The sequence below is a fragment of the Camellia sinensis genome, chromosome 4 (genome assembly GCF_055761805.1).
Source record: "Camellia sinensis isolate YWXY chromosome 4, ASM5576180v1, whole genome shotgun sequence".
NCBI classification, from domain to species: Eukaryota; Viridiplantae; Streptophyta; class Magnoliopsida; order Ericales; family Theaceae; genus Camellia; species Camellia sinensis.
The window spans coordinates 137,891,372-137,963,460 of record NC_138964.1 but is presented as its reverse complement, the minus strand read 5'-3'; the positions used below and the strand labels follow the sequence as shown (position 1 = coordinate 137,963,460).

The following is a 72,089-nucleotide window of genomic DNA, read 5'->3' as shown; positions in this document are numbered from 1 at the left end:
TAAATGCAGAAAGAAGGTGGCCACAGCCCCGCCTCGGGATGCGTGAATGATGCATGCTTGACTCGTCTTGCCTCGAAACTCGCTGCCATAGCACCGTTGCCTCTGTTTACACTGCCTTGCCCCTCTAAAAATTCTGAAAGTCCCCAGAACTGCTCCTTGAGCGTTGTGAAATATTATCAGCCAAAGGAATATACTACCGGCCATGGGAATACTCTCACCGGCTAAATATTGTGCTTTCAGCCAAACATTATTTGCCGGTCGGCACTCAAAACTGCCGGCCGGCCAAATATTCCTACTGAAACCTGCAGTTGACAGCAGCAGAGGGCAAGTAGTGTATGGCATGGAATTTTCAAGCAAATGTATGCATGGACACACTCCCTATCATGCAAGGGACTCAAGGAAGCATGACCCTCGATCATCGGGCCATCAATTATGCATTTTGATGCACGATGGCCTAAGAGGCCAAGTTAGCAACTTAATGTAAATGCATGCAAACAAAACACATGAATGCCAACACCCTATCATGTTGAGGTCAAGGGGGGTCGGCGACCGAGGATTGAGGTGCGTTACGTCACTTTAAGTACGAACGCATCTCAATTCTCATGTTTGGTTTGACACCCCAAACCAAACAATGCAATATATGTATACAAATGTGGCTCAACTATGCAGCATGAGGCTAAGTTACGAGGTATGCCAAATGCAAGGTAACCTAAACATGCAAATGTAATGTACTAAGCATGCGAGATGCAATGCTATGCAACCTAAAATGTAATGTAAACATGGCACAATGCAAGCATGCAACTAAAGGTAACAAGTCAATCATGCAACCATATACAAGAGTGGACTTAGGCTGAAATGGGAGGCCCCAGCCACACCCCAAAACAGTGGCCCAAGATGCCAAAATGATGGACAACAAGCATACCAAACAAGCAAATCAAAAGGGCCTAAAGCTAAGGCATGGAGGGCTATTCTCAAGAGCACCCAAAGGTGAGGTACATGGATACCAAACACTCGTGTTAGACTCTAAAATGCATGAAAAAAATGGCACCAAAACATGCTAGGAAATGGATACAGGAGAGGAAGCATTCAAGGCCACTAAAGAGAGTATCCTACTACAACCACCCCAACCACTCATGGCATGCACTTTTCAATACAAATCAGAGTTTCAATATGTAAAATGAGCCCCCAAAATCCACTAGTATGGCAGCCTAAGTGACTTAAACAAAATGCATGCACCAAAGCTCATTTCTAGGCATAAAAGGACACATCCTCAAAACATGAAAGAGGTAATGAATGCAAGCATATAAGCATGGTTTGAGGACTAAAATGACATATAAAATGACTCTAAATCATTGAAACAACCCAACTAAAGCATGCTAGTGACTCACATGCTCAAGGCTCACAAGCCAAAATGCAAGGAGGCTACCCTAAACATGGCAAATATGATTAAATCAGTACCCCACAGACCTTAAACATGGCAAAATATGACCAAGGACTTCACAAAGCAAGGCCAAAATATGAGAGCATGGTGGTCTAATGGTATGATGCACTTTTAGACAACATGGAGGAATGTAAAGCAAGTATAATATGCATGCAATGGGTCATTAATCCGACCAAGACAGAGGCAACATATGACCTAAACAACACCTAAAACATCTGATATGGAACCAAAAACAAACCAAACATGCATGTTACCCTTATGAGCCAAAACATGAACAAAATGAAAAACCAAGGGAGAGGGGTGTCCCTTCCCTATGCAAGACCTCAAACCCCCTTCTTCACCACTGAAAATCCACTGGATTTCAGTGGTGAGAAGGCTAATACACCAAAGAAATCAAAACTTAATAAAGGAATCACAAAAAGGGGCCAAACAAGGCCTAAGAGGGGGAGGTTGACCCCCAATGCCAAAACAACCTTAATGAGATATCTTAAGCATGCAAATACAAGACTTTTTTCAGTTATACACAAAGTCTAAAACAATGACCAAGATAGGCAAAAGTCTAGTGCAAGATTGGGGAATTTAAAGTAAAAGAGTTACCCTTGATGAACAGCAAGTGCAGCCTTCTTCTTTTGATCAAAACCAGTCCAAAACCTCAAGAACAAACCCCCAAAGCCCCTCAAATTCGAAGTAAGGTGTAATGCTATGTGTTTTAGTGCAAAACTAAGAACAAACACACACTTTAGGCCCTCAAACACACACAAAATGAAGAGAGAGATGGAGATATAGAGAGAGAGGATGATATATATCAGATATATATGTGTATAGCTCTGTTTTTTTGCTCAACCAAACAAAGGAGGAGGAGGGGCTCTTATATAGGCAAGCTAATTGGCCAAAGCTTCTAAGGGAAGCTTCTCAAAAGGGTCAAGGCTTACAAGGGAAGCCAAGCTAAGGGTGTAAGGCTTCCTGAGGAAGCTAAAACAGCTGGCAAGCTTTGACCAAAAGGGTGCAAAAAGGGTAAAACAGCCACAAGCATGCCCCGGGGCAGATTTGGTGCATTCTAGCTGGCATGCACCATGCCTGAAAAAGGTAAAAAGGTGCTACCGGCCAGAAAATGAGGTCACCGGCCAAACAGATGGCCAGCCGGCCATACTGAGTGCCGATCGGCCAATGGTATAATTCACCAATGGCCGGTAGCCTCAAAACATGGCCGGTGGCCTCAAACCAAGGCCGGTGGGTGTCAGGGGTAGCTAACAAGCTACTTTCTACCCTCAGAAGCAAAAACACAAGTGTTTGGTGCAAAACCAAACACAGAACAGTCGAGTTGAGAGATCCTGAGGCGAGGCGCGTAGCCGAGACCTCTAGGAACTCAAAACGAAACACAAACATGAGTAATCACCGAGTGTTCGAGTGGTGGCGTCCAAGTCTTGAGGACGGTCAAAAATGGGGTGTCTACAATGAAAATTGAAAAATTCAATCTAAGGTTTCCATTAAATCAGAAAGAAATCCAATAAAAAATCTCAGGAGATATTGAAATAAGAAAATTTATTCTATAAATGCAAATAAATCTTTTTTTAAAAAAAAAAAAAGAAGAAGAAGAAAATGAAAACAAGAATAATAACTCACCTTCAGATTATCAAAGATCAATTAATAGAGAGGAGAAGGAGATACATAAAATTAAAAAAAAAAATTAAAAAAGAAGATGGAATTGTTTTTTGTAGGAATAGAATTTTTCGAAATAAATTTTAAAAATTCTAGATATGCATAAAATTTGACAAGAATAATGTGACAATGTTAATTAATGTGTATTTGATTTTGTTATTGAGTCAAATAAAATAAAATAAGATTGAATGTATATTTAGCTTTGGTTGTGAATCTTAAAAAAAAATAAAAAAAAAAATTGAATGCATATTTAGCTTTGGTTGTGAATCTAGCTTTGGTTGTGAATCTTACCAAAAATAAAAATAAAAATAAAAATTGAATGTATATTTAGCTTTGGTTGTGAATCTTACTCAAAAAAAAAAGTTGTGAACCTTAAAAAAAAGATTGAATGTATATTTAGTTTTGGTTTTGAATCTTAAAAATAAAAAATAAAAAAAGAGGGGTCAAGTTGGGTTGGGGAATATCCAAACCCATTAAGAAATAGGGAGGGTAGTACCCATAGAGAATGAGGAATGAAGAATGAGGAAAAATAATTATAGAAGAGTGAGGATGGAGAATTAATATCCACTCCATTAACCCCTATTGTCATCCCTTTAGTTGTGGCTTTTGCATCAACGGTTGAATGATGATTAAATGAAGAAAATGGGGGAGAGTATCATTTTTTTGCTTCAAAATCTTATGTTTGGATATAAAAGTGGCTTAACGATTTTTTGGATTATATATCTTAATATAGGGATAGTTGAATCAATGAGCAGGTGAGATACAAAATGAGAATTAAGGGATTTGGATTTAGTGATTAAAACATTAAAATATGCTGCTCAATTATAGTCATCGCATTACTCTTTCATGACTAGTAAATTTAAACAAACAGGAGACAAGATTTTACTAATTCACCTTCCAGTGGGAGTATTAAAAAATTATTACAAAATCATAGAAATGTTTATAATTTTAATTATTAATATGTGTAAAGTTTTTTTTTTTTTAACATTTACACTGGATTGAAATTTCCCTTCTAAATTAAAGGCATTCTATGCAAAATAGGATAAATAATTTTAAAAATCCTTAATTCTATAACTATTAGAGTAATCACACTAATCTATCTCAATATTTAGGAAAAAATATATTGAGAAAATAAAATCATGTAAAGCAACAAGTATTAAATTGTATAATTCAATTTTTACAAAACGCGTGGAATTGGGGAGAGACTAATAAAAAAATTATTAAGTGATTTAAGACACTGTGTGTTCATATCACCCGCCTATTATTAAGGCAAAGTTTAGAAACTTATAAAAAAGTTAAAAAGTTAAAAAGTTACTTAAAAAGTTAAAAAATTAATACTATTCATCAAAAGTCAACAATTACGGCTGCACAACTCTCAATTGGAATTTTTTCCTACAAATCAATTTTTATAATTTTTTATTACATATTTTTTCATAAAAAGTCAAAAAATTAACCCAAACATTCATATTTTCAACCTCAATTTTTTAGTTCAAAAAGATAAAAAGTGCACTTATTTAGGATACCCCAAACAACTCCTAAGTATTAATTTTTATTTTTTTTATTTTTTTGGTTCTTCTATATCTTAACATAAAATTTTAAGTTGCATCTCCTTTAGGATGTAAGAAAAATTTTAAAAATTGATCAAATCAATTAAATTAGATCAAATCGACTATAATTGGTCTGTTTTCTAACAAAAAAAAATTTTGTGCAGGCTTTTAATTTGATTTTTTTCGATTTTTAATTCGGTATCAGTTTAAACACCGTGTGCACTAAACTAAACCGAAACAAACCGTCTCAACATATATTGTATTTATAATATATATAATCTAATAATATAATGATATTAATATGTATAATAAATTAATCTTATTATCTTTATAACTTAAGTTTGTGAACTCTTATTATATATAATCTTAATTCTAACTCATTATTCTTGAAACCTTAGTATTTTTTAACTTTATTATGTTTTTATTTTTGTTAATCCAGAAATTGAAAAATATTTATTAAATGAAAGGATTAGATATGTTTGAAATAATGAATAAATTTTTATACAACTTAGTGATTATATTTAAAAATGACTCAAATTTGAACCGTTTCAATTAGTTCGATTTGGTACGATTTGATGAGAGAAATAATCTATATCAATATTCAAAATAATAAAACTTTTACCATGTTGTTTCTAGTTTTTTGAAAACACTTTTCAAAAAATTCTACTTTCTTATTTTTGTATTTTTTTTTCTGTTTTTACTAAATTTTTTTAATATTTTAAGTAATTTTTAAAATTTTTAGACATACTTAACATAAATACACATAAAAAGTATAATTTTCGTGAAAAAATCATTAAAAAATTCACTAAATATCAAAAATATAAAAAATATATATAAAAATTCATTTTATTTTTCATATTTTTATATATTTATTAATTATTTAAAATATTTTTTATAAATATTTTACTTTTTAGATATATCTAAATGAGGTGTATTTAAAAAAGTAAATAAAAAATAAATTTTAAAAATATTTATTAAAAATAAAAAATAAAGTATAAAAAAATAAAAAATTTAATTTTTAAAAAACTAAAACTAAACTCACTGAATATCATCATTTGATTAATTTTTTTACCTAAATATCCACGGAACCAGTTACATCCTAATCTCCTCAACCAGTCATAACACACCTAAAATACCTGTAACTATATCCAAGTAGCCACTGGATAACTTCATTTGAGTGGATTGGTTGTGATTGTGTTTATCGTTATGGGCTTTATGTGCGTCACGAAGTGTATTGAAGTGTGAGCATTTTGCATCGGCAAATGTGTAATCTCTTATGGAGGATTTAGCGGTGGTCCGATTCCCATTACATGCCATTCTTCTCGAAGCATTATTGTCATTCTTATCTCCATTTCGTGGGTTTTGTTAGGGTTGTAAATTTAGTCCGCTTCGATTTCGCTTGACTCATTTAAGATTAGATTTGGGCCGCTCTAGGTTAGGTTTTGCATGTTTTTTAAGAGTATTTGCGGCTTGATTTTGAATAATTTGTGAATTGATTTGGATTCATCTACATGTATATGGTTTGAAAAAAATTTAACTCGCAACCGCACTACAGTGCAGGTTGTGATTTGTACGGATAAGATTCGTGGATGCGTGGGCAATTACAGGCAGTTTGCAAATTAGAATTTTTTAAATTTCTAGATTCAATTTCGATTTCCAGAATCAATATAATATAAAATTGATTCTAATTTCAAAAATAATTAACAGATTCAATTTCCCCTCCATGAAGAACTAGATTCAATTTCTTACAATATTCACAGAGCAAACAAAAATATTCAAAAACAATGTTTTCTACAACATTTCTTTTTGTATCATGAAATTAGGGTTTGGTGTGTTGGCCAAAATATCTAGGATAAGATGAATGAAATTAACGGTTCAAGTTTTTTATTTAAAAAAATAAATAAATCTAAATGCGGACGGGTTCTTGCGGGTGTAGGTTAAACCTGCAATTCACCCGCAACCCGCAATTATGCTATATTCCAAACCGCGCAATTATGCTATATTCCAAACCGCATCCGTCCGCATTGTGTCTGTGAAACCGCCCATTTGTATGCAGATCGGTTTAGATTGGGCGGGTTGTGCGGTTCGAATAACTCTATGTCCAGCCCTAGTGCTCCCGTCAAAATTCAATCAACTTGGTCCACGGGCCAGAAAAATAAGTCCAAGCCTAGGAGGTATTCTAGCCTTGGCCTGGCCAAGCCGGGCCGGTGGACTTGGATGGGGCTTGGATAGAACTGGAACATTTTTTTTCTATTTTTTTTCACCAAAAATTTATTTTATTTTCACTAAAAATGACACTGGGACTCAGGTGGGTCAAGACTCGAACCAAGCCTTAAGTAGGCCTTGAGTGGACCGATGAGCCAAGTTGGGTTTCAAAATGATAGCCTAGGCCTAGGGTCTCAGACTAGACTTGGGCCCGGGTCGCGGGCAGGCTTCGAGTCGCTCACGAGACACGAGCCATTTTTATATTCTTAGTATCTATAAAAACAAATTTAGGAAGGGTTTACCTTCTCTTTTTTTTTTTTTAATTTGTTATAGCAAGTGTTCAGATCTCAATTAATTTTGGAATTTATGAATAGCGCTCCTTTTATGTAGATCGAATAAATTTTAAATAGAATCAATGGACATGATCTTAAAAAGTTAATAACACTTAGTGAAAGTTGAACCTGAGATCTAATAGGAGTACATGTACTCCTAAGGTATACTCATTAGGCCAACCCCTAAAGGGAGAGAGTTCTCTCTAGTTAGGAATTGGAGATTGTTGTTGGCCCTCCGTGGGCTTACCATGAAACCCACATCGATAATATGAATCGTGAATATGTAAGACTCATCGAGTACTCTATTCATGCAAAAAAACATATTAATCAGATATTGATATACACTTGATCAGATCACGTTTGTATCAGTAATTTATTTTGATCTGACCAAGTATCTATCAATATTCGATCAACTTGATTTGTTGTAGGGATGAAATATTCAATGAGTTCTACATATTAAATGGTTCGAATTATTGATGCGGACTTCGTAATGGGCCCATAGAGGCCTAACAACACCACATAGCCTGATTTGGACAGGAGAGAAGCCTCTCCTAACCTAAAATACGAATTGTTGCTTATAGTTTTGAAAGTTACATTATACCCTTAAAGTTTCTAATTTCATGACAAATTATGCATTTTATTAATAAATTATCAAGTCAATTAAATTTTTTTAATGATATCATAAATATATTTGAATTAATAATTCAAGTAATTTTATTACTGTATAAGAAAGCAGCTATGAATTTTATTTTTATAATTAATTCTGTTAAATAAAACATTTTAATAAAGGAATATTTACAATTTTCTAAATTACCTAGAGCAATCTTTTTTTTAAACAAATTTCAAAGGATATATTTATAATTTATCTAAAAATCATCACCTAATAATGCACCGATATTTACCATTTTATGCATATGTGGCAAAGTAGGTTATGTGAAAAGTAGCGGTACATTCTCCCACATATAGAATTTTTGTTTAGCTGTTGAGATATCAACCGCTAAACAAAAATGTAATTCAATTCTTAATATCCAAACAATAAATTTTTATTCAATTGATGTGTAAACTAAAGAAGAAAAAATGATGATTTGAAAATAGATCCGCCTTTCATCTGGAACTTATCTTATTTTAATTATCTAAATTGTTTTATATTCTAGAACATTGCTTGTTGCTCATTCATAAAAATAGTTAAATTTATTTGCTAATCATAGCTACTTGATTAATTTTATTTGTTTTTTAAATTTGATTATGAAACAAATATGATAAAAAAATTATATGGTCAATTATCATATCAATATCAAAATTTTCATGACTAATCTAAATACAAGGTTTTAGAAAATTAACGATTCAGATCATCTAAGTGGGCTTAGTGGTGGTGAGCCCATTAATTAATTGGAGTGAAGCTCGATCTTTTATTTATTTATTTTTTTGTGTCATACATAGGATATTAGTAGGCTAGTAAGTTATATTATAATGAAAAGGTCGCAATCGCTCCATCAATTTAGATTCTGAACCTTTGACCTTCTCCCAATGACTACATGGACCACTAGACTAATTGTCCTGTTCTAGCTCGATCCTATTCACAAACATTATATACTCAGAAATATTTTAAATTTAAATATATGGTATAAATTTAATTAATCACATTTTAAGTAACATCTAAAATGAATATTATCACTATCCAATGGTTGGTATCACTGTATTGTGGGCCCAGTTTGATCATCATGGTAAAGTCTACAAAGTTTTGATCAAATCTTTAGGAAAGACCGTGTTTAACTTCTGATCCATGAACCCATCATATGATCCATTTCCTTTGTTCTTCTTTAATTCAAAGGGGTTATAGGGGGTGAGCAGCGGATATACCGATCCGTCAAAACCGACCGAACCGAACTGATCCGCCGCATTTTGGACGGATGCGTGATGATGAGCGGACGGTTGCGGATTGATTTTCTCCAATCCGCCAATTTGGCGGACGGATGGCGGATTTGAGATTTTGTGGCCGCAACCGAACCGCCAAACCGCCAAATCATGCGCACCCCTAGTAATTTATAAAACTTTGTATTTTCAATTTGTTTAAATATTATGTTTGTGTTTTCAATTGAAAAAGAGTTTAAATATTCTGTTAAAAAAAAGTTTTCAACTTGAATATATTTTTTGAATTGAGAAAAATAAACGTATTATTCATCTATATTTTTTAGTTTTTAAATCTAACTCTAAAAATAATAAATAGAAAATATGATATATGCTGGTTGGTTTTTGTTTTCAAAAACATATGTAGACACTGCTCTGTTCATGATTTTGGTGGTTTGAATTGTTATTATATTTTAAGAATCACAGATTATAATACTTTATGTAGATGAATCATGCTGTGATTGTAATATGTGGATGAGGCATGCAGTGATCGTGATATTCTAAAGTTTTAAACTTTCTTTCTTTGAATAAGGCATACAGTGATTGTAATACTTTTTTAAGTCATTGATTGTAATAATTTTTTTTTTTTTTTTTTGAGGAAGTGCACAAGTTGAATTATGTTAAAAATTTATAAAATTTTAAACCGCCAAATTGATTCGCATCCATCCGCCAAACCGCCAATCCGTTCAATCCACATCCGTCGGATTGGCGGACGGATGCGGATTGATTTTCTTCAATCCGCCAATCTGGCGGACGGATTGCACAGTCTCTGGTGTTGCTATTCAAAGTTATATCTTAGGAACCAATCAAACTTGGTGTAGATGTCACACATTTTGTTATTTTGAAAATGTCCACGACAATTTAAAAATTATTTATCTTCGTTTTTCTTCAATTACATGAATTTATACACGCTACGTATACAGTTATTACTAATAATAATATGTAATATGAATTCATATTATGGAGAAGTGAGATGCATTTTCCCACCCCCTAACAGCAAAACCAGCAATGTATGTAACAAACACGCCCATTTGTGTACTCAAACACATTCATATTAGTCAAATTAAACTCAAACTTCAGCCTCGAGATTCTCTTTTCCTTTTCCCTTGCCCTTCCTCTTCCCCTTCCCCTTCCATACCAAAAACAAACATATATATATTTATAAAGCGCGGGTCTATGGGTCTTACCCAAACACACACCCATAGAAAAAGAGTGTATCGACTTATGTGTCAAATTGTTTAGAGTATATATATATATATATATATATATGTATATAGAAAATGTTTGAGGGTCACAATTTTTGGGGTCATAATGGTTCAAAATTGTCAAAACGACGTCGTTTTGGGTGCAAAATATGCTAAAACGATGTCATTTTGACAGTTTTGAACCATTGTGGTCACAAAAATTGTGACCCTCTAGCATTGTTGTGTATATATATACTCAAGACATATATAAATACGTTCCTCTCTAGTTTTTATTGCGAAATATATATTATTAGGCATAGTTTGGGAAGTTGGTTTTGGTGGGTTAGGGGCTAAAATAGTCACAAAAAACAAAATAGGCTATTTTAGTCACAAAAAATAAAACATCTAATCCAACTCATAATCATTACACTTCTCTCTCACAAAAAAAGTCAAAAAAGTCAAAAAGCCCTTTCCAAACCAGACTTTTTAGCCCCAGGCTAAAATAACAAAAAAGCTAAAAAGCCAACCCACTTCTCAAACGGAGTGTTAAACCTACTCCACTAAACCTAACCCACTACACCACTACCACCTCACCTACTCCACTAAACCTAACCCACTACACCACTACCACCTCCACTTCACCTACTCCACAACTCCACCTCCACTTCACATCTCCTATATAATGTACATACAATACAATCAACACATATATCAATCAATACATAATTCATTCTCTCTGTATCTCTCTCTATCAATTTATCTTAACATGGTATCAGAGCTATAGGTTAAAGATCTTGGTGTTCTTCGCCTTTCGGCGGGCGGGCGGCAACCTCGCCTTGGCCGCCCGCCAGACCTCAACCTAGTCCGCTCGAATTTTCTACACATACCTTGAAATTTCCTTTCTTCAACCTGCCGAGTGCACTACTGTTCAGTCGCCGGAGACCGCCGCCGCTTGCACGTCGATGTCCCTTTGCCGAAGCTCCGTTGCGACACCGGCCTTCCTTGCGTCTGGTTTCAATCCTCTGCACATAGCCGCAGCTCAATCCTCTCCCTGATCACACACAGATACATGCATACACTAGCTCTCTTCTCTTCCTCTCTCTAGCTGGGTCTCTCACGAGACACACCCAACACAGACCAGCCACACATAGACACCATTCACACTCTTCTCTCTCAAGATCCATACACACCAAGAGGGACACCCAGCAGATGCATACACACTGATACACAGACATACACTTCTCTTTGGGGTCGGGGGAGGACAGACGGAGCACTTACACACACATATGCATGGCAGCAACTCCCTCTCTCTAGCTCTCTCTCTCGGCAGAGGGTTGGAGTACCAAACAGCTCACACACACACCCATCACCTCTCCCTATCGGCATACACACACATATGCATGGCAACAACTCCCTCTCTCTAGCTCTCTCTCTCTCGGCAGAGGGTTGGAGTACCAAAAAAAAAAAAAAAAAAAAAAAAGGCTTCCATACACACACAGGTACATGGGACATCACCATACACACGGACAGCACACATTGAGACATGCATCCAATGACTCTCTCTCTCATTTTACACCTACTCTTTTCCTTTCTTTTTATTTTAATATTGGCCACCGACTCTTCTTTTCCTTAAACACAAAACCACTCTTATTTTTTTTTTATTCCATTCTCCTCACACACACAGCTCCCAACACACCCAGCCTCCTCTGCTTTTTACTTTATTTTATTTTATATATATATATATATATATATTTATATATTATCCTACCCCACCAGGCCTCAGAAATCACTTCTGATTTTTTTTTTTTATCTTTATTTTATTTTCTTCTCCACAAAAACCAAACCAACCACAAAAAAAAAAAAAAAAGGCACAAAACAAAACACAAATTCAACACCACCTCACTGATTTTCCTGCTCCAACAACCTTGTACCATTCTTGCCATCCTGCTTGCACATTTCACTCTGTGTTGAGCTGTTTTGCTCCACTTTATCAATCCCTTTGTTTCAACCTCAAATAGGTTTCTATCTTCACACCTATTTGAGTTTGAGGGGGGGTTATACATATATCATGGTGAGCACGGTTACACACCCTGTGAACCACCCAAGCCACCCCATGGCGCACTCCCTAAGTCGCCCCCTTGGTGCACTACCACAAGCTTCTACATCGGTCCGACATGACCTCATAAACTGTCTGCTACATCGGTCTGACACGACCACACAGTGTCTGCTACAACGGTCCGACATGACCCCGTAAACTGTCTATTACAACGGTCCGACATGACCCCATAAACTGTCTGCTACATCGGTCTGACACGACCACACAGTGTCTGCTACAACGGTCCGACATGACCCCGTAAACTGTCTTCTACAACGGTCCGACATGACCCCATAAACTGTCTTCTATATCGGTCTGACACGACCACACAGTGTCTGCTACAACGGTCCGACATGACCCCATAAACTGTTTGACACGACCATACCGTGTCTCCTATCCTGTTTTGTTTTTATTTATCAGTTTACTTTCCTGTTTTGTTACTCTCTCCAAACTCAAGTTGGTTTGTGTCTAACCTCCTTGAGTTTGAGGGGGGCTGTTAAACCTACTCCACTAAACCTAACCCACTACACCACTACCACCTCGCCTACTCCACTAAACCTAACCCACTACACCACTACCACCTCCACTTCATCTACTCCACCACTGCACCTCCACTTCACATCTCCTATATAATGTACATACAATACAATCAACACATAGATCAATCAATACATAATTCATTCTCTCTGTATCTCTCTCTATCAATTTATCTTAACACGGAGGCTTAGTTATTTATGTTTTAATCATCAAAGAATTAAAAAAAGAAGAAGTAGTATTTAAATATGATATGTCGGTTGATTTTGTTTACATCAGTTTAGATTTTTTCAAAATCAAAATAAACCATAACTTATGAAAAATATATCGGAAATTAAAATTTTTATCGGTCTTGAGCGATCCGTTCAATTACATTGGTTTTTCTTACACCATTATATGAAATGATTAGATATAATTTTTAAGTATTCTTTCATCAAATTTAAGTTAGATAAAAAAATGATAAAAGATGCTCTAACAATACATTTATTTACAAGAACCCACCTTCTTTTCAGTTGATTTGTGCACTTCACAATTTCTTATTTCACATTATTTTTTAGGTAACCGTTATTCTCACTCTACGTTATTCTAAGCACATTTTTTTATTTGTCCTTATTATACATGGTTACATTAATATCTTTGAAATTTTAATTTTTTCAGAGAGTATATTTTGTGTGAAAGGGTATTAGTATAATTATGTATAATAAAGACAAAGAATAAAGTATATTTAGACTAAAGTGAAGTGGAAATAACACTTCACTTTTTTATTGATATATCGACTATTGAATAAAAATAATTATTGAGATATCAAATGAACAAAAATGTAATTCAATTTTTGATATCCGAACAGTAAAATTTTATTCAATTGCTGTGTAAACTGGAATAAAAATGATGATTTGCAAATAGAAACGTTTCATCTGGAGATTTTCTCATTTTGATTATGTGAATTGTTTTATATTCTAGAACATTGCTTGTTGCTTGTTTATAAAAATAATTAAATTTACCTGATAATTATAATTACATGATTAGTTTTATTTGTTTTTTAAGTTTGATTTTGAAACTAATGTGATGAAAATTATATAGTTAAGATTTTCACAAACCTTATATGCTCAGAAATATTTCAAATTTAAATATATAATATAAATTTAATTAATTAATTCTAAAACAAATATTATCATGGCCAGGCCTACAATTGTACGTGGTATTACTATCCAACGGTCGGTATCACTGTATTTTGATCACGAAAATGAGTTGGACCTCCAGTGGGGTGCTGGGTCTCCTCCCATTGGTCAAAAACTTTTTATTTTTTATTTTTCTTCTTCTTTTCCTCCATTGCCAACCCCCAGGTGGAGGTGGGGGTTGCCGGGGGTGCCTCCGTACTGGGGTCGGAATCACGGCTCATTTTGATCATAATGGTAAAGTTCACAATGTTTGGGGCTGGCCCTAACTTGCTCAAATGTTTGGGCCCAATTTTAGGAAAGACCGAACTTCAACTTTTGATCCAAGAACCCATCATATGATCCAATCAGACTTGGTGTATATGTCACATATTTTGTTATTTAAAAAAAATGCCTATGACAGTTTGAAAATTGTCTATGTTAAAAAATCGATTAAGACCCTTCACTAGAATAAAAGAACTGCCGGTAAGAATATCTCGGTTTAATTCTCTGTTTTTACTTTGCTGTTTCAGGTTATAACTTTCCTCAATTATATGCATTTGTACACACATTAGGTATGCACCTGTCCCAAGTACATAAGTTTTTAAATATAAGTCATCAAAACTTTTACTATAGGCCCCCAAATTTGGAAGGCTCCCAATTTTTTAATAGTGTAATATAGGTCTATATATATGTTTAGTTTTTTTTTATTTTTTTTATTTTATATATTTTTTTGCTTTTAATATGTTTAGTTGAAACAGGTCAATTGACACAGAAAATGCCTTCCAATTATTGCATATTTTCGGTCGAACTACTAATGTAATGTAAAATCGGAGCAAAAAAATTAAGGTTGTTTTGGGCTTATAAGCTAATTTTTTTACTTATTAAAGGATTGTTTGAGGTGTCCTAAATAAGTGTACTTTTTATCTTTTTGGACTAAAAAATTGAGAAAAAAAATATGGATGTTTGGGTCAACTTTTTGACTTTTTATGAAAAAATGTGTATTAAAAAATTATATAAATTAGTGTGTAGGGGAAAATTAAAATTGAGAGTTGTGCAGCCGTAATTTTTGACTTTTGATAAATAGTGATAATTTTTTAACTTTTTGACTTTTTGGCAACTTGTCAAACTTGGCCTAAGAAAAGATATACAGAAAAGTAAAAAAATGATGTGACCTAAATAAACCAATAAGCAGTTTATAAGTCATGTTCTCAAATGAAGCCTGATATAATATTTGGGAATTAGGTTAAAAGTCAATTTTTTGACTTTTTCAAAAAAAAAAACCATGCAAAAAAGTAATGTGACTCAAAAAAATTAAAAAGTCAAAAAGCTGATTTTTAATTCAGATGCCAAAATAGATTGTGTGCAAAGAAATTATCACTTTCTTTGTTTTCAATTTCTTTAATTCAATTTTTTGAAAATTAAATTTTTATTTATTTTTTGTTTTTGTTAAATTTTTAACATTTTAAGAATTTTTTTCTTTTTTAAATGCACCCAACCTAAGTGTACCTAAAAAAGTAAAATATTTGTATAAAAATATTTTAAAAAATCAATACATACACAAAAATATGAAAATGTACTGAATTTTCATATTTTGTTGGTATATTTGGTATTTAGTGAATTTTTAAAAGATTTTTTTCCATAAATATTATACTTTTTAATTGATTTATATTATCTAAAAAATAAAAAGTTTAAAATATTTAAAAAATCACTAAAAACAAAAAAAATATTAAAAATTTAATTTTCAAAAAACTAAATCAAGGAAATTGAAACCAAATAAGGTTACTCACTTGATTTTTTTTTTTTTTTTAAAAAAAAAAACCTTTTTCTTGTTAGCAAAGACATGAGATGATTGAAAAAATTAAATATCTACTCCTAAAAAATTAACCTTCCCTCGCTCTCCTCTTTCAATCATTTTTTTTTTTTAAATTATAAATAAGTGAAATAGTTTTAAAATAATTATATTGTAGGAACAATTTTTTTTTATGCAAGTCACATAAAAGACTTGTGCCACTCAAAAAAAATTGTACCATACACACAAGAGACTTAGGCCTCGTTTGGGAACAGACTAATTTAGTAACTTTTTGGCTATTTGGCTAAAAAGGTAGGTAAAAAAAACTTGTATGTTTGGGATGACTTTTTGGCTAATTACGAAAAGATGTGCAAAAAGTAGAGAGAAAAGAGAATCTTTGACTTTTTGGTATGGGTTGTTGGCTTTTTGACTAATTTAGTAACTTTTTGGCTAATTGGCTAAAATAGCCTCTTGCCAAACGAGGCCTTAGATTACCATGAAAATGAGATATTATTTTCTCACTGTCCAACTAAAAAGTAATTTTCCTTTTTTTTCTTCAAAACAAATTTTTTTTTTTTTTTTTTTCGAAAATGATTAAGAAAGCATTATGTCAAGTATGTCGTAAGAAAGATTAAGATCTCAAAAAGTTAAACAAATAAATTTTCAATAAAAATTATAACTTTTTTTTTTTTTAATGTAAAATGCCTCATTTTTAGTTGTCTCTTCAAGCCACAAATGTTCCAAGGTCAGTCCTGTATAGTGAAGTGAGATATGCATTTTCCCACCTTCAAAAGCAAAACCAACAATATTACAAACACACTCATTTTTACACTCAACACATACTCATATCATATTAATCAGTTAAACTCCCTCTTTCCGTTCCATTCCAAAAACAAACACATACATATCTAAAGGGGGAAATTACAAATCAGTTATACCTTCAAAAAATAATTACATATACATCAAAAAGTTTATGCACTCAATAATTGAAATTATAAAATTTATCATTAATCTGAATTTTTCTTTTCAAAATATACACTGATTTTTCTTTTGAGTATGTATATATATATATATATATATAACTTGGGATCATAATCTAGATGAAGCACCAGAGAGAGCATGATTGGTTAGTTCTCTTCTCAAGATCTTCCCTGCTGGTGATTTTGGAATAGAATTGATGAATGCAACACGTCGAATCTTCTTGTATGGTGCAACCTACAACATCAAACAATAGTAGAAAATTAGATGTTCGTATTTTCTATATTGCATTAGTGCACTTTGTTTGATTAGATGTCCAGGTTTTTTTTTTTTTTTTTTCCTTCCTTTTTCAGCCTCATGTTTGAACAGCGACCCACCAGCTCCAGCCTCACCTGCCCTTCCCAACTCTGGTGATATTATATGCGTACAAAGAGATTTAATAAATATAATAAGGGTAAGGACGGGTAAAACAGGGCGGGGAAGGAAAAGCGGAGCTTCTCACTTTCTTACAGGAGTGTGTTTCACTTGGAAGTTTGAAAGCATAATCCCGAATAGAACATCAGAGTTTTCCATGATAACTGAGATTATCAATAGTAAAACGATTTCTGGATTGGAGAAGGGGCATATTTGGTTGTGTTTCTAATTTTCAGAAACTTGCAGAAAATTTATTTTTGTGAACTGTTTCCATATGCTATTTTGAAATTTTTTTTTCTTTCTAAACATAACTCACTTTTATGAAATGTCAAAAAGATTCAAAAATTGTTTTCACTCAAATACATCCATATTTTGGGTATTGTATAAAAGTGACATATCTGAAAGAGCTTCTAAATTCGAAAGTTCTGTTTTTCTCCATTTGTGAAGCTTGAAAGCTAAGATATGACAATGCATGATGGAGTTTTGTTTTAGGACAAATGCAAAAAGCTACCAACATCAACCAGCACAAATGTAGTACTAAATAAAATCAAGGACAAATTATACCCGTGACCCTTGTAATTTACATCTTATATTGTATTGTCTCAATTTAGATCAATTGATAATATTTGTTAACAAATTAGATAGATATCAATGGAAAAATAGTTTATTTAAAAGGACGGTATCATTTTTAATTGGACGTCAATCACTTTGAGAAGAGTGAATGGATTATTTTGTCCCTTCATTTCAGTCCGATTTTTAAATGGGCATTATCAATTTGGACTACTTCACACTATATGAAATTTTTCAAGGAAAGTTTGCCAAATATTTCTAGAGGGTAATAGTAGAAGTAAAAACATGCCTGTCTTGCAATGAAATCAATAATTTGAGCTTCAGAGATATTGCTCCCAGGTTTTCTCACCACGAAGGCCATGGGAATCTGCCCAGCTTCCTCATCGGGATACCTAAGTTCAGATGACACATGTGGATTTAAAGCATGAAAAACAGATAATTTACCTTTTGCTAGCTATTATAAAGCTAATTGATATTAAAAAAACATTTGAAATAAGCAAACAAATAGTGAAACATCAAACATGTCACATTCAGTGTACAATTTTTGAGGGTGAACTTTCTGCTTCAGGTGCCTCGAATTCGACCCAAATGATATTTATTACCCATTGGGGACTCGCACGATCCACTTAATAGGCAAATGGTGGGTTCTCCTGATGGTCTTAACTGGATATGTATTTGGGTCTATTTTGACCTGGTTTGCTACTTTAAGATCTTTGTACATATTGGGTTATTTTCCAAAGTTGGTCAATCTTACTTACTTTGCTGAGCTAACCAACTAGGCAAAGATTGTCAAAAAATTCCAACCGAAGTAACACAAGTGCGCAATAGAACTACACCAAGGCAAAGTTCAAAAAGAATGTCTACTTGTTTTATTAATGCCGAGCTAAAAAAAAGAAAAAATTACAAGAAAGAATTAAAAATAGAACAATTTGACATTGGCTATGTTCCACAGTCTTAGCACAGCTCAGTCATCAATGTCTTCCAAGTGGTAAGGTCCTTTTCTTGCTAGCCCCATCACTTTGTATGGTCTTTCCCAATGGGGTCTCAATTTTCCGTCACCAGCAAAGTTTTGAAAAGCGGTTGCGGTCACCGTAATGGTTGCGGTGACGTGATAGCAATTACGGGGTGCAAAGGCCGTAGCGTAATGGTGGTAGTAACCGGAACCGTGATTTTTTTTTTTTTTCCTTTTTGTACAATTTGAAGAAAACTTACCGATACGCATTTTTTTCTTTCTTTTCAGAATCACATTTATTGGGGTCTAAAATAAATTTTGATCAATTTTTGTTAATTTTTAATTATGATCAAATATATTTCATATTTTCAAATCACTATAAAATGAGTTTTTTACATTTTATTTCAGTAGTCAATGATTTTAAGAATAATTGATTTTAAATGTCTACAAATTATTTTTTACCAATACCTGAACTACATGAATAAAAAATCTTCACAATTATTAAATGAAAAGATTATAAAATAAAAATTATGCCATAAATTTATAAAAAAAAAATTCATATAAGATTTTTTCTTTAGACTTGGATCAGTTGAGTAATTGTTCTTTTTTAGTAAACTTTTTTTTTTTTTTTTTTGGGAGAGGGGGGGAGGGAAAGGAAGTTAGCTGTTCAGAATATTTTAAAAAGGTGTAACGGTCTCTAACGGACCATTAGGGTACCACTACGACTGTTACGTAACATCAAAACAACCGTTACACATGTAAATTTCCGTTGCACCGCTATAGTGGCCGTAACGGGTGGTGATAACCACCGCAACCATTACATAACGGTTGCGGTAACTTTTTAAAACCTTGGTCACCAGGTACCAAAGTGTTCCCCATGACTTTGAGTAAAACCCAATCACCAATCTTGAAGTGCCTTTGATGCACTGCCTTTTGTATTTTCTAGACAACTCTTGTTGATATGAAGCAATGTGGATCAAAGCTCTCTCTCTTTGTTCTTTTGCAAGGTCGAGCTCCAAGGTTATTGCCTCCCCATTCAAGTCTGGGTCAAAATTATCGCTTCTAATTGTGGGAAGGCCAACCTCCAAAGGGATGACAGTCTCCATGTCGTACGACAAGGCAAATGGTGTTTCCCCGACTGAATGCCTTGGGGTTATTCGGTAGGACCATAAAATGTGGGGGAGCTCTTCAACCCACTTTCCTTTCACCTTCTCTAACCTTTTCTTCAGGCCATCCAGGATCACCTTGTTTGATGCTTCGGCCTAACCATTGACTTGCGGATATGCCGGTGTGGAGTTATAGAACTCTATCTTGTGCTCTTCACAAAAGCCTCTGAAGATTCTTCTGTCAATTGAGTGTAGTTGTCTAATATCAAAGCTTTGGGAATTCCAAACCGAGTTATGATGTTCTACCAAACAAACTTTTTGATGGCTTTTTCCTTGATGGATGCAAGTGCCTCCGCTTCAACCCACTTTGTGGAGTAGTCAGTCGCCGCGATGGAGAATTTTCTGTTGCCCGGCGTGATTAAGAGTGGTCCCACTATGTCCAGGCCTCACATTGCAAAAGGCCAAGGGCTGGTCAAAGGTAAAAGTTCTCTGGCCGATTGATGGATTTGATGCGCAAATTTCTAACACTTTTAGCATTTCCTGACATACTTCTCTACGTTTGTCTGCATGCATGGCCACCAATACCCTTGTGAGATAGCTCGGTAAGCCAAAGACCTCCCCCCTTGATGACTTTCACATATTCCTTCATGAATTTCAAACAGGAAGGCTTCAACCTTGCTGGGGTGTACACACTTCAAGTATGGCCCTTTGAATGACTTTTTATATAATGCTAGGGATGGAGATAGCCAGAACCGCTGTGACTTTGCTCAGATTTTGTTCACCTCCTACTTGTCTTTTGGCAAGCTATGAAGCATGGACATGCCAGATTTCATGCCGTGGCAGTGTCTGACACGGGGACACGTACGGGACACGCCATCCGGCGTGTCCCTTTAATTTAATTATTTTTTTTGCAGAGACACGGCGGGGACACACGTGTCCACCAAATCTGGACACGCATGTCCAAATCTGGACACAGAGAGCAAAAGAGAAGAGTAAAGGAGAAGAGCAAAGGTCAATAGACAAACCTGGTCTTCGATCCAATCGACTCGCCTGTCGACCTCCATCTAGTCGACCACCGTAAGTTTCTCTCTCTCTCTCGCCAGTCGACCTCCATCCATGACCTTGACTTTGACTCGCCTGTCGACCTTTATCCGTAAGTCTCTCTCTGTCTCTCGTCCCTCTCTCTCGCCTTCCTTCTCGCTCGCGTCTCTCGCTCTTGCTCTCGCATCGATCGCTCTCTCAGCTCTGATTTGATCTGATTCATATAATATATATATATATGTATTTATTTAATATTAATAAAAAAACATATCTTATATCTTATATTTTATATAATATATATATATATATATTAATAAAAACAAAGTAGATAAAATAAAATAAAAAGTTAATAGAATCATATTTATTTAAAAATATAATAATTAAATAAAATAATTAACTTGTATTAAAATAAAAATATTGATATAAAAAAAAAATTGCCGTGTTCCCAGTTGTGTCCGTGTCCCTATTTTTTTAAAATTGCCGTGTCCCGTGTCCGTGTCCGTATGCGTGTCCGTGTCCGTGCTTCATAGTTGGCAAGATCATATCCTTCAAGAAAGTGACGATGGGGTCCGTTCAGAAAGGTCCTAGCTCGGCGCATAACACCTCTGCCGCTTCGGGATTTTTTATACTTGGCCTTGGTAAGAAGTCAATCAACAAAGGGTTTGGGATAGAAGTGCCCGACATTGATGCGAAACCAGCTAACTCATCTACCTTGTTGTTTTCATCATGGCCGATCTGTTCTATCCTAATGACTTCAAACTTTTTGATCTCTGTTCTGACCAGCTCCTAATACTTGGTCATTCTATCATCCTTTGCCTCATACTCACCAGATATTTGGTTAACCACCAATTGGGAGTCGCTGTACACCATTAGCTCGGTAGTCTTCATCCGAAAGGTAGATTTCAAACCAACCAAGAGTGCTTCGTACTCCGTTTCATTATTGGACGTTGGAAACCCAAGTTTGATCGCTTGCTCAATAGTCAGGCCATCTGGCAAGATGAGGACTATTTCTAGTCCCGTTCCATGCCTATTAGAAGTTCCATCTACGAAAAGCTTCCACATCTCTCCTATGAACAACTTCCAACAAGTAAATGGGTCTAAAGATGCCTTGGGGTCTGGTACTTCAACTATATCCTCCAAGTTTTTGCCCACTGCTTGTTCATCGATCTCTTTGCTCGGTTGCCCTACCATTTCCCTTTTAGGCACATTATCGCAAATTGTGCTCGTCATTGCACGGCTTACTTCATCTCCTCCTGGCAATGTATTGGTGACCTCAGTGGGCGATGCAACCACTACTAGGCTTAACGGCACATTGCGCAATTCCTCCGCTTGAGATGGTAAGTTAGCTTGTTGCTAGGTAGTGGGGAGTTGCACTGTTCGCCGTAGCTTTCCCCTCTATTTGTTCAGTTTCCTCGGTCAGGTCAACTGGGCAAACGGAATGACTTCTTGGAGCGAACTCCGCTACAAAGTTTGCTAACGCTAGGGCTTTTATTACTGTTTTAGGTTGAAACTTGATGTCAAACTGTCCCAACTTCACTGCCTACTTGAGTATCCTTATCGAAAAGTTCACCTCTTCAAATAGAGCCTTCAAAGGAAATGCGGTCAACACCACCACAGTATGCGCATGGAAATAGTGCGGCAACTTCCTAGATGCCATCATTAAAGCTAAGGCAAGCTTGTCTAATGGTAGCTATCTTGTTTCAGCACCCCGAATTGTCTTGCTCACATAAAAGATGGGCAAGTGTTGTATTCCTTCTACGTGCACCAGAACTGCGCTAATAGCATGCTGGGAGACTGCGATGTACAAGTAAAGCTCTTCTCCAGGTACTGGGGTTGCTAAGAGTGGCAGAGAAGACAAATACTCCTTCAAGCTTTCCAGAACTTGGTCACACTCCTCGTCCCATTTGAACTTCGACTTAAACGCCTGGAAGAATGGTCTGCATCGGTCTAACGACCGACTTATAAACCTGTTCAGTGCGACAGCTAACCCTGTCAGATGTTATAACTCTTTAATTGTGTTTGGCCTTTCAAGTTCTTAAATGGCCTTGATTTAGGAAGGATTTGTTTCTATTCTGTGGTTGGTCACCAAGAAGCCTAGAAACTTGCCTGATCCTACGCTAAATGCACACTCCGACGTATTTAGCCGCAACTTATGAGTTTTCAAGATTTAGAACATCTCTGCTAGGTCATTGAGATGGTCTGATTTATCTTTTGCTGTTGATCACCATGTCGTCAATGTAAGCCTCCATTGTTCTACCTAACAATAGTGCAAACATCTTGGTGACTATTCGTTGAAACGTTACCCTTGCGTTTTTTAGGCCAAAGGGCATGACCTTGTAACAATACAACCCTCTTGGAGTTGTGAAGGACGTGATCTCCTGGTCTGGTTCATACACAACGATCTGATGATATCTGCGCTATGCATCTAGAAAGCTAAGTCGGTTGTGACCTGCAGTTAGATCCACCAGCTGATCAATCATTGACAAAGGAAAGCTATCCTTTGGGCATGCTTTGTTGACCGTTTTGTAGTCCACGCAAACGGTCATTTGCCATTCTTTTTTGGCTGTGTTTGAGATCCACTTTGAATAATGGACTTCCTTGATCGCACTTGTTTCCAACAAGTTCCCCACTTCTTTGACCACTACTTCGGCAAGGTGTAAAGCCGACCAGCGAGTTCTTTGTATGACTGATTTGGCAGTAGGGTTGACGTTGAGTTGATGGCAGATGAAGTTTGGATCAATGCTAAGCATATCGTACGACATCCAGGCAAACACTTCAAGATCGGAGATCAAAAAGTCTATGATCTCCTTTCTCTCAGTGCTGGACAAAGATGAGCTGAGCAAGAACTTCTCTGGATCGGTCTCATCAATCCTTACTTCTACCAAATCTTCCACGGCCTTCTGTTCAGCTATCCTACCGACGTCTTGGAACATTTCTTTCTTCTCCAGCTCTTCAACCATCTGCACAAATCCTTTGGCAGCGCAACTGCCGTTCACTGTCACGAAACATTGCTTGGACGTGATTTGGTCTCCCAAGACCTCTTCAATTATCCCAGCTTCGTTTGGGAACCAGATTACTTGATGGTAGGTTGAAACTACCGCTCGTATGGCATGCAACCACTCTCTCCCAGGATGATGTTGTAAGTGGACGGGACTTTCAAAACCCAAAACTCCACTTATTTGACCATTGAGCCAGCTTTGACTGGCAGAATAATCTTGCCAACTGTCCATTTTGGCATAGAGTTGAAACCTACCAAGGGAGACGTGGCTAGCGCCAAGTCTCTGTCATCCAATTTCAGTTGCTTGAAGGTTTCATAGTACATTATCTCACATGAACCCCCTTGGTCAATCAAGATCCTCTTGATGTCGAAATTCTTGAAGCGTAAAGTAACCACCGACACGTGGTTATGGGGGTTCTGCAACCTAGCTAAGTTATTATCAGGGATAGAAATTACGTTCTTTGCCTCTATTTTCCCTTTCTTTACAGTTGTTTGAACACTCAGCACCTCTCTCATATGCTCCGCCTTTTTTATCATCCTTCTGAGGTCGCAAACTTGCTCAAGCTTGATGATTCCATGGATTACATTAATCATGCCTTGAGGCGGACCATCTACTGGCATGCCGTCCGGCATGTTGCGGTCTTGAGGGGTTGGCCGAGCTCCCCCCCTCAATGTATCGGTCCATGTGGCATGTTGCCACCAATTCTTCCAAATACTGCTTTAATGGCGTGTAGTCTTCAATTCAGTGCCCAACTTCGTCGTAGAAAGTGCACCGATATCTGTCGTCATAACCCCTTTGCGCTTCTCCCAATTTGGCATGGACTTCTTGAAAACTGTCATGATAGCAGTGCGAACCTTCAATTTCCTCACTTTTGTGTCCTTATCATTTGGTGGACCGCCACGATTATTATAGTTTGGCCTTCCTCTCTTTCCAACCGTGTTAACCTTGCCCGAAGTCTTTTTGTCCGAGATCACTATTGTGCCGTACTTTGCCCTTGCTCTGGCGCCATCCTCCTCCACCCTTAAGTGTTTGTGCACTCTTTCCATTAAGGCTTCCATGGTAAGAAGGAGAGTTATTGTCATGGAATCCCTCGATCTATGCCTAACCGGCAAGCCACACTTGTATTGGGCAATAGCTAGGTTGGTAGGGCATTCAGCGATTTGGTTGAATTTCTCTCAATACATGTTGTTGTAGGATTTCAGTGTCTCCTTCTCGTCCATGTCAATGGCAAGCAATTGATCGACTTCTACAAGCGTCTTGGTGTTTGTCTTAAACTTAGTGACAAACGCCTCTATAAACTGCGCCCAGAAGACAATGTTGCCTTGGGCAACCTCTCAAACCAGGTCAAGCCTAAATCCCCAAGGCCTTGATAGGAACAGGACGCACATCAAGGCACCATTCTCTTGTGTATAGTCATCACTTGTCGAAAGTGGCTAAGGTATATGTATGGATCTGACTTCCAATCATGAATCGTGAACTTAGGCTGGTTAAAACCTAAAGGCAGAGGTGCGTTCTCTATCGCCAAGACAAACAGCGAACTCTGCAATCTTGCCAGTGCTCTGTCCACTGGCTCGTAAGCAAGATGTGACATTGGCATTACAACCTCGACGCTTCCATACGTCCTAGGAGTCAATCCCTGCAAAGTAGATACCCTCTGGGGTCCCTGCACCTAGGCAACTTCTCTTCTCCATGCCTTTTCTTCCAAAACAGTCTGTAGATCTTCTGACCTGGGCAACTCAGTGTATCGCGAGAATGTCTAATGAGTGTGAAAGGGTCGATAGCTGCTTCCCTCGGTGTATGATCTTTCAGGCCTAGTCCTCTCAGACCTGGAGTAACGGGTTCTAGAAGTCCTTGAATGAGTGTCGCCTGTCCGGAGGCTTCTATTATCATAATATGTGGGCGTGGCATGCCTATCCTGATCCCCAGAACAGCGAGATTGCATTCGCCCTTCGTGGATCTCCACCCTAGCCACACCTCTGCCTTTCACTTGGCGCTTTAAAGCCTCCATGTCTACCGCCATTCTTCTTATCAGTTCGTCTTGCTCTCTCACACGATCCTCTAGAACCTGGGTGTCTGTTTGGCGCCTTTGTCTATCTGGGCTTCGGGAACGGCGAGGACTCAAACTCCGCTTTTCTCATGCGCCCTTGTGAGGGTTCTGTCGTTGAGGGTCCAAGTCCGCCATGAGCGGAGTAGGAGGCAAGTTGTCACGCCTCATGTTCCTTTCTGGCGTTTGGCCATCAATGGCAAATTGTGACAGATCTTCGTTGTGCGCCATAAAATCTACTGAAGGAAAACTTGATCAAAAGGTAAGTTCTCTGAGTTTCCCACAGACGGCGCCAATTATATGGGTACGAAATAATCTTCACTCGTATAATCTTGCTGATCAAACTTGTGCCCCTCTAAACGCCATCGTAATACCTAAAATCACAAACGTGAGCGAGTCGATGGGTGTGTGCTAGAAACCCCTCCGATGCCTAAGTCAGCAAATAAACTGAAGAGACAAAAGCTCTGTGAATTCGGGAGTATGAATTGTCATACCTAAGATTAGGGTTTGGTTTAAGCTTTTGTAGATTCCGCATGGCACAATCCTGATTGGACTCTAACTCTCTTTATAGAGTCCTCCTAGGAATTACATTTCTAAAGGATAATGTTTATCTTTTGACACCCTCCTCACTGCAAGCCAAGTGAGATGGCACAACTCTTTGCTCGGCTTTTCGCCATACAACTGGACTATTTGTACCCTGTCCGCCATTGGCTTAACCGTGCTACACACAACACCTGCATGGCTTGTACGGCGCGCCACCATGCTAACATTACACGGCTCTTCTCTAGCTCGGTCAAACCTCCATTCTCATTCTGTTTGACCACTTTCCCTTGTAGCTCAGTCAAGATGTTGACCACCATTAGGAGATAGCTAAGTCCAAGAATATAGGCCTTATGTTAGTCCGATCAAACCCTTTAGACCGGTTCTATCCACTGTTCGGCCCACGCTAAGCTCTTCCCATGGCATAGCTCAGCCTAACTCGCAGGCTCGCAGCCCAAGCCTCAGTCATTTCCATCTAGCTCAGCCCAACTTGCTGCCCAAATTAACCTCTCAGGTTCTGAGATTATGATGATCTTATGAGCTTTCTATAATAGGGTTGCTGAGAGAGAAAGAGTCTACTCATTGTGATCTCTACATCTATAGTGAAACTCTTTTGTCTCTTTTCACCCGTATACATAAATTGGATAAGAATCGAAACTAATCATGAATAAGTTGTAGGACATACATGGTGAAAGATGAGTTTTGAACTTCACAAGAGATGCACACTACAGATAGATACAATGAAAATGTTCAAAAACCTATTAGACAGACCATCCGTAAAGATGAAGACACTAATGCTATGCTTAGTTTACTGGAATGAAAGTAGAATTAGAATGTAATGCTCATTCTTTAGCCTCCATGTGAATGATGATTGATGCTTGAATTTCACTCAGCAAGTGAAAACATATTTAAGTGCTATCTATAATATATATATACACACACACACACACACATATATATATATATATAGAGAGAGAGAGAGAGCAAGGCTTGTAAAGGGGATGTCGTGTAAAGATTGATGCATGAATTTAGCCTTCATTTTAAGTATGAGTTTTGTTTCATTTTGGTTCTTGATGTTTTCATTGTGTCAATTCAATCCTTAATGTATGAAAAGTATTTCGATTTAGTCTTCCAAGCCAACTCCGTCAATAAACACCGTTAAAATCAGCAATATGTAATTTTAGAGACTAAAATGACACAGCACATTTTAGGAACAAAATAGTGTAATTTTTTTAAGTGAGTTTTCACATTAATGACACAAATACTAAAATTGTAATTTTTTATGCAGATCAATAGAATTGCCAATATGAGACAGAGATACATACGGAATGACAGCAGCATCAGCAATTTCAGGATTCAATTGAAGCAATTGTTCCAACTCAACTGGGGGGACCTGCATTTCATTCCGAATCTTTAAAAGTTGAAAATTGTGAGGAAAAACCAAAAATCAAAAAGAAAAAAAAGAAACAATTTTAGCACCTGATAAGCCTTGTACTTGATCAATTCCTTTAATCTATCAACAATGTAGAGGAATCCATGAGAATCAAAGTAACAGAGATCACCAGTCTTCAACCAGCCCTCTTGATCCAATGTTGCAGCAGTTGCTTCATCATCACCAACATAACCTACAATTGCACAACATTTCTATTTTACCAAATAAGAATCACCGCAAGAAATTGTGAATCATTTGATATCATTATTAGTTTCAAAACAAAAACACAGAAAAAAAATGTGTGGTGAGTTGCTAGAGATTGTGGCTGCCAACAGAAACACGAATAAATGATGGCGCCGAATGCATCACCTTTCATTACTGTAGGTCCTCGTAACCATAACTCCCCTCGTTGCCCTGGAGGCAAGGCCGCTCCAGTTGTAGGATCGACTATCTTGGCTTCCATGTTCTCGGCTAGGCGGCCAACAGATCCAAACTGCTTAGATTCATCTGGCCCTGTCATCCCTGTGGCACCTCCACCAGTCTCAGTTAGACCATATCCCTAAAACATAACAAAAAGTAAATTAGTGACAAAAATACGAAATTGGTAATCACTAAGGAGATACAATCACAAAAAATGAATCATATATTAAAGTTCTTATTATTCAGATAAAGTCTGGTCTACAATACAAACATGAGCTCCTTATATGGACAGAAGAGAGTTATATATTGGTTTGTCTTGTTGGGATTCATTTCATAGCCACAAATGTAAACGGAAGCACAACTATGCATACATTAAAAAGAAAAATAATTACACATAAATTTACGTAGTTCGACACCAATTGTCTGTGCTCACGGAAGAGAGATAATTCACTATATAAATAAAGTAGAGAATTCATGTGAGATAGATAGCCAAACTCACACTACTACTTGAACTCCATGCTCAATGCTACTTGAGTTTTTACTTACCCAGATACCTCATATTATTTTAGTTTAGTCCTTACCTACCTTGATGCCTCACACCATTTTTTCTCACACCTCTTGCATCTCTATTTCTTCCTCCACTACTCTATCAATCTCACTGAAAATCTATACCCTATGACTATTTATATTAGTTTATTCATATGAATTCTAATTCCATATAATTAAGTAACTAAATTCTCAAAATTAAATTCCTTAAAGATATGTATGGATCATGAATTTGGATACCTAAATCTATGATCCAAAAACAGTTGAATAAATTCTAGATTTTACTCTACTAACATAGGCTATGTTTGGCATGTGATTTTGGGGCTATATTAGTCAAAAAAGACAAAATAGATCAGTCAATAAGATAAAATGTCACATAATTGTACTTTTTATATTGTTAACGAATTTAAAAGTAAGGCAAAATGAAAATTTTATATTATTTTTGATCTTGATTTTTGAAAAAGAATTAATATTTTGAGATAATAAAAAATGAAATAAGGGACTAATATTTTGGAATAGATGGAGTATTAGATTGATTTATATATTAGAGTTTCGCTTAGAGAGTGGATTGATTTTGTTAACTATTTTAACTTGGGTTAACAAGACTTGTTTAAGATGGATTTTTTATTTTTATGATTTCTGTGAAAAAAAAAGTAAAATAATTATAATTATAATTTAAATTTAAATATTAATATTAATATTTTTTAAAAAATATATTATCAAATGGTAATTTTAAAAAATTAATTTTTTTAAAATGTAATAATTATATTATTAAAAAAAATTAAATTATTTAAAAGGGACTATTATTTTGAAACGGAGACTAATATATCACATGGGTGACCGACGCCATACAACAAAACACCATTATTCACTCCACACGGTTTACTGGTACAATTAATACGGTTGTACAAATTGCAGATTCCACCACACGTGGTTTCAATTCAATAATACATAAAAAGTTGACTTTTTGGCTTTTTTTAGCTTATTTTATCTTTTTGTGAGTAAAAAATGTAAGAGGTGATAAGAGCCAAAATAGGTAAAAAGCCAAAAGCTCGCGTTTTTAGCTCTTATCACCTCTCATATTTTTTACTCACAAAAAGACAAAATAGGCTAAAAAAGTAAAAAAACCAACTTTTTATCAACTTTTCAAAACAAACGGAGAATTCTAGTTATGAGATGTGTACTTTTAGTTATATTACATTCTTTTTATGTTATGATAAAACAAAAAATGTAGTTATAATATTATTTTAATTATGATTTATAATATTTTTGATTATATTTTATGTAATGTTTGGTTTTAATTTTTTTAATTATAATTCAAAAAGTATAAAATTATGTCATTTTTTTTTAGTCATAAGGTATATATGATACACACATTTTAAAAGGTGTATATCATAGTATTTCCCAACATCAACACCCATATAATAGGGCCGTGCGGAGAATAAGGATTCATGTAGCCGACTCCATTTGATGGGATTTAAAGCTTGGTTTGGTTTGGTTATATAGTAGGTTTTATTATACAGCAATATTGCAGACCCCCAGTTGGGGCAGACCCCCACCACCCCCACATACACGTGCGGGACAGGGAGAGAATGAAAACACAAAAAAAAAAAAAAAAAAATTTGAGCCAATCAGCACCCAGTGGGGGTGTTGGGGTCTCCCCCAGTGGGGGTCTCCCCCATTTTCCTTTATTATATTCCATTAATTTCAACAATTCAATTATTGTACAAAAAAAAATATCAATTAAGACTCACCTTGCACAATGCACACACATCAAATGATCTATATTACTTCATGAATTTCAACCTTTTTTTTTTCTTTTTTTTACACATTGGCGTGAATTTATATTATGTTTTGCATGTATGGAAAATCCACAATTGTTTGTAATGATGAGTTTCATTGTTTTCTAGCCATAATTAGTTTTAATTATGCACATAATAATATTGGTTATTTGACTCAGCATGGGAAAAAAAATCAAAAAAATTCATCCCAAAGTGCTAGAGACCTAAAAAAAAAAATTATCAAAAATTTTATGCAATTCTCACATGGGTGGATCCCATATGATGTAAATTTCACACCTATGTAAATCTTTGATATAATTTTTATGATTTTTTTAAAGATAAATTACACTGACTTCCCTTAAAATTTGAAGAAAATATAATAAGCCCAACAAATTTAACATAATTATATTGAATTCCCTTAAGGTTTTAATTCATATATACTTAATCCCTTTTTCATTCAAAATTCGTTAGTCGTATAAATGAAAAAAATTATATTGTCATCTCTTTTACATTGAAACTTATATTTTACAGTATATATCTTTGTGTTTTCACACCATATGTATTAGTTTTGGTCACTTTAACCTTACTAAAAACAAAGTAGCATAATTATGTCAAAATTGTGAAATTTGATGTATATTTTCAAATCTCAAATGAGGTTAGACCTCCCTTCAAGTTTAGAGATACAATAAATTCAATAGTTTGACATAATTACATTAAACTCTATTAAGATTTTAATTTATATAATACTTAGCCCAATTTTCATTAATAATTTGTTAGTTGTATAGATAAAAAAAAAAATGATATTGTCATCTCTTTTATACAAAAATGTGTTCTTTATGTTGTTTATTTTTGTGTTTTCATACTATCTGAATTAGTTTAAGTCCATTTAACCTTACTAAAAGAAAAAATAATATAATTATATCAAAACTATATAACTTACTATATTTTTTTAAAAATAATTTACCAAACAAAGTCTTAGCATTGCTCATATAAAAATGGAGAATTCTATACGTATCATTTACCATATGCGCCCTTAGTTACGTCATTTACTTCTTTAATTATGACTAATTTTTTAATTATGATATTAGTTTGAGATCTTTGATTATGCCTGTTTAGCTATGCCTTTTCTTTTCTTTTCTTTTTTATTTTTAGTTAGGACTTAGAAAATATGGAGTTATACAATTTTTTTTCTTGTAATTATAAGATGCATAGTCTTTATGAAAAATTATTGGTTCGTCTTGGGGTACTATATGATCATACCTTAGGTCAATCATAAATTCTCATACTTTTTATATTTTTCAATCACTTAATATAAAATTATAAATTTTATCCTTTTTACTAATCAGAACACACCTCAGACACCATGTAATTATGTCCTATGACCAACGAATAACTTCATGCCCTAAGACCAACGTATAACTTCTCTTTCCCTATTAAAATATTATTGACCTTCTAAACAAGTCTTTTTCAACCTAAACAGCTTATTTTGACGCTAAAAAATGCCAGTCCGAGTCTGCTACCAAAATGGATGACAAGGGAATGTGGGCCCAGAACAAACAAAAGTCATAATTAAATATTGTTTCATAAATAAACTTACTCTCCGTTTATTTTAACGGCAGCAAAATATTTTCTACATTTTAAAAAACGTTTTGTTATGTTTGATTGTGACTTGAACAAATGTGCTAATAGGAGTGGAAGGGGTAATATTGAGTGGTAATATTAAATTTGTGATAATATTTGTAATAGGAGTGGAAGGGGTAATACTGCTAATAGGAGTGGTAATATTTGTGATAGCAGTGGAAAGGGAAGTAATGGCCGTGGTAGAGATGTACTCGCAGTGATAAAACTTTGCACGAGAAAAATAAAAAAATATTCGGTCATTTTGTGAATCTAAACTGTTCTAATTTCAAAGTCTTAAAACTGTTCAAATTTTAAAGTCAGTCTTAACAACATTGACTGTTTATTTTTTTTATTTTTAAAAAAATACTTGTGATATATTTTATAAAGAAAATGTTAGAAACATTAACGCTGTGTTTGGTTGGGAGATTTGAAGAGAGATTTGGAAAGAGAAAATGAAAAGTTAGATGAAATGTGAATAAAATATATTTATATTTCACATAATTTCACACATTTTTTTCTTTTCCCTTTCCATTTCCAAATCCCCCAACTAAACACAGTATAAATGAATTATCAAATTTTTTATCAAGCCTCTCACACGGATGTAAAATCCACATATGTGATTTGTGTGAGTCCCACACTTAAGTGAGAGATTTGATAACTCATTTTGAGTTTCTAACATAACTCATTTTACAAACACGTGACTATTAACATTGGATTAATTTATTCAGGAGGCCTCAAAGTTGATAATTTGAATCATAATGAACGTAAGGTGGATTCAAATAATAGATATTTTCAATAAAGATGTACATTCCGGCATGTAGGATTTATTATGAATTATTACAAATTTCGTTTTGATAATTTAAATTATTTAATTTATTAAATATTATGTCTTGTTTGGTATGAAACACTTTTAACTTAAAAGTTAAAAAGTTATTATAAAAAATAAAAAGTTTATAACTTATATCCAAAAATCAAAATTTCATTTTTTCTTTATATTTTACATATTTTTTTGTAAAAAATAAATTGTCATTTCAAACATACTAATTTTTTTATCTCATATTTTAGTTAAAAAATCAAAAAATTACTAAAATAGTATATTTTCAAGCCTTAATGTATATATTTTGTAAGTAATTCAATAAATTAATCGCAACATATTCAATTTATCAAGTTTGTTATAAAAAATAGATAACTTGTATTTTTGAAAATAAATAAATTATTTTTTATAATAAATACGATATATTAAATATGTTATAACAACAATGATTCATCCCACTAAAAACATCACCACTAATAGCACTAATGCATTAAAAAAGTAAAAAAAAAAAAAAAAAAAACACAATTCCAAGACCAAAACATCACATCATTAATGGCGGGACCCACTGCCACCTAATTAGTGGGAGCACTTAGTGCTCCCAAACATTTTTCTATGTTATAAATATGACATGGATTTAATTTTTTTTATTAATATTGACAAAATAAATAATTTGAATAATGGAGTTATAATGGACCACACAAGGAGAGTGCCCTGTTTGGTAGAGTTGTGGAAAAGTGCTTATAACTTATACTTAAACAGTTTATAGCTTATAACTATGAACATAAGCTGATTTCTAACTTATACATAAGCTGATTTCTAACTTATAAATTAAGCATCTCCTGCCCCACTCAAAGAATGAGCTGATTTTTGACTTTCAAAAAGCTATAAGTTATATGTTAAATTAAACACATCAAAATAACTTAAATTAAGTTAGAAGCTGAAATAAGCACCTTTTAAGCTGGATTAAACAGGGCTTATGGACAGGATAGATTCCACCTGTCAAAACAGTGTGTAAATTAATTACCTGCACAATCTCAACATTGGGGAACTTCGCCGTGAACCTCTGGGAAACCTCCTTCCCAAGCGGCGCGCCACCGCATCCAAGCAACCGAAGAGATGTCAGATTGTACTTCGCCGCCACCTCCGACTTCGCCAGGGCCACCACGAGCGGCGGCGACACCGACATATAATTCACCTTATACTCCTCCACCGCCCTCAACATCCCCTCGAAATCGAACCTCTCCATCAAAACCAGAGTTTCTCCCATTGCCGCCGCCGCAATCATCATGAAAAATCCAAACACATGAAACAACGGCAAAATCATCAGCGACACCGCCGGTTCCGCAGCCGCCGCATTCTCTTCGATTTCGATGCGGCTTTGGTGGTGAATTCCGGCGATTAAAGCGATAAAGTTCCGGTGCGTCAACTCGACGCCCTTGACTCGGCCCGTCGTTCCCGAAGAATAAAGTATCGCCGCCGAGTCTGACTGGTTGACATTCACGACTCGGTTAGGTTTACAGTCGCTTTCAATTACCGAGTCAGAAATCATGGATTCAAACTCGGGCGAGTCGAGCAGGACGGTACCGAGTGGGAGAGAGAAGGGGAGGTTGTGAGAGGATGTTGTTGTTGCGAAGGCGATGACGGGGTTGCTGAGTCGAATGAGGTGAGTTAATTCGGACTGAGTGGAGAGGGGATTGGCGGGAGAGATTGTGATGCCGAGGGAGAGGAGAGAGAAGTAGAGGACTGGGAGGTGGAGAGAAGTTGGGGAGAGGATAAGAGCGACTTTGTTTTTGGAGAGAGATGGGAATGAGGCTTGGAGAGAAAGAGATAGGGATTTTGTTTGACGGAGGAAGTCAGAGTAGAGGAGGCGGCGGCCGGTGGCGAAGTCGATGAGAAAGGGGGTGGTGGTTGAAGAGGAGGAGTGCTGGAGGAGAGAGAGTGTGTAGGAGGAGAGAGAGAGGGGTATGGTGGGAGGAGGGAGAGGGACTGGTGGTCTTAGGCTGTGGAAGGTGGTAGTTTGTGAGCAGAAGCCATTGCAAGGGTCGATCGTGTGTTTTTCTGGTGGAGTTTCCGCCATGGAAATGCTGTTGGCCGACTTCTAGAGAGAAAAACAATTGTGTGTGTGTGTGTGTGTGTGTGAGAGAGAGAGAGAGAGAGAAAGAAGGACTGAGATCCGCTTGGTTGTTTTTGGCTTTTTAGGCATTGTTTGGTTTTCATTTTTCAAAAATTTTTGAGAAAAATTCTTTACGAATAAGTTTTCAAAAGTAATTAAACTAAACAAATTTTTTTTAATTTTTTTTTTCAAAACTTGTTTGATTTACAAGTTTCTCAAATAAATCTATTTCTCATACACATCAAATCAATCACTTTTTTTAAAATTCTTTCTCAAAATAATTTTTCAAAATATCTTTTGAAAAAAATCAAACCAAATAACTTTTCATACTTTTTATCTCTAAAACTCATCTCTCAAATTCATTGTGAAATATGATTTTTTCTTCCCACATCTTATTTTAATAATTTTTTATAAATAAATATATAAAAAATAAAAAAATAATGTAATAATTAATATATATTTTTAATTTTTTAATTAAAATTAAATGTTACCAAACTAGGCCCAAATCATATTATGTTTTCGTTTGAAATGTGGATTGACTTTTTTGTTATTTTAGTTTCGGATTAAAATGTTTAATTTTTTTTATTTTTTATTTCTATTAAAATAAAAATAAAAACATTATAATTTAAATATAATATTTTATTTTATTAAATTTAAAAATCCATTTTATTTTATTTTATTTTTAACTATTTTAATCCAAACAAAGCCTATACTAGTGGTTTGCATTTGCGTTGATTTTTTTTTATTTGTTCCTTCTTCTTTAATGTCGGTGTGGTGTGACTTGGCCTTTCAATTTTTTTTTGAAAAAAGAACATAGGAGGGTTAATCTGGTGGTCAGCTCCTAAGGACTAGACCCGTTACATCTCAAGTTCAAAGTTTTTTAATTATAATTTTTTCTTTTTTACATTTATTTATATAAAATGTTAATTAAGCGCCGGTCAATTAACAATGGGAGCATACATGTTACTTTATGATATTTATGTGTAAAAAAAAAAGGCGGTAAATTCATTTTGTGGATTGAATTGTCCTTTTTGAGCTTGTGAGACTTGCATTAGTTTATGATATTTTTTAAGAAAAATTAGTCTAAAATTCTTATTCCATTTTTAGTAATGGAAGAGATTCACAATATTATTTAATGATGTCTAAAGTCCCTCAACTCCCGACACCCATATATCACTAAGAAATTTGATCCCTCAAATCAAACTGTCTCTCACTATCTCTCTCTCTACTCTTCTCTCTCCGACGAACTCTACCTCCATCGCCAGAGTTCATTGTCTTCTCTAACTCTCTCTCCTCCGTCAAACGAAGCTCAAAGCATCCTAGAGAAGGAAAAGCAATGAAGAAAAAGCTGGTCTCTAGTGGCGCCGCCATTAGTCTCTGAATTTTTTCACCGAATTGAAGCTATTCAACTCTGATTTCTTCAGTTTTCTCTCCGCAACTTGCAGATCTAATTTTAGTACCAGAAATTTGCATGGAAATCCGCCGGAGATCGACGAGGATCTTCATAGTCGTCACCATCAAAGCCGATGATGGGAGTGATCTTCACAGCAGTGGTTACGTTGATCCATCAAAAAAGTGGATATCTAGCAAAGCTGTTGTGATCGTTCTGTTAATATGTGGTCTTCTCGCAACTCTGGCATCTACTGCTTCTATTAGAGTATGTCTTGTGAGTGTTGGCTGATAATATAGTTTGTATAATCTAATCTAGGAACGTGGAATACACAGATTGCATCTTGATATCATTGATTGAACTATTTTTGGGACAAACATGATCTTAGTTTTACTAAATCACTATAAATTTGTAATTTATTACAGGGTGCATTCACAAGGCTTCATTATTATTCAGAAGCAAAAGAGAAGCAATAATTATAAACAAACCAGATAATTTGGAAAAGATGAGGAATGAAGTTGGAAAAGAAGAGAGAATTGTTATTTTCTCTGGTTTGATCAATTCTCTCTAGTTGAATCAAAACACAATTATCTCTGGTATGTTTAATTTTCTCTGTGATGATCATTTTTCTCTAGATTTCTCTGGTTTGAATCCAGAATTTCTCTAGAAGAGAAGAGAGAACTGCAATTTTCTCTGGTTTGATCAATTTTCTTTGGATGAGTAAAAAAATAATTTTCTTTGGCATGTTTAATTTTCTCTGTGATGTTCAATTTCCTTTGGATTTTTCTGGTTTAGAATTTCTTTGTAAGAGAATAGATAACTGTAATTTTCTCTGGTTTGATCAATTTTCTTTGGTTGAGTCAAAACAAAATTTTCTCTGTCTTGAATAATTTTCTTTGTGATGTTAGAATCCTGTGACAAAAGGGGACAAAAGAGAAATTTTCCAGTGTATTTTGTTGAGTGATGTAAGTTAGATTTTTTTTTTATTTTATTGAAGTAGGATCAATATTAGTTATGAGTTATTTTTAAAATATTGTGAATTAGATTGTCACAATGTTGGTATTTACCTCCACAATTGGTACTAGTTTTTGAGTTGTAGGTTGCAAAAATTTGAACCCGGAGAAATTTCAATTTTCTCTGGGTTTGGAAAGTTCAAAATTTCTCAATTTTCTCTGGTTTGAAACCACCACTCAGACTACCGCTACATTCATCAAAGGTAGTGTGGTATAGATATCATACATATATGAATTGTAGGAAAAGAGTAAGCTTGAAGAGATTTGTAAACTAGAGAAAATAGTGAAGAGATCTGAATAATAATGAAGCCTTGTGAATTTTCCCTCGAGAGTGGGAAGTTCAGAGAAATTTGGAAAGAATTTCTCTGGAGAATGGGAAATCCAGAGAAAGTCTAGAGAAATTTGGAAATAATTTCTCTGGAGAGTTGGAAGTCCATAAAGAGAATTTCTCAAGATATGGTAAAAGCAATAGTAGTGAATGAGATGATCTTAAAATAGTAGAAGAAACTATTACTAGTGAATAGTGTGTGGTAGTAATATATTTAAGGCATCAGAATTAAATGTCCCTTAATAGAGTTCAATGCAAAGAACAGGCTTCTAGCTAACTCAAGGCTTTTCCATATATAAATCTTTTTGCATATACATTTGTCTTTTATATGTGGTTGATTATCATTAGTAGCTACCTCTGTCATACCGTAATGAGCCATTCAATTCTAAACTTACATGTCAAGCTTGGCAAGTGCAAAAGCAGGTTCCAATTTTTCAAAATTTATCAAAATATTGCTTATTAACAATAAAATGGGCAAGGGAAAGTCCAGAGAAAGTCCAGAGAAATTTGGAAAGAATTTTTCACAAATTTCTCTAGACAACTCTCCAGAAAAATTTGGAGAGAATTTCTCTGGAGAGAATTTCTTTGGGAAGTTCAGAGAATTTCTCTGGATTGAAATTTCTCCGGATCAATGTGTGAGGAACCTTAAACATTATGAAAATATTGGATGTCATTTATGCTATAAAATCTTAATACCAAGGATCTTAAAAAAAAAATCCCCTATTTTTTATTGTTTGTAAAAAAATAAATAATAATTGCTATTTAAAAAATAAATCATTCATATTTTAAAAGATAAATATAATCAATTATGTGATTATGATTATCAAATTGAGTTAATTATTTTTTCTATATAATTTATATTTGAATTATGAAGGTGGGGTGAGTCCGGATCCTCGACCGCACAAGCTTGCGGCCCTTTCTGTCACACTACAAAACGCACCATTTTGTTATTTATTTTTATTTTTTTTCTCCTTCGTTTTTTATTTTGCTTTCCCCTTTCCTTTTTTGAACCATAGACAGATCGACGGAGGCGATGAATCTGGACGAGAGTGTCACGACCCAAACCCGCCCCTATGAGTTTAGTATCGCAACCGGCTGGTAATTCGTGATTACCAAAGGCCTGCTTAATAGTAAAAACAGTAATACATAGTAAAGGGGCTGACGGAAGCCAAAACAGTAAATAAAAGATGTCCAATGAGCTGTGATAGTCTGAATGCAAAAAGACTTTTATAAACAAGTCACATTCGTAACTAAAACACATTTACATATCAGATATATATAACGTACAAGTTAGGAATTCAATCCTTATGCCACAACTGTACAGTACGAGTCTATAACATTTATTACAGAACAGAGACAAAGGGTAAGACAGAGACACCCCAAAAACAGCCTTAGCTTGGACAGATTCGGAACCTCACAGTGAGGCACAACGGTTGGCTTGACAAAACTGGAGCTTAACCTGACGCTCCTAGCATCGATCCGGTACCTGAACACCTACATATATATATAAACAGTGAGCTAAAGCCCAGTGAATAACAGTTGTGTAAAGATGTTAAGAATGAATGTCCTTTCACTATTTAAACAGTCATATCAATCACTTAGAAACCATAATAGTCATAGGTGGTACATCCAATAGCAAAACAGTACAGTAGGTCTTAACAGACCGAACAGTCAGTTGATGGTCATCATAACAGTAAACAGTAGTAGTTCCAAACATGGGAACCGACAGAGATCTCTGTGACAATAACAATAACAGTAAATTACTATGGATGCCACGAGTACAGTTTACAAATAGGACAAACATTCATTCATTAAACAATAACGTTTCAGTAAGCAGAACAGTTAATCATTCAGAAAATAATCATAATTGAACATATCTTTACAACATTGTTACTCATAGAGCACTAGGCTACAGATAGGCTAGTGAGCGTCCTCGGATGCCAACCCTACACAGTTGCAGAATGAACACACACTAAGTTACACACTTGGGATTAATAACTCGTCCCTTAACTAGACTCGGTGTGGTTCTACGTCAATATCCTCATTAAGATGCCTTAAACTAGGCCTAGGAATGCCTAGGATGGAATGAGGATGCAAAGATGTACTTTAAAACATTTTTCAAAATTTGCTGAAAATAGGGGTCTCGTTCGAGCGTGGCTTTCTTCGCTCGAGCGAGCTTATCAAAACAGAGGAGTCGTTCGAGCGTAAACTCCTTCGCTCGAGCAGTCTGTAAAAATGCAAAAGTACTGGTTGTTGAAAATCTCCGCTCGATGCTCACTCGAATGTGAGATATATCCTTCGCTCGAGCGTAGGTCTCGTCGCTCAAGCGTGCGTCTGTGTGCACCAAAAACCTGAGAGCTTGCAATTCACACTCGAGCCAACATTCCGTCGCTCGAGCGGACCTCTGAACACACAGGTGCTCGCTCGAGTGTGGAATCCTTTGCTCGAGCGAGGAAGCCAAATTCTGAGTTTTCCAGATTTGCCTTCAAAGCTCAAACCAAGCATTCAACACATCCAAACTCAACCTTTTGGCCCAATTTTCCGGAAAACACTTGAAAACTCATGGTATAACATGTCTTTGAAGATCAATTTGTAAAATCAAGCCCAAAGGTAAGCCAATTTGAACACAAATTCAAATGTAAATATGAAGAACAATGCAAAATCATACATGCAAGAGTTCCCTAGAACTCTAATGCCCCAAAGCATGATCAAATGTAAGTTTTAGCTCAAGAACATGGTGAATTCATGGACCTCTACTAAAATATGCACATGCATGTAAGGATTTCATGCAAAACAACTTCAAATTTCAAGAACATGTACATGCATGCATGAATTAGCTACTCAAATTAACTCTTTAAGTCAATTCTTGACTTTAAACTCCAAATTCCATGAACCATGCAAGATACAACTTAAATTCATAATTGAAAGGGTGAAACTCCTACCTTAGGTCTAGAATTCCAAGTATGCTAGCTCAATTTTGCAAAATCCCTTTAATTCCTTCTAACTCTCCAAGTTAATCTCTTGTTGAAACCAATTCTCCTATCTCACTCTCTCTCACGGTTTGCTTCAGAAAAAGGGTGAAGAATGGTGTGTCAAGTGTGTAGGTAATGGGGATTAAACAATAGTTCTTGAGAAAGTCCACTAAAGGGCAAAAAAAGTAATTAACTATATTCAACTAAACTAGCATTATTTAATCTAATTTAATCATTCCAAATTGAATTTTAATTAAACTTACCATAAAATCACATAAATTCTAATTAACATATAACACTAATCAATTTCTGATTCAGCCGCCGATAAGGCCTTCAATTTGTATTTCGAAATAAACACACGAACAGATTCATTCAGAATCAAACAGATAGAAATGAATTTAAAACAATACACTCCTACAATCAATTCAAGATTTCATTCTAATCAGTTACTTATCATGCTCAATCACAGTTTAGCACTAATCAGAGGCGAGGGTTGTCATAGAGAGACCGACGGACGCGACGATCTGGACAAGAGTTTGAGCCGACGAACGGAGATGCGACAGAGAGACGCGACTGGAGCGCTGAGAGACTAACAGACAGAGTCGGCGAGAGACGAAGAGAGAGGGTGACGAGGTAAATTTGTGTAAAGACCAGCGACATTCTGAATTTGTGTACAAAAATGATAGATCCCTACATCTGTTTTGTGAATGTAATAGAATGTGATCCTTAATCCCTTTAGTTCTCTTAAATTTAATTCTTAAATATTCTTCTAGTTCAGAATAGAATTAGCTTTGGAAAATCTTTGTGATGAGTTAATTGGCTTCAAATATTCTTCATATGTGTATGCTGGATTGCTTTAGACCTCTATTTTGTGAATGTGAGAACATAATTACTTGAGAACAGAATTTCCTACAGCTAATAGATTCCTTTAGAAAAAGCCAATAAACAAGACATTCATAAGTTGAACTAAGTTTGGAAAATCTGGGTGTATGGTGCAGGTATCTGGGTGTATGCTGGATTTCCTTGGGAAATCTGGGTGTATGTTGGAAAATCTGGGTTTGTGTTGATCCATTTTTAATGCTGAAGGAGAGTATTGCTTGAGGGGTTGGAGCTTTTGGCATAGGTTAGCATGGTGCCTTCTTGCATTGTTGGGAAGGTTTTGTGTCCATATTTATACATTTCTGCTACCCAAGAGAGTTTTTTTTTTTTTTACAAATTTAAATTTGCAAGTCAATATAACAGTAAATGAAATAAGGATTGTAATAGGTAGAGATTAAAGATCAATCCCAGCTAGTGTTATTTATCAAAAATAAGATAATCAAGCAATATAATGAAGAAGGGAGAGATGATTCAAGACTGCAATACCTTTCGATTATAGGACTGCAATACAAGTAAAACTATTTGGACTTTGGACTTTGTATGGTGTAATAAGAAGGGAGAGATGATTCAATACTTAGACCCCTGTTTTTCAAACTCAAATCTCTATCTTTTTTCTCTTTCAAAATGGTATGTATATATGAATCTACATATATACATAGAAAATAATCTGTATATGTGATGTTGTGTTCACATTTAGGAAAAACAACCTAGAGTAATAAATTTATCAGATGTTGTTGATTTCAAATCCATTGAAGACTCATTCAATCGAAAAGATGAGCTGCCACTTGAAACTTTCTTGTTTTAATGTGATTTTGATCGGCCCTTTTTTTGCTTGCAAAGTCGCTCAGGAATTGTTAACATTTATGGTTATGGTGATTTTCAAATTTCTTTTGTTTGATGTTCATTATAATCATATGCATGAAGATGAACTGTTGTGAATGCAACGAAACCAATTTGTTTATAAAGCAATTTGTTTTGAGTTGGAACTATAATCGAAACAAGAGTAGACGAAAGGCTTGTCAATCTATCATGTGTAACATAGACCAATTTACCTATGAATTGTGTATATAATTTTACAGATGTCAAGTTCAAGTGTTAACGGAGGTACCTCAGATCAGTTGACGTATTGCAACAAAAATTGTCCTAAATGTCATAAGAAAGCAACTATTCGAATTTTCGAGACGGAGCGAAACATAAACAAATTATTTTATTGTTGTCAAAATTACGGTGACTTTATTGGATGGTGCTTGCCTACAAATTCACAAGGTAGAGGTGAAGGAGTAGTGCAAATGGAAAATATGCCAATTGCTACTGAACAACAACTTTGACTTATGAACGAACAACTTCGGTTTCAAAGCAAAGAACTTTAATTTCTGACGGCGAAGATGCTTAAGTTGGAAACAGACATAAATCAAAATTCGTGTCGTATTTATGGGTTGTTCATCTTGCTTGTAATTGGTATCGTGTTAGTTATAAAAATGTAATAGTTTTCTAATCTTTATTTTTGTATGGTTATCTGGACTTGCTGGTGGAAGTTTGTATGGTTATGTGGTTATGTTTGTAAACTTTTTTTTTTTGTATAGTTATCTGGACTTGCTAACTTTGTATGGTTATATGGTTATGTGGTGGCACTTGGTATGGTTATGTTGTTCATTTTGTCGAGCAGAGCTGTGTAATCTGTGTGTATGGTTAAGTTGTTTGCTTTGTATGGTTATGGTTATGTTGAACCTCTCCCAACAGAGCTGTGTAATCTGTCCATTACAGGGTGTAATCAAAACAGAAAATGAGCTTTATCTGTCCATTATAGGGTGTAATCAAAACAGAAAATAAGCATAATCTGTTTATTACAGGGTGTAATAAAATATAAACTAAGTGTAACCTGTCCATTACAGGGTATAATCAAAACACAAAATTGCTCCTAATATGTCCATTGAGGGGTGTAATCAAAACACAAAATAGCTCCTAATATTTAAACCTGTAAATCAAAACACAAAATAAGTGACATTAATCTGCCCATTACCAAGTATATATATGCATGCATTCTGCTCTTAATGTTTAAACCTGTGAATCCCTAACTCAATCATACAGCAAACACTCAACATAATAAATTTTGAATATTCTTTTCATTCATAGCATAAGAATCAAAAAATAATATCATAAAAAAATAACATGCATCAAGCATTGTTCCCATTGCAAACATTGTTTCCATTGTTCCCAAACATATCATTTCCTAACATTGTTCCCATTGCAAAAAATAACATCAATAATGACCCAAATTTGAACAAGATAAAAAAATACACCCAAATCTAGAAAATATAATAACATCATCGTTCATTCAAGGATGTCCATGTACATGACTGTCAGCAAGACTATGTGAGGCTTGTGACATTTGGACTGGAAAGTGTTGAACTGTAGTGCCTCGAAGCAACTCCTGAAACGATGTCTGACTGAGATAGACTAAAGGCATTGACTGAGGCGTTTTATTTCCCTGTAATAGTGCTAAATTTATTAAAATATTGATACAATGTATACTACCATTTCAAAGTAAAGTATGTAAGCAATTATAACTCACATCATATGTAGGATACGTGACATGATGAACACTTGTGCGACCCATGGGAGGTTGAGATTGAGATACAGGTTGAGATTGAGAACTATAGACACCATGACGATGACCCTAAAGTAAACCAACATAAAGCAAATAAGCATATGTGCTAGAAAAAAAAATTACTAATGCATTTTCATTTTAAAAACAAAACTCAATATGAATCATTACCTCAACATAATTACTACCCATGATGAAAGGAGGTTGAGTTTGACCTTGGGGAGTATAAACAGTAACACTGTATACAACCAATGTAGGAAAGTAAAACATTAATAAAGTAAAACAATGGTTTTATATGAGGTTCAATTTCCCTAAGGTATATGCATGCCAAAGCTTCAATTTACCTGTATTGAATGATTACCAATGGCCAAAGGACGTTAAGATTGAACTTGGGGAGTATAAACAGTAACACCTTATATAACCAATGCAGGAAAGTAAAACAACATTAATAAAATAAAACAATGGTTCCGTATGAGGTTCAATTTCCCTAAGGTCTATGCATGTCAAAGGTTCAATTTACCTATATTGATTGATTACCAATAGCCAAAGGACGTTGAGATTGAACTTGGGGAGTATAAACAATAACACCCTATACATCATTAAAGAACTGAAGTTTGTAAAGGGAACTTGAAAAATTAAAATACATTCGTGAACTATAGACACCATGATTTCATATTATAAGAAGAATCTAAAAATCACTTCCAAATTACACAATTCTCATAATAAAAAATATGTGATAAGAAACTAACTCAAACCATGGGAAGCACAAAAATTTTTACCTGTATTGAATGATTACCAATGGCCGAAGAAGGTTGAGATTGACCTTGAGAAGCACAAAAAGAACCATCCTACATGCACAAAAAAATACCAAAATAATAAATATCACCCTACTAGATTACAAGAATAATCAATCCAACAAGATTAATACAAGGTTGCACACAAAAGTAAATATTACCTGTAGACACCCCATTTTTGACCACCCTTAAGACTTGGACGCGACTGATGGTTTACATGGTGGAGAAAGGTGTGCAGGGAAAGGTTCAGTTTCTTCGGCAAGAAGAGAGTCAAAGCTCAACTTCATACCCCTTTTTGGACCGAAACAACCTTGATCAAAAGATTTTAAACCTTAAAACCCTCTCTTTCAAAACGTTTTTGAAATAACATTTTTACGATGTTCCGAGGCTCGCATTTTGTCAAATGTTGTGCTTTTCGGTAAACCGAGCGAGGACAAAGTGGAAATGAATGAAAGAGAGATGAAATCTTTGAAAAATATTTCAAAACACCTTACTTAGGGGTTTGAAGTTGAAGAAAAGAGGAGAAGAGGGAAGAAATCCAGTTGGGGGAGAAAATGGGCATGAACCGTTAAGAAAGAGTCGAGCAGCCCTCGCCAAATCGGGTCTATCCATTTGCATACTTGGAATCAAGCTATGAGGCCACCACCGTTGGAAATATTACTCCCAGGGCCTCATTTTTCACTCAAGAATCTCCTAAATCCAATTCCGGATAGGGGAGATATGGTTGATTGAAGTAGGGCATCATTCCGGCTGGGACCGAATCTACGCGGCTTCACGGAAACGGGCATAACTTTTTCCACAAGAATAATTTTAATGCAAGGTTTGCGCCATTGGAAATTTAACTTCCGGGGATTCAATTTGGACTCTTGAATGGCCACCATTGGACTTCCTAATCATCCACCGGCCACATTTCTTCCCGGCAGCCCATTTTTTTTTCCTGAAAAGTAGCAGGCCGGCCAGAAATTCCAGAAAATGTAGCAGGCCGGCCAGAAATTCCAGAAAAAGTAGCCGGCCGGCCACATTTTTCTGGTGGATGATTTTTTTTGCCCATTTAAACTAGCCGGCCATGATCCTTGTCCCAAGTACATTCTAGCCATGTATTTTGTTTTACACTTCACCCATGTCCGAGGGTTTGGCCCTTTTGGGGGGAAACTTGGATTGTTTTCCCTCAATTTTTCCCCCCTTTTCCCCCCCTCTTTTGTCCATATAACAGCAGCTCCAGCTCTGTTCCTAGGGTTACAAAAATTCCCTCTAAGGCCTTTGCATTATATCCCTTTCCCTCTCTATTTCCAAGCAAAAACCTTCCAAGTCCTATACCCCTTTCCACACCACCACCAAGCCCCACCCTTCCATCCTTCATTCCAGCAGTTGGAGGTTCTTCTTCAAGGCCTAGGAGTGCTGCATCTCAAGCCAAAGGGGTGCCAAGGCATAGTCTTCAAGGGTGAGCACCATTTTCTCTCTTTTTAGCTTGTTTTTGTATCCTTTCTAAGTCATTCTTGTTTGCTGTTTTGGGCTTCGACCCTAACTGGAACTAGGCTTATTTTGAGCCATTTTGCATGTTTGTTTAAGGATATTTACCTGTTTGAGGTCTCCTTGTTGCACTTGCTTCAATATCTCTCTTGTATGCCTATTGCTTGTGTAGTATTTTTGGCCTATTTATAAACTGTTTTGAGCTCTATCATGAACTGAAAAGTGGCTTATTTTGACCCCTTCTTGAACATTGTTGAAGGTCTCATTACTGTTTGAGGCTCATATCTTCCACTTGCCTTTATATCTCTCTTTTGGCTCCATTTTTGCATGATTTGTTAGGCTATTTTTCTTCTGTTTTTGGGCTCTTTTCAGAACTGAAAATAGTCTTATTTTGACCCCCTCTTCATGTTTCATTGAGGGTATTTCACTGTTTGAGGCATCATTTTTATACTTTGTGTTATATCTCTCTTTTTGGCCATATTTTGCATAGTATTTTTGGCTTGTATATATGCTGTTTTGGATCTGGCCACCAACTGTAAAATGCCATGTTTTGGGCCCCTCTTAAACTTTGTTGAAGGGCCCTCTTGTGTTTGAGGCCAGAAACCTTCACTTGCTTCTTTGTCCATCTTTTGGCCCATTTCTTACATGAGAACTTAGCCATACCTGTGTTTGTTTTTGGGCTCTTTTTAGAACTGTAAAAGGTCATATTTTGGGTCCCTCTTCAACATTGTTGAAGGATCCTCAGCTGTTTGGGGCCAGCAGCTGTGACTTGCTTCACTATCTCACATTTAGGGCCATTTTTGCATGCTAGTTTTGCCCTATTTGTGTTTGCTGTTTGGCCCTGCTTAAAACTGGAAACATGCTTTTTTTGGGACTTCCTTGAACCTGTGTTTACATTTCATGTCCAAATAATGCATGCTTGATATAGCTACAAGTCATTTCATATGCTTAATCTTGCATTTTCGGGACCATTTCATGCATCGGGTGCTGTATCGTCATGATTCAGGGCTGTTTTGCATCACTTATTGCCTCTGAAATTTGCATGTTTGCATATCATATTCCATGCCTTGCCACGTCTTGTTAGAGTGGCATTTGGTGCCTTAGGGTCGGTCCTCGGTTTGCATGCACGTGGGTACGTATTTCGAGTCGTCTCATTTTCATCGCATGGCCTCTTATGTGAGTGTGGCTGAGGTCCACTCATGTTAGTGTAAGCCCATTTATGCATTGTGTATGCCATTTCATTTCATAACATTGTGTATGCTAGGTTGTATGTTAGCGCATTGTGTATGTCATGTTACATCGTGCATCGTGTATGCCATTTCATAGCATTGTGCATGCTAGGTTGTATATTAGTTGCATTTCATGCATCTCATGCATATTGCATTGTGTTTGGGATAGGAGTTAGCCCAAGCACGGGAAACGAGGTACGTTTCGTACTCCGAGTGACGGAACGTGTCTCAATTCCCAGTTGCCGACACTCCGGATTATCCATGATGGAGTCTAGGTTTTGTTTTGTTTTCATGTGCATTCATTCTATATTGAGTTGCACAATTTGACTCCTCGGCCATCATGCATCGAGCTGCGTGATTGGTGGCACGAGGATCGAGACACGCATACATATGTGAAAATACATTGTTATGCCCCTTTCCTGCTCTCTGTTGCAGCAAATCAAGAATCAACAGTCTTCCGGGGCTTGGCGCGCTTTCCAAGAAATCATTGCAAAACAGAGGCTAATTGGGACATCCCAGTGGATTTCTGCGCAAGGCAGCCTAAACATACATCATTCATCAGAGTCAAGGCAGTCCCTGGCTTGCATGCCAGTTTATAGCTTTCCTAGATTAATTTGTAAATTAATTAGGATTTTTGTATTTATTCGGGACTGTAATTATTTATTTGGGACTGTATATTTATTCGGACCCTCTGCGCGAGGGCATAACTGTAATAAGTGTGCGTGTGTGTGATGCATGTCTTCCAACCCTACGTCTTTCTCCCTTTTATTTACCTGCTTACGATGGTTAGATTAGGACATATTTCAATTAGCATATAGTATGATAGCATGTTTGTATCATTCATCTGTTTTGCATGCACCGGGCTCGACGCATCATACTAACTGCATTTGTATTTTAATTTCAAAGTTGAATACTTGTTAGCTGTTGCATTCCATATGCCATGCTTAGAATAGCCGAGCCTGCTATAGTTGCATTTTTGTATGTGTTGCATTAGGCATTTCTGTATAATTAGGATCATGCATGGATTTCTAATTAGTTTCTGTTTTGGTTTGGAGTACTCGGTAAGTTTTATGCTTTAGCATCCTTGCATGCGTGTGAGTGAATGCCATGATAGCATGCTTACCATGAGGCTATGTGCTTATGTGATATAAACTGCCTGAATGCCTGTGGGTGAAGGTTGGGTTATTTGAATTGGAATAATTCATTAATTGTGAGTTTTAAGCCCACTAGATAGTGGCAAAATCATGTTTTCTAAGCCCACCTGAGGGTGGCAAATCCACGTCTTAGCCTACTTGCGAGTAGCACCATCAAACCATTTTCAAATAAACAAACATGAAACGTTTTGTTCCAATTCAGACGATCCAGTCTATACTTGTATGCTGTGCGTATCACATAGTAAATCTAGGCTAATAACCGGAATAAGAACGCATAATATTTTCAAAAATAGATATCATGGTTAGTAGAGGCCGATCTTTGATCGGGCGAGCGGGGGTGCTGACGAAGTGACCTTCCCCAATCGTACCCAAGTTCCTGAGTCGAGGCAACTTTGGTGATGACGGACACGTGGCCTTAGGCAACGAGTCAGGGTTTCCTAAATTTTCTAAAATAAAACATTTAGGTGGCGACTCTGTATCTGGCAAAGCAGTCCATGTTTGGCACTTCTTTCAAAAAATCTGTTTTCTCAAAACGATTTGCCGGATTTGGACTCTTTGGTTCAGATTTAGAACCGTGACAATTTGAGAGTCCTGAGCTGTAGTGACCCCAAATGAACAGAACGGGATCACCCTCTCGGGGCGTTCGGGGACGTCTACATACCTGAATACAAATATTACCCATGGTGGTACGAGGCTCAGATTGATTTTCGGGAGTACAAAAAACATCACCTTACAATGGCCAATTTCTTTAATTCATTAGTTTTCCAACACACATGCCTCCAAAAATCATTTAATCATATGCAACAATTTTGTGTAATTACATGATTAGATTGCATTCTTTTCTTCTTTGCAATAGATTTTTCCATCTCGCCCTTGATCCTCCTTATTCTCTTACTAGTTGCTTGTCTTTTCTTGAGTCCCTTGGCTTGTATTGGACAATCTACTTCTTCACTCTGTGGGCATGTGTTAGCTGAGGAATTTCTCAATTCAGTGATCTCCACTTCACCACAAGTGTGCACACTTAATTTGTTTTCAACCATGACACTCAATTCTTCACCTTTTGCAAGTGACAAATGATAAGTTTCTTCACTTTCGGCGGTTCTACTTGCTATTGCTCTAAACATATTCATCAATGACCTATATCGGTCGCTTTGATATAGTTTCACATCAGCCTTGACGTCATACCCACGCCTATCTTTCACACTTTCAACCCTTGCTTTTTTAGTCCATCATTTGAGTATGTATTGTGCAGGAAGGTCCTTTGCATTGATTGTCTCTCTAAGCACCTTTAAACAATGTCAACACACTATGCCCTTTACTTCAAACTTCTTGCAACTACAACTCAAAAAACCATCTCTATCCATTGTCACATTCTTATCTTTTTTTCCATCTACGTCCGTTTGAATTGTGAATATGGTACTCTCACCATCATGAATAGTGCCTACAATGGATGCTTCAATAGACTGCACATACTCATTTTGGAATTCCTCAAAAATTATTTTGGTGTAAATATCTACCATTTGCTTTAACATCACAGTTGGAATGGAAACCCTTGGCAATTTTTGGGACAGATTATACTCGGCTTCCAATTCTTTATACCTCTTGTCATAGAGCACCCTCTCAAAATGCATGAAAAATTCCATCAAGTTATGATCACAATTGAGATAATCCTTTAAAAATGCATTGAATGATTTACTTAGTTGAGTAGTACTCATTCCAGCTGCCCAAGAATTCATAATATATGGCCATCCCCATTTCTCCTTCACACCAAAAATTTGCTCCAACCAATGATTGTTGCGTGCATCATACCTATCAAGCATTTGGTCCCATTGTATTTTGAATTCTTCTTCATCATCAATTTGATGCATAAATTTTGAAAACACACCCTTCACCCCAACATCTTCAAAGAGGGAACTTTTATGCTTCACATCATTTTTGCATCAAATGCCATGTACAAAGTCGGTGGTTTGTACTAGGCATGACAATTGGAATGGCCTTAGCCATCGCAGCATCTTGATCTGTGAAAATTGTTTTTGGAGCTTTGTTTGACATTGCCTCCAAAAAAATCTGAAACAACCATGTGAATGATTCGGCAGTCTCATCATGCATCAACGCTGCACCAAATATAACAGTTTCTCGATGATGATTAAATCCAACAAAGGTTCCAAAAGGTCTATGTTCGTTATTTAATTTGTAAGTAGTGTCAAAGGCCACTACATCACCAAATTGAGCATAGTCCATTATCATTTGTGCATCGGCCCAAAATATATTACTTATTTGCTCTTCACATTCTAATTGGACTGCATAATAAAGGGATGGATTTTCCAAAGTTTTCTTACGAAAGTATTGCAAGGCACTACTCGCTTCTCCATATTCCAAATCTTTTTGTCTCTTCGATCTCAAGTAATTTTTTTGGTCCTATTTGGTGAAGCCAAGTGATGCTCTTCCACCAGATTCCCTACCAAATAGCTCATAAGCAGACCTAAGAGCAATTCCAGATTCTGAAGCCAATTCTACTTCAATTGCTTGGGTGGTAGATATTTTTCTTTGGGATGACAACATATGAATGCACTCTTGAGGCACAAGATCATGATTATGATGTTCAACAAAATCAATGGCAACATATTTTCCTAAATTTCTATCTAACTTGATACTAAATCGAGCACCACAGCCACACCTCACCTCTTGTCTCGGAAATTTTACTAGTGGATCTTGCTTGTCAATACCCCAAGTTCCCTCTTTGTAACATACAAAAGTCCGTGAAGTTATTTCCTTAGTATGTTTGTTCTTGTGTGCATATATCTTCTTAATACTAATCCCCATCTTTCCGCCATAGGTATTGTAAAAATCATATGCAGCTTGTTCAGAGTCAAATGACATACCCAATTTCGGCTTCTAACCACAATTAGCCAACTCATCAAAAACATTATTTTCTTCGATCACCTGCAATTCGATTTATAAGTGCAATGAATCAATTTATATTACTTGGATCTATGACTTGGATTTTTTGGACAGGTATGCTAGTGTTTAATTTTCTATCTCTAAGTTTGTAATTTAATAAAGTACCTTTGTGCATCCAGTTATCTAAATTATGAACATTTACCAATATCTTTTAATGTGTTCTCTCATTTATTACTTGGATCTTTTGATGAGTTCTCTCATTTATATAATTTTTATAAGACAGTTGATTAAAAGGGATGTTTTGAATTTCATAATGAGGATAATTAAATTTGACAAAATATTGGCCTCTTATAGAATCTCCCAATTAATATAAGTGACCTTATGCATAAGTTTGGGTATGTGTAGACTGTTGTAATTGCATTATATATATACATAACACAAACTCATCTAATACCAAATAAGCAGTGTTTGTTGAGGGAACTAGATGTTGCTTTGTATTGAAACAGAGTAACAAAGTTCTAAACAAGCAAAAAGCATACCAAAAAAAAAAAACACATGATTTGCTTCCAATTATATAATGCTTAATAACACATGATTAGCATTCACATATATAAAAAATAGGCAACATTTACCTATATAGCTAGGCTAGGAAGTATAAGATTTACCGCTAGGAAGTATAAGATTTTACCAATGTGCCTTGTTACAAATATTTTTTTCTAAAGCAATTTAAACCAATGTTAAGCAGAGCTATAAAGCAATTTAAACCATATCAGCAACTATAGCTGTTGATCAGCAACTATAACCATAAATAATGTAAATATAGAGAAATGACACAGAGACTGAAATAGACCTCGTCATGGCTGCAATGTCGCCTTCTCGCCGTCGCGTCACAACCGGACTCGCGTCCCTCCGCCATCGTCGCGTCACAGCTGGACTCGCGTCCCTCCGCCAACCTTTCTCCATCACCGTTGCCTCCCTCCACCATCTCTCTCTGTCTTCGCAGATGGCGCCGATCTTCTTTCTGTTCGTCGATCGTCTCGTTTTGTCCAGCTGCGTCATTAGGGCTAAACAGAGGAGAGAGGGACGAAGATGAAAGTCAAATAAGAGTACAAACGGAAACTCAAATTTTGAAGCAAAGATTAAAAAAAAAAAAAAAAAACCAACTAAATAAAGCGACGTCGTTTTGGGGAGTGCGGCAGGAAAGGCCCCAGGAAAGAGCGGCCGACGATCCATACTCCATGGTGAACCCCCATAAGCTTAAATAGTACAACCTAACAAACAAGTTGTAAAACAAGACATCTATTAATAAATTTAGGTTTAAAAAAAAAAATTCTTGTCCAAAATTTTGATATGTGATTAAAATTGAATTGATGTGTTGTATAATTCCTGTATGAGAAATTTTAATACGTATCCTTTTAAAAGGAATGTATTATATGCATTTTTATTTATTTATGTTGTTTTTTTTTTGCTTTAGTTATAATCAATTTTTTCTTTAATTATTACATTATTTTAATTATACCTCATATTATATTTAGTTATGACACTTTTTTTTTTTAAAGTTATAACTCAAAAAATTAAAATTATATCATTTTTTTTAGTTATAAAGTGCCTATGGTGCACACACTTACAGTGTTTCCCTTCGTGCATAAATAAATTTTAACCACACATTTATATTTCTAAGTAAAATTCTAACTACCACTCCATTTGAGAAGAGCTAATTTGGCTTATTTTTAATTTTTTTTTTTGACTAATTTAGCCTGACTATTAGCTCAGTTTGGAACAAACTTTTCATTTTTTTATAATTTTGTGTGAGAAAAAAGTAAAATAATTATTATTTAAATGTAACATTTTATCTTATTAACTTTTTAAATTATTTTATTTTTTTTGTACTTATTTAGTCCGTTTAGCTCTTGCCAAACGAAACCCATAATATTAATATGAACTTGTTTACAAAATAGAAGTGTTATGTTATTTTTCTTGATTTTTTTTATATGAATAAAAATTTCCTTCCAATAAATAAAATTCGTAACATCCACTGCTTTAAATAATTACGACATTATGAGTGTGATATGCTCATTCACATTATGAGACGTATATGTTGTGATTTTTCATTAATAATGACTATCATATAAATAATGTTATATGATAATAGTTAATAAAAATTTTTTTGTACATTATAGCAACTACTTAATAAAAATATCATATTTTACTTGTACAATATTCTATTGTGATATTGGTTTTTTAACATTACAAAATGTTAGGCATCTATAATTTTTAGTGGACGGAGACATTGCGTTTTGAAAAGGTAGTAAAAAGTTAATTTTTTAATTTTTTAATTTTTTTACACAAAAAGGTCACAAAAATCAGCCTTTTTAACCCAAAAAAGTCAAAAAAAATCATAAAAATAAATAAAAAAATTAACTTTTTATCAACTTTCCGAAACACCATAATTCAAATATTGGAGTTACAATTTCAAACAAATCACGGGTTGTTTTGTTTGACAAATTCATTTTCATGTCGTAGTAGTTTTGGATTTGGAGTTGAACAAAGATTTTGGTTTAGGAAGTAATTTTAATTTTTTTTTTTTTTTTTTTTACGATTTGAAAAAAATTAAAAAGTCAAAATCATAAAAAGTACAGGCCAAGTCAATTGATAAGCTAATATGAAAATATTTTAAAAATTGTATTTTAATTTCTTACACAGAAACTTAGTACTAATATTTATTCATTTTTTATTAAAAATACACCTATCAAATTTGTGTGGTTTAATTTTTTTAAATTAGTTTTTGAGTTTTTGTTTTTTGTCTTGAATAAACTCTTTTTTTTTCTTCATATTTAAGTCAAATGAACGTAAAAACTATGGCATTTATGATTTTTTTAAAATTATTAAGACAAAAAAAAATAGAAATTGCGTATTTTTTTGTTTTTGTTTTTGACCTTTTCATTTTTAGTGATTTTTTGTTTTAGATTTATCCGCAAGTTTTACTTTTTAAGTGCATTTAAATTAGGTGTATCTAAAAATAAAATAAAAAATTATTGAAATGTGAAAAAAAAATTACTAAACATAAAAATAAAAAATAAAAAAAACTCAAAAAATGCATTTGAGTGTGAAATATTATGACTTTGTCATTTTTGTTTTATTTTTTTATGGGTTGAGCTTCTAGCGTTGGTCACTTCAATTTAAGAGAGCGTTTGGTTTTGATGGGTCTATTTTAGAACTGATTTCGATAATTTGAACGATTCACTTTTTAAGACTCGTAAATATTAAATTTGTATGACAAAAAGTAAATGGTTATTTTTTGAAATTATATTTATCGTCTATTTTTTAAAAACAATATGATTTAAATATATAGATATCAATATCAAATTATTTTGATTTTTTATATGAATATTTTATCTGATAAATCTTAAAAAATAAACTATTCAAATCACCTAATCAATTTTAAAATGAACTTACTAAATCCAAATAATCTCTCAAATTAAAATGATAATTTAACGTAAATCAAACCATGAATAATGTAAAAGCATAAGATTTGAAGAGACCCTTCCCTTCATCATATTGGATTTTGACACCACCAGTAGTTTACGCGGTCGACTTTGGCCCAATACAGCTTACAAGTACTACGCGGTGAATCTTAAACCACTTGTTTTTGAAATTTTCGAAAATGATAAATAAATTATCATTTTTATTTATTTCAAAAAGACATAATATAAAAAAAATAAAAAAATGATATAATTTAAATAAGTCGAAAAATCAATAAAAAAATTGTTTTGGGGAGTGCCTTAAAAGTTTTTTTGACTTGTTACATAAAAATGTGCAAAAAAATATAGAGGCAATGTAACATAAATAAGTCAATAAATTAATAAATTAACTTATAAGATGATTCCTAAAAGAAATCTGACTTATAAACTACTTGTTCAAAGAGACCTTTTAATTAAGGAAAAATATATTCCTATGTAAAATTTAAAAAGAAATTTAATATTAAAATGATATGATATTGATATTTTCGTAATTAACACCCAATTTGATATATATATATATATATATTTTTTGAAATTATAGGACCATACAGTAATGTTACGTAACTCGAATCCTCCCTTCCCCGACTCTCCCGAATTCAAAATGACATCGTTTTGTCGTTTTGATTTTTTTTTTTCTTTCAATAACGCAGAAAGAGGAGGAAGAGGAGAGTAGCAGAGAGAGAGAGAGAAAGAGAGAAAAAAAAATCATCATCATCAACATCACTATCATCATCTTCAGATCTTCATCAACATCATCATCAACAACCATTCAACCACAACATCAACATCATCAACAGCCATTCATCATCTTCATCATCAACAACAACATCTTCATCAATATCACCATCATCATCACCAACACATTTTTAGAAAGAAAAAAAAAAAAATCGAGCTTCAATTTGAAAAAAATAAAAAAAAATAAAAATTGGCTAAGGAGATCGGCGATTGGAGGCGGCAGCGATCGGCGATCGATCCTCTCTCTCTATCCATTTCCTCTTCCCCTCTCTTCTCTTTCTCTCCTTCTTTTTCTCTCCCCCTCTTCTTCTCTCTTCTCTCCCTCTTTTCTCTTTCTCTCCTTCTGTTTCAGACCGCATAAGGAGAAAAAGAAAAAAAAATAAAAACAAAAAAACACAAAGAAACTGTCCAAAACGACATCGTTTTGGACAGTCGGAGGATTCAGGAAAGTGAGGATTCGAGCTACAAACTATTTTCCAAGACCATGACATAGTCACTTCATTTTGTACCAATTTTTTGTATACATATATTTTTTTCCTTTCTATTTGTACAACATTACTTGTTACAAAAAAGAACTTTTGATATTCTTCTTACGCTTATAATCTGTACTTTGAACTATATATATACATTATTATAGTGATAGGGCAATTTTGTAGTATCTTGTGTATAATAGTGAAAAAGCATCCATTATGATGTCGCCTAATTCTGAACCAAAATTTAGTCAAAATTTTTTCATAATAAAATTTTAATGCATTAAAAATAAGTATAAAAAAAAAAAACTTTAAACGTTGAACATACATTACTATTAATATTCTTAGCGACTAATTTAATATTCTAAATTTAAAATAATATAATTTTTGATTTAAATATCATTTTTTTTAATAAAATTAGTATTTTTATAATCATATCTTTAAGATCTATCAAACAATATTCATATTGACAATGAAACTTTTTAAATAAAAAAATAGTAAATTTTTACCGTCAAAATTAACATCAATCGTAAAATTTTACACCACTTCACAGTAAAATTTTATTATTTAAATAGTAAAACACCATCATTGTTACTAAGGTCTCGTTTGGCAACATCACTTTGGGCTGTTTTAGGAAGATGGTAAAAAGTGACTTTTTGATTTTTAAACAAGCTTTTGGTTTTTTTAGACAAGTGATTTGAGAAGTTGGTAAAAAGTTGCTTTTAATTTTTTTTATTAATATTTGTTTATGATGTCGAATCACAATAAAATGACCAAACTACCCCTATTCAATTTAAAATATTTACAACTTCACTTATGTAGCATATTTTGACGCATGAGGGGTAGAATTATAATTTCACTAGTAGGTGAAAACCAACTTCCCAAATGTCTTTAAATACAAAAAAACCGACTTTTGACTTTTGCTATAAACTAAAAAAAGTGGCTAAAAACCAAGTAGCCCAATGAAGCTTTTTTTAGCCTAAAAGTCAAAAAGTCACAAAAAGCCAAAACCAAAAAGTCACTAAAAAACCAAAAAGTCAATAACTTATACCAAAAAATCAAATATTCTCTTTTCTTTCTACTTTTTACACATCTTTTAATAAAAAATTAAAAAGTCATTCCAAAAATATTACTTTTTTTTACATCGTATTTTAGCCAAAAAGTTATTAAAAAATTATGTTTCCAAACGAGGCCTAATTGGGGACTTGAGATTTTATCAAAAAATTACTATAAGTTATCACATCACTCTCTTTACTTATTGTATATATATATTTTTTTAAAAAAATAAAAAAATCAACAAAAATAGTCAATTTTCTAACGGGATCTAAACACTATAGCAACTATAATTATTAACAGATAATTACAAAAAAATAACTTTAATTAGTAAAATGAAATAATAAATTTAACGGAGTAAAATTTTATTATTAATTTAAAACAAAATATCAATAAATAAATGGCATATTATATATTATTATAGCAAATCAGAGTGAAATTTTACAATCACTTTAAAACAGAATGTTAGCAAATAAAAAAACTTGACATATATTACCAAATCAAAGTGAAATTTATCTAATGGCAACAAAAATACTATTTGTGTGTGTCAATTTCCGATCATACTGCCAAAACAAGTATTCAGCTGGAGAATATCGGTAGAATAGATTAAGCCCGAATGACCTGTCAACAAAAAGATGAGATTCCGGCGGTGGTTCCTCCACCCGGGGGCACTCCGACGATCAAGTCAGTTATCTCTCAAAGATAGCAAAAGTGCTTAACTCACAATTCAGAATACAAAAAGCGTACCTTAGACCCACGAGGGTGCCTCTCTTTTATAGCCAACACTGACCTAATCCCAATAGAAGCTTAGCTTCAATGGACTCTGGCTCAATGCTAATCCTGGACTCCCAGTTAGATTGGGATAAACTCTCTAAGAGTCTTATATTTATCCAAACTGAAGTCATCTCTTATTCTAAGACTCTTGTCCCGTATCCGCTTATCACAGATTCTGGTATCTTCGCAGATAACCTTGACCTAGCTGAGATTATCTTGGCGTCATGACCAGGACACGTGGCACCTCGGCTAGCACTCCGGTACCACCTCGGCCACGTGCTATCATTTAAAAATTATGTCTCCACAACTGCCCTCTAGGTTCTATTACCTCGGCATCCTAAGGTGATGGAACCTATATCGTTTTTAGCACATCTGCTAAACTCGTTTTGCCCTTCATTACCGAGGTCATCATTTATCGGCTTAATACGACCAAGACCCATAATCTGTTTCTTCAATGCTTCAAAACCAATAACCAAGTTTGTTCAAGTTTCTCAGCCGAGATCGTCCCCATAGTCGAGGTCCTGCTCTATTAAATCAAGAACTCCAAGAGTTTCAATATGCGTATGAGCTGTCACGCACAGTGTTTCAACCGTTTCTGCCACGCGTCTTTCCCCTATTGAGTTGTACCTGACACGCGCCATTAAGTCGCATCGCACTTGCATGCACCGTTTGACAAGCACGTCGTCCTAGACATAGTAATTGTGTTTTTGCTGCCATTCCATGTATTTGATCAAAACTGTGTCTCTCTCTCTCCGTCTTTTCACTTTTTCACCATCATTTCCGTGCAAACTCTCTCTTTTTACTCTCCCAAATCCGTCATTGTTTCAAGCTCTCAAGCTCTGCAACCACTTTCATTCTTCCCCTCCGGTGAAGCTTTTGCTGATCTTTTCCGATTGTTGCCATCATCTGACTTCGGCGTACTCAACACCAGCTTCGCTCCTCTGGTAAGCCATTGCTTTCCTTCGTTTCAGTTTCTTGTTTCTCTTCAAACTGTTTCATTTGTATACTGCTTCCGTGACTTCATTCATGCTTTTGAATCTTCATTCATGTTGTAAATTTCCCTTGCTTATAATTTGTTTATGGATGTATACACGTATTCACACACTTGGTCATTCTGCCACTGTTTTTGGCATCGCACCCTTATACACACTCTGTCATAGTGTTCTTGATAGTTCATCACTTTTCTTGATTTTGAATTACATTCTTGTTTTTGTTTTCCGTGTGTTTTCCAGATTTCTGCCTTCAATTCTTGTGTTGTAGCAACTCTAGGATTGGGATTTGCCTTAGAACTCCAAATTCTAGGAAAAATTGAAACAAATTCCCCTTAGAACCTCTAAAACTCTTGCCCCAGTATACGTCTTAGGTTTTGCCGAGGTCCTTTAAACCTTAGACAAAAAGCACTTCCTTCTGAAATCCGACACCTCATCCCTCTAGCTGATATCATGGGTATGTGAAGGTGAAAGGTAGACACCCCAATGAAGCTAGAATATTTTAGGTAGGAGTTCGCCATCCCAGTCGATGTCCACCTCAGGTTAGCTGGGGAGAAGGACTCCATTATGCCTAAGGACGACTCCATGCCCTTTCTAGTCGTAGCCTTCGTAGAATGCGGACTTAGGCTTCCGCTCGATATTCTCTTCCGAGAAGTCCTACACTACTACAAACTGAACTCAATGCAGCTTGCCATTAACTCCTACCGAGTTATCAATGGTATAATTGCTTTAGCCAAAAGGGAGAATGCTAGGGTTACCCTTGCCGACATCCAGTACTGCTACACTATGTGCGGCCTTAAGTCAGAAAAATGTTATATTTGCTACCTTCAGTCGAGGTCAACAAAATACAAACTCATTGCCGACCTCCCTGATTCCAACAAGGGTGCCAGGGATGATTATTTCACCGTCTCGGGCAACTGGGAGTTCCTTCCAAATGACGATCTCCACCTCTACCCTTTAAGCCGTACACTGTTCAGAAAGGGAGATGGTAAGAACCAAATGTTATTTTTATTTGTTTTCAAGTCTTTTTTACTTGGATATTTTTTGTATGTTCTAATGTCTGTTTGGTTTTGTTTTGCAGTTCTCCCCCAGCCCCCAAAGGACTTCTGCAGAAACTTCTTTCCCAGTAAAGACTTTAAGAAATTGCTGGATTGCCTGTTAATCAACGTAAGGCTCCTTTATTGCTCAACTTTATCCCAACGTATAAATCTGTTCTTCCCGACATCCCAAGAAAAAGGAAAAGCAAGTCTCCTCTATCAACTACAACTCCCCAAGACGAATCATCAAGGCCTGACCAAGGATCGACATCTGGTCCTGTGGAACAACCATCAACCTCAGCTCCACAACTAATCCCACATTCTCAATGCAAATGCAAATGTCGACGTCGAACTGTAGCCGCCGTCGAGATGGGTCGTAAGAGGCTGTAGCAGACGACCTTCTCGCGCGACATCCCCAACACTGTTCGCCGCACAACCATCACCATCCCAGTCTCAGCTAAAGCCGAAACCAAAAACGCTAAAAAAAGCCCAACCCAAGGCAACGGTGACTCAGATCGACACTGAGGACACCTTGCCAATCTCAAAATTAGCCGAGGGTGAGAAGAGCTTTTCTGCTACCAAGAAGAGGTCCGCTGAGGCCGCACCCTCCGAATCAACCAGATCAAAGAGACCGAGATCTGAGCCGGCAACAACCTCGGGCTCTCTGAAGTCTGATGCCCCATGGGCTCCCCCAATTACGATTGAGGATAAGCCGGTCAGAGCTGGCGACAACGCTGACGACATTGAAGTCGACATTGCCCTCTCTACCACCTTATTCCTTCTCAATGTTCTCAATCGCAACGCCGAGATGAGTGAGTACGGAAATTTTTCTTTGATGTTGCAGCACTCCGTACAGGTAAGCCCCATCACTTAGTACTCTCCAGTTCTCTGTTTTTCCACACTTAGAGAGTTTTTACTAACATTTGATCTTTTTCATTTCTTCTAGGCGATCCAGCACGACCACTCCTTCGTGATGCAATCTTTTGCCATTAAGAAGGAGTTGCTCCAAAAGACAAAGGAGGCTGCCAATTTGTCCAAGTCCCTTAGCAAAGTTGAGGGTAAAATGAAGACCTTGATAGATCAGGCCGAGGCTGCCAAGAAGCTCAAAACGAGGCCGAGGAAAAGGCTGATGCTGCAGAGGCCATTGCCAAGGTCCTTGAGGCCGAAGAGAATGAGGCCTAAATGAAAATTGTTGAAGCTCAAGCTGAGCTCCGGGCTGCCCTGGCCACAAAAGAAGCCGAGATCAAAGCGGCTGATGAGAAGACGTACGCTGAGGGGGCAGCCGACGTCAAAGAAGATTACAAGAAACAAGTGAAGCAGGTATGCAACAAGGGTTTCACCCTTGGTTGGATGGCTGCTCTAAAGAAATTGGCTGTCCCTGAGGACTCTCTCCTCAAAAATGCCAGCAACCTCATCCTGCCATTCCCCCCTACTCCAAGCCAATCCGAGGACGAGGTTGAGTCCGAGAAGGAAGCTAAGGCCGAGAAGGCAAAACAAGCTGCTGGGGCCAAGTCCCCAACTCTAAATGAGCAAGCCCTGGACTTGACTCAGGACGAGGAGGACGAGGTCTTGAAAGATGCCACCCCCGAAAAGATAACATCTGACGCGCCTATCACCGAGAGGCGCATTGACCGTACTCTCTAAGAGATCGATGTCGAGCTCGAGGCTGAGAAGGCTGCCGAGAAGTCTTCCCAACTGTCTTCTGGGGCCGAGACACAATCCGCCACCAACGCCGAATAGTCTATTTTGATGCTTTTCTCCATTTCTCGTACCTTGTATTTTTTCTTACTTTTGAAACAATATAAGTCTTTAATTTGGCCGATGTGCCACCTTTGTAACCCGAACAAGTAATCTCTTTGTCAGGCTGAAATGTCCTTTTTCTTTTTAATACAAGTACAGTTTCCTCTTGCTTTTACTAAGTATTTGAATGCTTGTCTATCTTGTATGCATCCATACTTAGAATATTCTGCATGTCTTTAAAGTACACCTTAACTGTGTAATTTCCTCGGGATAAAATACCTCGGATATGCTTGCTGACTATTTATCTCGGCCTTATCTTGACACTTGAAAAACATTGTAAGAAGGTTTTCACAAGTGTTTTATCTAAAACATGCCGTTTTACTTTCAGTTTATCAAGACTTTTGTCTTCTACTATTTTTCAAATCTTGGTAATATGGTAATCTCGGCAATATTTTGCAGATACTTCTTTAGAAATAACTTTGGCTTAACTTCAACTTATAAATTGTTCTTACTTTCAACAAGTGTTAAACCAATTTTCTTTCAACATGACCCCGGCTTAACTTCAACTTGTAAATTCTTCTCAAAATTTCAACAAGTGTTAAACCAATCTTAGCTTGTAAATTCCAACTCCCAAGCATCATTCTCTAGCCCTCTGCCTTCTAATGTAAACTTAAGTTCCACTTGGGTTCTCATTAAGCATGTGGCTTTGACCTCATCACCGAGGTAATATTTAAACAAAGACTAGCTGAGGTTTACCAACCTTGGTTCTTCTGTTTAATCTTATCAAAATGCCCTTAGTTTCAATCTGTGTTTGACTCTGCTGACATGGCAAGTCCGAGTTAACTAAACTTAGTTCAATTCTATTATATGCAAGTAGAGACTCTGCCATATAATAAGTCTAATTTATTCGTCATGTTTCAATCAGAAACATCGCCAACTTAGTTCAACTCTATTATATGCAAGTAGAAACTCTGCCATATAATAAGTCTAAGTTATTCGTCATGTTTCAATCAGAAACATCGCCAACTTAGTTCAACTCTATTATATGCAAGTAAAAACTCTGCCATATAATAAGTCTAAGTTATTCCTCATGTTTCAATCAGAAATATCGCCAAGTGACTGGTCAGTCATACTACACAAGTTTAAAAATCAAGCTAAGACTTTATTATTACTTCGGCTAATAACAAGAAACTTAAAAAATAAGAAATCTAATGATAGAAAAACTTCAGATTGCAAGTATTCCAGGGTCTTGGCAACTCTTTGCCTTCACTGTCTTCAAGCCGATATGCCCTATTGCCCAGGACTGAGATGATTTTATAAGGTCCCTCCCAGTTTGGGCCAAGCTTGCCCTCTTTGGGATCCTTCTTGTTGCCGACGACCTTTCTTAGGATGAGGTCCCCAACTTGGAACTCTCGTGGGTTAACCTTCTTATTATAAGCCCTGGCAAGCTGCTGCTGGTATGACCCCAGCTGAATTGCTGCCTTCTCCCTTCTTTCTTCCAGTAGGTCCAGATCTCGGGCTAAGAATGTATCATTAGTCTCATTCTCCACTCTCTGGGTTCTGATCCCTGGGATGTCGACCTCTAATGGGATTACTGCCTCAGTGCCAAAAGCCATGGCAAATGGAGATTCCCCAATTGATCTTCTCGACGTAGTCTGATATGCCTAGAGTACGCTGGGCAACTCATCCATTCACTTTCCCTTTGCTGCTTCCAGCCTCTTTTTTATCCCATTCAAGATAACTTTGTTGGATGGTTCTGCTTGACCATTACTTTGAGGAAAGCTTGGAGTAGAGTAGTAATTCTTGATCTTTTACTTTGCACAGAAGCTCTTGATTAGCTTACTGTCAAACTGTGTACCATTGTCTGCTATTATTGCTCTTGGAATCCCAAACCTGGTGATGATGTTTTTCCATATGAAATTCTTCACATCAACATCTCGAATCTTTGAGAGGGGTTCAGCTTCCACCCACTTGGTGAAGTAATCTGTTACAAGATCCATGCCCCATTGGGCAAATGGCCAAGGGCTGGACCCTGGGTTCAAGTCCGCTGCTGGTTGATGTATCAAAGGTGCAAACCTTTGACACTTCTCACATTTTCTGACATAGGCTTCAGCATCTTTCTGCATATAGGGCCACCAGTACCCCTGAGTTATGGCCCTATGAACAAGTGATCTGCCCCATGTGTGGCTTCCACATATTCCTTGATGTATCTCGTACAAAAAGTCTTCAACTTGTGAGGGATGCACACACCTCAAAAAGGGTCCAGCAAAAGATCTTTTGTAGAGATGTCCTTCTGTTGTCAGACTAAATCTTGTCGACTTCAGTCTGATCTTGTGTGCTTCTTTGTGATTATCTGGCAGTTTTCCCTCTTTAAGGAATACTATTACTGCATCCATCCAGTTTGGTCCCATATCCACACAAATTGCTTCATGCTCTATGTTCAGTGGTTCTACACTTGGACCTGACAAGTATTCGATCATTATTGTCCTTGCCTCTCCTGGTTTCATTACACTAGCCAGGTTGCCCAAAGCATCGGCATGGCTGTTGTCATCTTGGCTAATCTGCTGTAGCCGACAATTTTGGAATAAGGCTACCAGTCTGCCCACCTCCTTTACATAGGCCGACATCCTTTTATCTCGGGCTGCGTATTCATCTGTTGCCTGGTTGATGATAAGTTGTGAGTCACAGAAGGCTATTACCTCTTCAGCTTCCATTGCTACTGCTAGCTTTAATCCTATGATCAATGCTTCATACTCTGCTTCATTGTTTGAGGCTTTAAACCCCAAACGAATGGATTGTTCCAATATCTGCCCATTTGGCGATACTAGCACACTACTTTTGCCCCTGCTCCTTGTCGGTTTGAACTCCCATCAACAAACAGCCGGAAGGAGTCGTTGATGTAAATACTGCATGGCCTGAGTTTCTCTTCTTTTCTCTGTTTGGCTATCCCCAACTGGGTTTCTCCTTGTTCACTTAGACCTCGGCTAAACGGAGCCTGATGTGTGATGGCGCTTGGTGTGAACTCGGCCACGAAGTTGGCCAAAAGTTGGCCTTTGATTGCTGTTCTGGGTTTGAATTCCAAGTCGTATTGGCCCAACACCACTGCCTATCTGGCTATTCTGCCTGTCAGATCTCCCTGCTGCAACAGCGATTTCAAGGGATGCTCAGTTAACACCATAATTTTGTGGGCTTAAAAGTAATGATTCAGCTTCTTAGAAGCCGTTATTAAAGCCAGTGTTAACTTCTCCAAGGGTAGATATCTGGTCTCTGCATCTGCTAGGGTCTTACTTACGTAGTAAACTGCCCTTTGTTCTCCCTTTTCTTCTTTGATTACTACTGCACTCACTGCATATTTTCAAACTGCCAAGTACAAGAACAACTCCTCTCCTGGTACTGGATTTAAGAGAACTGGAGCTGTGGTCAAATACTTCTTCAAGTCGTCCAAGGCATCGCACTCTTCTGTCCATAAGAAGGCTGTGGCTTTCTTCACTATGCTAAAGAAAGGTTTACATTTGTCAAAGCTTCTGCTTATGAATCTATTCAGGGGTGCAGCCCTTCCAGTCAACATCTGCACTTGCTTTGCCGATGTTGGGCTCTCCAACTCCAAAATGGCCTTGATTTGATCGGGGCTAGCCTCAATGCCCCTTCTGGTAACTAAATATTCTAAGAACTTACCAGACCCAACTCCAAATGCACACTTCGATGCATTGAGTCAGAGCTGATATGTTTTAAGGATGTCAAAAACTACCTTTAAGTCTTTCAGATGATCCTCAGGTTCTTTGGTCTTCATGACCATGTCATCTATGTATACCTTCACTGTTCTGCCCATTAGATGCCTGAATATCTTGGTCACCAATCTCTGGTAAGTTACTCTCTCATTTTTCAACCCAAACGACATCACTCTGTAGCAATACAGCCTTTTGAGGTGATAAATGCAGCCTTCTCGTCATTTGGGGGGTACATAGCTATCTGATGGTACCCCCTGTATGCATTCAGGAAGCTCATCCTTCCATGCCCTAAAATGACATCCACCAATTGGTCAATCTTGGGTAGTGGGAAACTGTCTTTGGGACAAGCCTTGTTTAGGCTGGTGAAGTCCACACAGACCCTCCACTTCCCATTCTTCTCCTTCACAACCACCGTGTTTGATAACCATGTTGAGTAATTTACATCTCGAATGGCCTTGGCCTCCAGAAGTTTATCCACTTCCTCGACATGCATCAACATCGACCTTTTTGTTCGCTGGATGACAGGTTTAGCCGACCTATCCACATTCAGTCTATGACAAGTGACCTCAGGGTCAATGCCAGACATCTCGTACGGCGTCCAGGCAAACACCTCAATGTTTGCTCTCAAGAACGCCTCTAGCTCTTTTTCCTCTTCCTCGGCCAAGCCCGAGCCGAGAAGGAAGAAGCGCTCTTCATCCTCTTGCTGGACAAGGATTTTCTTCAAGGCTTCTTCATTCTTCTCAGTCGGCTCTTTGCCGACATCCTCTAGGACTTCCATGTCCTCATTTTCAATCTCTGTGGTTTCTGCTTCTCGTATGTTGCAGGTGGATTTCATTGCTGCCATAGAGCAATTCTTTGCCTGCACTTGATCCCCTCTGACCTCCTCAATTCCATGCTCTGTTGGGAATCGCAACAGCTGGTGCAATGTTGAGGGAACAACCCCCATTGCATGCAGCCATGGCCTTCCTAAGATAGCATTATAAGAGGAGGGAGTGTCAATTACTGTGAACTCAGTTTTTACCTTCTTGGTGCCAGCCTGCACCTCCAAACTTACTGCCCCCAAGGGCCACGTCGGCGTTCCATTGAACCCGACCATTGGACCATTGGATTGTTCCAGATCATCCTGGTGAAGGCCAAGCTCCTTGTAACACCTGACATATATGATGTCACAAGAGCTGCCCTGGTCAATTAAGATGCGCTTCACTTGGCATTCTCCAATCTGGAGGGATATTACTAAGGCATGGTTGTGTGGATGCTGCACCATCTCTAGGTCGTCTTCAGTAAAGAACACCACTGGTCCCTGGCACTCGTCTGCCCTAGGTTTTTTCCGCCTGACCTGGTACACATGTTGTAAGTGTTTTACCTTCTGAGTCTCTCATCGTATTTCGTTCTCATTGACCTTCGAATGAATCACATTGATCACTCGAGGTCCGCATGCCTGCGGTTGTGGTGCTGGAGAGGACGGTGCTGCCGATGCCTGTGGCAGTCTTGCTTGCTCTTCCCTTGTTCTGGCCTCGTCTACAAGGTCCCTTAAATGACTTTCTCTTACTAGGTCTTCCAAATGTGTCTTCAGGGCTCTGCACCCCTGAGTCAAATGCCCATCCTCATTGTGGTAAGCACAGTGCTTACTAGGGCTTCTTCCCATGAATTCGCCCGAAACCCTTATTGGTGCTCTGTAATAGGGCTGATTTCGGATTTTCTCCAAGACTTTGTAAACTGGGATTCAAAATACGGTTGTGACTACCTTCACAGCCCTTAACCCTGTCTCTTGCTTGTTATACACACCATTACCTTGGCCTCGGTTTGGCGAGCCGTTTCTCTTCTCTTGTTTCGACGCCTTTGTTTCCGGCGTGTCTTCCTCGGCCCTTGCATACTTCTCAATTCTGGCCATCAGTTCCTCCATACTTTTTGGCAGTGTCTTTGCCAATGATTTTCGAAGTAAACAATCATCTTTCAAGCTGTTCTTAAAAGACACGACCGCCACATTTTGGTTGCATCCTGGTATCCGGTTGAATACCTCATAGTACCTTTTGGCATAAGCCCTAAGGCTTTCATCCTCACTTATTCTCAAAGCCATCAGAGAGTCCATCCTTAATGGTTGTAGCTTGTTTGTCACAAACCTGGCCACGAACATCTCGGCCAGGCCTTCCTAGGTTTTCACAGTTCCTTTCGGCAACTTGTGAAACCAGTCCAATGCTATTTCCCCGAAGGACGAGGGGAACACTTTGCAAAGCAATGGCTCGTTCCCGGTGTATAGTGCCATCGAGTTCAGGTACAAGCCGACGTGAAAGTTGGGGTCCAACTTACCGTCGTATATTTGGAATCTCGACATACTGAACCTTTTCGGGGCCTCAAATTTGTCCAACTCTACCGAGAACGGCGTTCTCGGCTTGACCGGGGAGGTTACCTCGGCATCCTATCGCTTCCTCTGGAGGTAATCCCTCAGATCCTCCTTAGTCTGTCCAGGAACTCGGCTATCCCCAGATTTCAGCCTTTTCGGTGCGCTGCTTCCAGTGTCGTTATGAGTCCTTTTAGACCTTCCTCCATTGGTCATGTCGAAACAAAGTTCCTTTCCTTGAACATCGCGATGTTCTTTGGTGCAAACTTCTTTAGTTTGGCGTGTCTTCTGGGATTTTCTTCTCGTTGATTCTCCATGCCCATCCTCCCATGAAGGCCGGTGAGAATGTCCCTTGGTTTTGTGGTGCTGTGGAACTGTAGGAACTGTTTTCTACCCCCCTTTACGGGCATCCTTCTTGGCCGCTGGAATGGGTATATCTTGTAATGGGAATGGTGCCTGCATGATGTTATTCTGCATCATGAAATTGACAACTGTTTGCAGGTCCGCCAATTTGTCTGTCATTCCCTCCATCTCTTCGTCCCTCCGCAGGCACCTATTTTTCCATACCTGGAGGTCGTCCTCGTTAAATAATACCTAGCGGTGTGCGCGGTGCGGTTCGGGTGGTTTGAGAGTAAAATTACAAAGCAAATAGCGGGTTAGCAGATTAGCGGATTGACAAATTGCGGTTTGGGCGGTTTTTGGCAGATTGGCGGGTTGAAGAATATTCTAACTAATTATCATACATTTGCATAATATATAACACTAATTTGTATAATAGTTTTTAGATATATAACGCAAAGTAATTTTACATAATATGTTTCATAAATATAACCACTTATTTGTAATAAATTTCATATTTTAAATACCTCTGACACTCATTTTTATATTGATATTTTATTAGAAGTTAAAAAATATATACGTATTAACTATAGCGGAGCGGTTCGGTTGGCAGATTATAAATTTTAAAGTTTAAACCACGGTTAGCGGTTAGGGCGGTGCGGATTAATGCGGATCGATGCGATTTTAGCAGATTGGGCGGTATTTTGCACAACCCTAATAATACCCTCTTCGGTTTGATTTCTTCGGTACGTCGCCTTCCTTGCTGGCGTCTTTTTCTCCGGGATTCTGACCCCGGGTTTCTTCATTGCAATTATCCACCTCTACGTTGGGATCAATGTGCTTACCACTCCCAGTAGGGATGTCGTCTCCAGTCTTTTCTTTCCGTCCGTCGTTGGCCATCTATTCTCCTTTCTTTTCCACAGATGACGCCAAATTGTGTGTGTCAATTTCTGACCACATTGCCAAAACAGGTACTCAGCTGGAGAACACCAGTAGAATAGATTAAACTCGAACGACCTGTCAACAAAAAGATGAGATTCCGGTAGTGGTTCGTCCACCCGGGGGCACTCCGACGATCAAGTCAGTTATCTCTCAAAGATAGCAAAAGTGCTTAACTCACTATTCAGAATACAAAAAGCGTACCTTAGACCCACGAGGGTGCCTCTCTTTTATAGCCAACACTGACCTAATCCCAATAGAAGCCTAGCTTCAATGAACTCTGGCTCAATGCTAATCCTGGACTCCCAGTTAGATTGGGATAAACTCTTTAAGAGTCTTATCTTTATCCAAATTGAAGTCCTCTCTTATTCTAGGACTCTTGTCCCTTATCCGCTTATCCCGGATTCTGGTATCTTCGCAGATAACCTCGGCCTAGCCGAGATTATCTCGGCGTCATGACCAGGACACGTGGTACCTCAGCTGGCACTCTGGTACCATTTCGGCCACGTGTTGTCATTTAAAAATTATGTCCCCACACTATCATTCAATCAGATTCAATAAAAAAAGTCACAATAAATGAAATATACATTATTCAATCTTTAATCTCATGTAAAAAGGCTTCAATAATTATGTAATTTTCATCAGAATCAAAATTGAGTTTTTTTTTTTTTTTTTTTTTTTCCAGATTCAGATGAATTATAAGATTGATGATGATCTATTGTGATTATGAACTCTATGGAGTGCGATTGATGAAGAAACGAGTGCTCTGTTAGGAAAAGAGCGACAATAACAACATTAATACTATTAAAAGATTTGATTCAAATCTATAACATATATAATATATATTGAAGGGCAAGATCGTCCAAGAAAACGAATTTTTTATCTTTGAGGAAGGAAACGCTATTTCTTGAAGAGGTTTATAAGGTAAAATAATTAGGAATGCCATTTTCACTAAAAAGTGATTAAAAAAGGAAATTTTGGCCAAATAACCCAATTTTTAATAAAGTAAATAAATCAAATGATTTTGTTTTACGTGATTGATTTTTTAGTTATTCTTTTACATTTTCATGTGTTATTAGATCTTGTATTAGGTTCATCAATACCTAACATGGTTGAAATTTGATAGTTACAGTGGGAAAGTATTTTGCGAATGACACCACGTGGTCGAGGTGGTTCTTAGATGTCGACTAAAGTGCCACATGGTTGAGTCATAGTTGCCAAGATGATCGCAGTATCACCGAGGTTCGGTGCTATAATGTCAGGATTATGAGATATCTGGATAGAGGATAGGAGTCTTAGATAAGAGGAGGCACTTAGTCGGGATAAGGATAAAGCTCTTGAGGAGTTTATCCCTATCTATTCGAGAGTCCGAGATGAGCACTAAGCTTGAGTCCCATGAAGTGATACTTTTAGAGGATTGGGTCACTGCTGGCTATAAAGGTGAGGCACCCCCGTGGGTCTAAGGTACGCTTTAATTTGTGTATTGAGTGCTTGTGCGAGATCTTTAAGAGATTGATTGTCTGACTTGATCGTTGGAGTGCCCCCAAGTGGACAAACCGTCGTGCTATTCTCATTTTCTTGTTGGCAGGTGGTTGGTTTCATCTATTTTTCCATGTGTTCTCCAGCTGAGTTCCCTGTTTGGTTGTGTGGTTGGAAATCAACACCCACAATTACCTTTTTAAACTATGCTTAAAACTTTAATGAGGAAGAGTAAAAAGAACTATTAAAGAAAGAAAAATAGAAAATAAAATGAGATTTTTTATTCTTATGTTAAAATGAGAAAGATTAATTTCTTATATTTGTTTGGTTGAAATGAAAAATAAGAACAACATGGATAGGCATTTATACAAAAAATCAAACTGATTACTAGTTTTACACCCACGCTATACATGGGTTGTGTTTGAAATTTTTTTTGTTATGTATAATCACTTTAATAATTTTTTCCCCAAAATGTATCATTGTAGGGGAAAAAACTTCATAGAAATGAAAGAAAAAAAAAATCAAGTTCCGCTATCAATTTCTCAACCCATCCTATGATTCAAATAAATTCTTTCTTAATTAATATGTAAAATCTCGAAGTGCATAAATCTCACACATTTGTGTAAATATGTGGTATATGATGCACATGTCAATAGTCAGATGGTGCATTACGAAGAATTTGAAATAATATTGCCATATTTGCGAAAACACAATTCTATTGAAATTCACAAACTCAAATCTATCTAACCCTCCAACACAACACACACATATAATCTTATCACATATAATAAAAATATGGAATAAATCAAAAATATTTTTATGTAGTCTAGTAATTCATTCCGGAGAATTCAAAATAATATTGTCATTTTTGCAAAAGCATACTAACCCCCCTTCCTCCTCAAAAAAAAAATTAATCAAAGTCTTTAGCAAAATAAAGATTAAAAAAATAAAGTAAAAAGAAAATAAACACATATGCACACCGCAATGTCAA

The 72,089-nt window shown here is 36.2% G+C and overlaps 3 protein-coding genes across 3 annotated transcripts; all 3 read right to left on the bottom strand.

The window, feature by feature from the left end:
* Window positions 1-16,674: 16,674 nt before the first annotated feature.
* LOC114316137 (4-coumarate--CoA ligase-like 9) lies at window positions 16,675-35,302 on the bottom strand. Its single transcript, XM_082866285.1, has 6 exons — window positions 34,133-35,302; window positions 28,297-28,486; window positions 27,975-28,120; window positions 27,821-27,888; window positions 18,103-18,205; window positions 16,675-17,066 (listed from the first exon to the last, which is right to left on the bottom strand). Exons 1-6 carry the CDS (start codon window positions 35,183-35,185, stop codon window positions 16,941-16,943), a joined length of 1,686 nt encoding a protein of 561 aa, XP_082722411.1. The 5' UTR covers window positions 35,186-35,302; the 3' UTR covers window positions 16,675-16,940.
* Window positions 35,303-50,353: 15,051 nt separating this feature from the next.
* On the bottom strand, window positions 50,354-51,296 carry LOC114316218 (protein FAR1-RELATED SEQUENCE 5-like). Its single transcript, XM_028262887.1, has 2 exons — window positions 51,011-51,296; window positions 50,354-50,955 (listed from the first exon to the last, which is right to left on the bottom strand). The coding sequence occupies exons 1-2, from the start codon at window positions 51,294-51,296 to the stop codon at window positions 50,354-50,356; spliced, it is 888 nt and encodes a 295-aa protein (XP_028118688.1).
* Window positions 51,297-51,473: 177 nt separating this feature from the next.
* Window positions 51,474-51,935, bottom strand: LOC145824069 (protein FAR1-RELATED SEQUENCE 5-like). Its single transcript, XM_082923657.1, has one exon. It carries the CDS (start codon window positions 51,933-51,935, stop codon window positions 51,474-51,476), a length of 462 nt encoding a protein of 153 aa, XP_082779783.1.
* Between the last annotated feature and the right edge of the window lie 20,154 nt (window positions 51,936-72,089).

Excerpts from the sequence above, each read along its gene's own strand:
- LOC114316137 (XM_082866285.1), bottom strand. The coding sequence starts at position 35,185 with ATGGCGGAAACTCCACCAGAAAAACACACGATCGACCCTTGCAATGGC. Across the intron at positions 28,487-34,132 it reads CCAATGTTGAGATTGTGCAG|GGATATGGTCTAACTGAGAC; the intron begins GTAATTAATTTA and ends GTTATGTTTTAG. Across the intron at positions 28,121-28,296 it reads AGGACCTACAGTAATGAAAG|GTTATGTTGGTGATGATGAA; the intron begins GTGATGCATTCG and ends GTGCAATTGTAG.
- LOC145824069 (XM_082923657.1), bottom strand. The coding sequence starts at position 51,935 with ATGTCATTTGACTCTGAACAAGCTGCATATGATTTTTACAATACCTAT.
- LOC114316218 (XM_028262887.1), bottom strand. The coding sequence starts at position 51,296 with ATGGACTATGCTCAATTTGGTGATGTAGTGGCCTTTGACACTACTTAC. Across the intron at positions 50,956-51,010 it reads TAGTACAAACCACCGACTTT|ATGTTGGGGTGAAGGGTGTG; the intron begins GTACATGGCATT and ends CCCTCTTTGAAG.